The sequence below is a fragment of the Sardina pilchardus genome, chromosome 2, assembly GCF_963854185.1.
Source record: "Sardina pilchardus chromosome 2, fSarPil1.1, whole genome shotgun sequence".
In the NCBI taxonomy this organism is placed as follows: Eukaryota; Metazoa; Chordata; class Actinopteri; order Clupeiformes; family Clupeidae; genus Sardina; species Sardina pilchardus.
Window position 1 is genome coordinate 1,599,471 of NC_084995.1, and position 72,089 is coordinate 1,671,559.

General features: G+C 41.9%; 3 protein-coding genes and 1 long non-coding RNA gene across 4 annotated transcripts in view; 2 read left to right on the top strand and 2 right to left on the bottom strand.

The window, feature by feature from the left end:
• LOC134100120 (uncharacterized) overlaps positions 1 to 759 on the top strand; it is a 2,218-nt gene extending 1,459 nt beyond the window's left edge. Inside the window, exons 4-5 of the long non-coding RNA XR_009941206.1 lie at positions 1 to 105; positions 213 to 759. The exon at positions 1 to 105 is cut by the window's left edge and continues 62 nt beyond it. This is a non-coding gene — a long non-coding RNA (uncharacterized LOC134100120). The remainder of the gene's footprint in view (positions 106 to 212) is intronic.
• A 23,143-nt stretch (positions 760 to 23,902) lies between these two features.
• LOC134100134 (uncharacterized) lies at positions 23,903 to 27,119 on the bottom strand. Its single transcript, XM_062553206.1, has 8 exons — positions 27,068 to 27,119; positions 26,904 to 26,987; positions 25,498 to 25,561; positions 25,339 to 25,389; positions 25,203 to 25,247; positions 25,061 to 25,119; positions 24,905 to 24,974; positions 23,903 to 24,496 (listed from the first exon to the last, which is right to left on the bottom strand). Exons 2-8 carry the CDS (start codon positions 26,978 to 26,980, stop codon positions 24,161 to 24,163), a joined length of 702 nt encoding a protein of 233 aa, XP_062409190.1. The 5' UTR covers positions 26,981 to 26,987; positions 27,068 to 27,119; the 3' UTR covers positions 23,903 to 24,160.
• Positions 27,120 to 27,425: 306 nt separating this feature from the next.
• LOC134059102 (uncharacterized) lies at positions 27,426 to 31,613 on the bottom strand. Its single transcript, XM_062515663.1, has 14 exons — positions 31,610 to 31,613; positions 31,462 to 31,491; positions 31,303 to 31,332; positions 30,660 to 31,202; positions 30,429 to 30,521; positions 29,950 to 30,089; positions 29,655 to 29,856; positions 29,453 to 29,569; positions 29,165 to 29,364; positions 28,905 to 29,052; positions 28,055 to 28,741; positions 27,889 to 27,918; positions 27,683 to 27,801; positions 27,426 to 27,599 (listed from the first exon to the last, which is right to left on the bottom strand). The coding sequence occupies exons 1-14, from the start codon at positions 31,611 to 31,613 to the stop codon at positions 27,426 to 27,428; spliced, it is 2,517 nt and encodes an 838-aa protein (XP_062371647.1).
• A 39,286-nt stretch (positions 31,614 to 70,899) lies between these two features.
• LOC134059462 (serine/threonine-protein kinase pim-2-like) overlaps positions 70,900 to 72,089 on the top strand; it is a 4,840-nt gene continuing 3,650 nt past the window's right edge. Inside the window, exons 1-2 of the mRNA XM_062515883.1 lie at positions 70,900 to 70,996; positions 71,449 to 71,748. Coding sequence (XP_062371867.1) covers positions 70,951 to 70,996; positions 71,449 to 71,748 — 346 coding nt within the window. The 5' untranslated portion in view covers positions 70,900 to 70,950. The remainder of the gene's footprint in view (positions 70,997 to 71,448; positions 71,749 to 72,089) is intronic.

Here is a 72,089-nt window from a genome sequence, read left to right on the forward strand (position 1 = left end):
GTGGCAGTACTTCACAAGACACTGGGAAGAGATTGGTCACATGTGGTCCGATTACGGACGTTGCTTTGAGCATTTGAACACTGATACGAACAATGTCATTGAACGGTAAGCTACAAACTATTTAATTGCTCACTCTTGCTTATTTTATTACTTGCACATATCTGTTAATATTTTAGTTTTCACGCATTAATAATTATTTGTGTGTTTTACAGGCTCAAATACCAGTTTCTTGGAGGCGTTAGGAATCTGCGTATACTGTAGATGACCTAATACATGTCCTCCTTGAAAAAGCAGATTACTTCAGCATAATGAGGGAGTTACAGTATGCTGGGCGTGTGAAGAACAAATTCAGCCACCCCCCCTCTTTGCAGACAGAAGCAACAACTGAATGTGTTAACGACAGTTTGGCACCGATTTCTTCACACAGTGCAGTGTCATTGCCAACCTTAGCAAGTGGTACCCATGTGTAACTACTGTTGAGAAATTAGTGTTGCAAAAATCATCAGTAGCTGGACAGAAACTCCTGATCCAATAAAGGAAATGATTGATGGGTTACATTTTCATGTTTTAGAGGCAGACAGGGGCAAAGAAAGCAAGGACCCCTACCCCGCCATTATCAATGATAACGGCAAGAAAATCATGCCATTATATCCATCTAGAAAACGCAAGGTAGACACCAGGTCGATCTGCAAAGCCACAACACACCAACAGAGCCCAAAAAACCCTGATTACCCCGTGAGAAAGCGATCCAGAGGCTCAGTGAAGACTAAAAAAAACAAGGACTAGAATGAGCATATTCTAATCAAACACTTGGACTGTACCAATTTTTGAAGTTTTGTTGTATATATGTTTATTTCTTTGACAAGCAAACGTTACCCAAGAACAGGGTAAAAGAAGCTAAGCTATCATTAGATTTTAATGATAAAATCTAAAGCAAGTTGTTTACCTTTTCAATTAAAAACTCAATGACAAAGCTCAAGGCTTGTGCCCCAAATGTGTGTGTTTCTAAACTAAATGATGAGTTAAAGAGGAACTATGCAGGACTGGCGATTTCATCTCTGGTTTCGTTGTTCGTTTTCACTCGTTTTATGCTTGCATTTTCTCTGCAGAGCTTCCCCGACAGCTTTAGCATGTATATTTATACATGTATAGGCTATATTTAAATATATAAATTGCAAGCGTGGTTCTTAGTCTCAGACTTCCAGATGTAAACAAAGAGCGATCGTCTCCTGCAGAAAGTTGCATAGGGTCTCTTTAACATCATATGTAGAGTTGGCATTTTCCTTCATCTTGTGGAGGGTCTGTCTATAGAGAAAACAGTTAAAAAAAAATATATATATATATATATTAAAAAGAATGTTAGGAAAATGGCATGCCATTCAAGATGGCACAAAAAAATCTGTACTGACACAGCAAATATGAGACGAATATTTAGACATTAATATTTTGGCATTATTAACTTTCCTGGCGGAGTAGAGCAATTCTAGAAAATACAATGACATCAAAATACTTACTTTGTTTTTTCTGCCATTTCTTTGGTGATCCCCAAACCTTAAATTGCAGATAATAGTTAATACAAATAATGATGATGAAATTAACTTTCACTTCAGATATCAGGATTGGATGATAATCATTCCAGCATGGGACACACAAAAGAAAAAAAAAAAAAAGGAAGTGAAACAGAAGAGCCCCATAAGAATTTCATCAGCACCTTCCTACTAACACCATACCATTTTGTTTACCGTTCTTTAACACTGTAATACCTGATACACACTAGGGTGTGGATTTGATAAACGGAATATTTTGACCACACTCCATTCCGAAAACTCTACATTTAAGTCCATATATGTTTCATATGCCTTTTGAAACAGATATGGATTTAGGAATAACATTTTAACAAATTATCACATGGTATACTTTACCTTGTTTGCAGTGCTCACTGGGTTCAGGCAGTTACTGCATGTCTGTGTTCTGTCTACAATTGAAATGAATAAATGTACAAATTACATAGAATAATGCTCAATGCAATGGAAACTCAATTGAAAATATAAATATCTGCTTATTTGCAGAATGATTAGTTTTAAATTACCAGCATTACTAGGTTAAGAAACTGTATGCTTCAACTATGCATAGTTGTATGTTGCATACCTGTTGCATTAAAGAGATCCTTGCACACCTGTTGTCTTAATTGCATAATGGGTCCAAAATCCAAAACACGGCTCTGCTGAAGAGCATCCCCTGTCAATATGGCCTGGGCATACTGAAGGATAACAAATTGTCAGACTTCTCTTAATAAGAGGTTGCAGTTTCAACCTTAAGCTTGATGAATGTTCAGGTAGATGAAAAAGCTTGTAATAAGCTTGTAGCTTTGAAGGTGTAAAAAATGACGGTAACACTAGGTATACTTTTACAGTGTATCTACCCAATTAAGTACAGTGGTATAACCGGTGTAACAATATGTTATAGCATGTACTGGTGTTCTACTCATGTATTTTTGTGTACATACCATACATACCGTTGATACACTAATATGAAGTACCGGTGTTTTTATAATACTTTGCTAAAGTGCTGAATTCTTCAAGGAAGGGTGGTTGGACCGAGGCCCAAAGCACGCTAATGCTGGAACGAATGAATCAATGCACAGGACACGTTGATGTTGGGCAACTTTGCGGGTGGCAAGCTCAAGGGAAGTAGCATTACTTTGGAAAAAAACCCTGCTTAGTTCCAGTCTAGTCAATGTCTTAAGTTTGCAGTGCCTAGTAACTTAGTAACACACAGATTATAGTGAAGATGTTCTGGTATTTAAAAAAAAAAAAAAAAAAAAAACGTAATATTACACTGTAACAACATTATGTAGGTACACAAAAATACTAAATGTACCGGTAAGTACAACACTAGAACATGCTATATAACATATTGTTACACCGATTATTCCACTGTACCTAGGTAGATACACTGTAACAGTGTAGCAACAATACAATGGAGGGCAAAAGCAATAATGAATACCATAACAACATGAACGCCACATGACTTCCCATCTATCTGCAGGGGATGCTTTATGGATACCGGTGTCCAGGGGCCATGACATCCCCATCCTTCAGCAAATGAACTGAATAGAATAGAAACAAAATTAGTAAAGTACTACTCATTATTAGACAGTGGGTCAAACAGGGGTCAGCGAACATCTCCCCCCAAACAATGAGATGTGATCCCCACTTCCTTTATCCCATGGACTGTATTGCTGGAAATCTTTGCCCGAACCCGACTGGGCCCAACAGATTCAGGCTTAATTTTACCTGGGCCCGGGTCTGACTCGGGCTTGAGCCATGCCTTTCGGGGTAAATGAGCGGTCAGGTGATGCATTTCCACCAGCATGATAGATGGATGGATGCTGATGAGGTGAAGCAGAAGATAGAGTGTGGCGTTTATCATACATTTTGGTTGAGCCAGCCACGAACATAAGTTCTTTTAAGTGTTAAAATTGTTTAATTCAATTACATTTTATTTGTTTAGCGGATTTTACAAAAGGCAGGTCTCATAGCGCTTAACAACAAAGAGCACCAATGAGCAATAGGGGCAAGGAAAAACTCCAACATCAGTTTTTGTTTTAACTTGTTATGGTAAAAGTGTTTAGGTGTTAAAAATGAATGAGTAATGTTAAAATGTATACCCCTGACACAAAATGAGGAGTTGTGTGTCTGTGCATATTTGAATAATTCCGGGCTGTAAGCGGGTTTGGGCTTTAAAAAGCTGTCAAAATGTACTTGTTGGGTTCAGGACGAATTTTGTCGGGCTTGGGCCGTGTCAGGCCTAACTTTTAAGGCCCGTTTCCAGCTGTAATTGCAATGGAACTAGATTGCTATGAAAACAATGGATTTTAAATGTATCACTGCAACACGTAGCGCAACCCCCACATTTCACCGTAAACGTTACAGTTCACATTCAGCATAGCTAGAATGCAAAAAATGGGCTTCATTGACAGGTGGGGAGTGGGGTTGTTTCGTGCACTCTAACCCTGTTTGGTCCTCACAGAGCAGTAGTACAGTGATAATCGGGTAGCCATATTTTGTACCTCCAGTTTTGAACTATGGTCGCCATCCTCTCTTTAGATTCCCCAAGGGAGTTCATATATATATATATAACTCTTCTCCCAGTAATATCTGCATACAAAAGAAAACTTATTAGTTGGGCATGAATTGTATGGATCAATAAATTACTAATACTAGGGCAGTGCCCGTGCAAACAATGTTTTCCAAGAAACATGTTACCCAATGACGTTGATGCAGGTAGATCATGTTAGATTGGTGATGATGTAGAATCAGGCCCGTGCAGTTAGAGCTTTTTACTGTCTTTGCAAGGTAAAAAAGTGAAGGGGAAAGGCGTTTGAGTTGCAGCTAATGGCAATATTAGACACATGTTACATACCCGTGCGTTTTTGCTGTTGTTGGGAAATTATAGTCTAAAGTTAACCGCATGACCATGGCCATATGCCAGTGCTATGAACTCGGAGTGATGTTTGAATGAATGTTAAGCCTGTAGCCGATGTCCAGATAGAGTGAAGAGCCGCTGTTTTAAATGCAAATTTTAACAGAATGGTACCGACGTGTGTGTCGGCCTGATCAGGCAACAGAAGCGCTAGGCAACCGCGGTTGTTGAGTAGCCTAAGCTATGCAACGTTACGTGACTGTAACAGCCTGGTGCATGTGACTGTAACAGCCGGGTGCATGTGTGTCAGACTCAGCATGTTTATCCAACATGAACAATCTTGAAACGGTCCGTTGTTTACGTGAGACATAGTAATTTCCATGATTGGCAACGTGAGTGTCAGCGAAATGGGCTTTTTTGTTTCTATGCTGGAGTAAGTGAGAGTGAGGGGGAGTGGCTAGTGTGAGAGCGGTAGAATTGTGGGATTGCGGTAGAGTTGTATTTCGCTTAATTTAACGTTATCTTTGTCATTTGTTGTCCAACAACGACCAAACTTCGCACTGCACTCACGCATGGCATTAGCAATACCCGTGTCAAATTTTAGGTCAGTCGGATGAGCGGTTCGAGAGTTATGCGTGGCACAGACAGACAGACAGACAGACAGACAGACAGACAGACAGACAGAGTGACACACAGACAGACGTTCCTTGCTTTAATAGATAGATACAGTTGTTAAGACCCTGCTGGTCAGTCCTGGGGTTGCGCCCTCTGGTCTAATGCCTGCGTGGGCTCTGCCCCTTGAATCTGTTTCCCTGATTTGCAGAGCAAGGACCCCATTGTCGCGTTTTTACACTCTTTGTTTGATCACCCCTAGACACTTTGCATTACACTTTTCTTTATCATATACTGACTTTACCCTTTTTAATGTTTCAATAAATATAATATTTAAAACCTTTAGCTACAGTGTGGTCCCCATCCTTAATGTCACGGCTACCTTGAGCCCGGTGGTTGTGACACAGTATATTACATAGTTACTTACAAAAAGGTTCCAGTGGTTACCATTCTCAAGAAAGGCCTCAACCATCACCTTTTCCTTAAAAATGTTTATCTAGCAGAGGGCAGAATGAATATAAAAGGTTCTTAAATTAACAATATCTGACCCTCTATGAAATTAAAAATATGAATATGAGAATGCATAATAACAAACCTTCCTAAAGTAAGCATTCCTGGCTCGAGAGGAGCTTTCCAGGATCTTCACCAGTGTTTGAGAGACCAAATGGAGAGTTCTGTGTAAACAAAAACATAGTATTATAGAAATGACCTGGAGCATTTAAAACTACCAAAGGCAAAGTAACATTAACTTGATGATACTGACAATAAAGTGCACCCAATACCTTACACATCAGATAAAAAAGGACATACATTGCCTGTTGAACAAGCATATGGGTTAACTAAATGTTCAGCCCTCATCCTGCCATGATAAACGGGTATCACACAAATTGGAAGTTTGATATAGCATCTAGCAACCAATGAAGAATGTAGTCTGTATTACATAAAACATAATTTTGTTTTAACTTTCACTATCAAAACAAAAACACTATGTAGGTTTGAATTCAGATTGGCACAAGTAAGACACCAGTATTCAAAATAAAATTAGTTGGAACCTCATCAGATATCTCACAATCCTCAAAGACAGATTTTAGAGTTGACACATATATGGATATGTTTGTGGATATTATAAGAAAAGCGCACTGCATAATAGGTTGTGAAATTTGCATAATAGAATGTTTCTCCCGGTCACACTCACCTGCCATCTTTAACACTGGGCAACTCTGGGGGGAAAAAATACAATAAAATTGGACTAAATCACATGGTATTTGTCTTAACAAAAACAATGCTAAATTTCAGAAAAAATAAGTCATACTACTTAACAAGAGGAGTAAACAACTTAAAAAAATACATTAAAATGTTTGTCCTGAAACAATTACCAACAATAATCCTGGATTAATATTTAGTAAGAGGCAAGTGAGTGTGAGTTTGTCCTGGACCGATTACTAACAACAATCCTGGATTAATACTTAATCAGAGGCACGTGAATGTGTGTTTGTCCTGGAACGATAACAAACAATAATCCTGGATTAATATAGCCTAGTAAGAGAAAAGTGAGTATGTGTTTGTCCTGGACTGGTTACGAACAATAATCCTGGATTAATACTTAATAAGAAGCAAGTGAGTGTGTGTTTGTCCTGGAACGATTACAAACAATAATCCTGGATTAATATAGCCTAGTAAGAGAAAAGTGAGTATGTGTTTGTCCTGGACTGGTTACGAACAATAATCCTGGATTAATACTTAATAAGAGGCAAGTGAGTGTGTGTTTGTCCTGGACCGATTACTAACAACAATCCTGGATTAATACTTAATCAGAGGCAAGTGAATGTGTGTTTGTCCTGGACCGATTACAAACAATAATCCTGGATTAATACTTAAGAGGCAAGTGAGTGTGTGTTTGTCCTGGAACGATTACAAACAATAATCCTGGATTAATATAGCCTAGTAAGAGAAAAGTGAGTATGTGTTTGTCCTGGACTGGTTACGAACAATAATCCTGGATTAATACTTAATAAGAGGCAAGTGACTGTGTGTTTGTCCTGGACCGATTACTAACAACAATCCTGGATTAATACTTAATCAGAGGCAAGTGAATGTGTGTTTGTCCTGGACCGATTACAAACAATAATCCTGGATTAATAGGCTACTTAAGAGGCAAGTGAGTGTGTGTTTGTCCTGGAACGATTACAAACAATAATCCTGGATTAATATAGCCTAGTAAGAGAAAGGTGAGTATGTGTCCTGGACTGGTTACAAACAATAATCCTGGATTAATAATTAATAAGAGGCAAGTGAGTGTGTGTTTGTCCTGGGCCGATTACTAACAACAATCCTGGATTAATACTTAATCAGAGGCAGGCAAGTGAATGTGTGTTTGTCCTGGACCTATTACAAACAATAATCCTGGATTAATATAGCAAGAGAAAAGTGAGTAGCCTATGTGTTTGTCCTGGACTGGTTACGAACAATAATCCTGGATTAATACTTAATAAGAGGCAAGTGAGTGTGTGTTTGTCCTGGACCGATTACTAACAACAATCCTGGATTAATACTTAATCAGAGTCAGGCAAGTGAATGTGTGTTTGTCCTGGACCGATTACAAACAATAATCCTGGATCCATAACGCTTTCCGTTTTAACCGGTTTGAAATCTTTGCTGACATATTGTCAATTTTATGCACAAATCATTACAGATAAAATAAAGAACGTAGGCTTTGCTGCACTGACCTAACGTCTTTGTGTTATTCTTGAACATACTGTAACGGGAAAGAGCCCCATACTCTTAGCCGTTTCATGCTAGCTAACAGTAACGTCCATGTAGCCTACTGACTGATCATATCGAACAACACACAATTTGCTTACGATATAAAAATGTATATACTAAAAGTGATTAAAATAGAGAAATTCGGTGGAGATGGCACATAGGATATACATTTTTTCGAGAAATAGTCTTACCTGTTTCTTTGAAAATGTCATTACACGGCAACAGTCAGGAATACTGCAGTAGCACCTCTCCGTTTTGCTAGTTCTGGTTCTTCTGAGCATTTCTGAGCGGGCTTTCCGTTTGAAATTGTCACGTCGCACTCTAAATGACATCATCAGTCACACATGACCGCTGATTGGTTGGAAATGACATTGACCCTGGACAAACAACTTGCACATTGATCCCGGACTCTTAATTACTTGGTGATATCAGATCGTGCGTACTGCACCACAGGAACGGGACACGGGACCTCGATGGTACGGAAGCTTCCATCCCTGCTCTTCACTCTCCTCCTAAAGCTGCATTCACATACGTCGCTACTCGCCCATCTCTGAGCGAGAACTGTCAATGTCAATTATTAATATACATGGCATGAATTGTGTGGCATCTGTAGGACTCTTATGAACTCAACATTTATTTATTTCAACACATTTCAGACATTCCGCAAGCTATTAATCCTCCGTAACAGGCTATTTAAGGAACATGAAATAAAACTTCACTTTCATACAGATGGTACGGGTTGAGAATGCTCCTTTCTTTCCCGCACATCGGGACTCCCGAAGCATCGGGAAAACTGCAACCGCAAGGGGGCAACATAGACCGCCCTAATAATATGAAGGTTCGGCTCATGGAAAAACCCGAGGACACCGCGCTGGTGACAAGCGGAGAAAAGAGACATGACGCTCGGCATGTTAGATTGCAGTTGCAGAGTTTTCGAATGTTTACAGCCTACCTCACAGCTCTCTCACTCGACGTAGCCTATAACTCAGTCAGTCCAGCAGAGATGCCAGAGCAACGTTTTGGTCAATGGAGAGGGAGAGAAATGCTCCGCATACCTATCCGTCTCATTTAATTATTAAAATGAAAGTGATGACTGGCGAAATTAATCAAACGACGTTTCAATAAACCATTGTTGAAATGAATGAAAATGGTTTTAGAAACATATAGGCCTATCAGAAGGAAATAGCCTTCAATTCAACCTGAAATACTCGAAAGGCAACCTTAGATTAATTCATGAATTCATTACGGTTACAAGACCGCATTTCCGTGATAGGCTATTATTGTCAACGTCAAGGCGAAGACGAAAGAGATGGACAAGATGGACATTTTGGCAACATTAACATGTTAGGAATACTTAGAAATGTGTAGGCTATTTTAAAACGGAGGCATGTTCATTTTAACCGGCGACGCTGGGTAGCCTATGTACCCAGCACTTGTCACAGATTTTGTCCCCACCACTTTTGACGACTGAAAATAAAATGTATTTAACAGAAATCTCTTTAATACATGCCTATGCTTGTCACTTTACTTATAACCGTAGGCTACATGCATGGAGAAGATCGCGCATTTTGTAACATTGTCATGGTCAGATATGCGATAGGGCAGTGAGGGTATTCATTGTAACCATCGACTAGCAGGCCTAGCTCCGCAAAATAAGTTTCTAGCAACGTAGGCTATGTATCGTATGGATGTTCATGTTTATTCAGAGATAGGCATAGACTAGGCTACCATAGGCTGCTGGACGTCAAGCTATACGACAGCATTTTATCATGTGGTGAATTAATAACGTCAGTTTAACATGTCAGAACCTTTGATCGGCGTTTCAAGTAGGCTACAGCTGCCGAATAAAGCCTGTCGTAGTTCACATCCAGCTGTGGCGCAAGAGGTTGAAGCATAGGTGTCGTACGCCAACGACCGGCGTTCGAAACCCAGTCGAGGAACCTCTCCGGAAACCATCAAAACAAAATGCATCGATTTATTAAAAAAAACGAAAGACTTTCTGTTTTGAGATTCTTTTTATGTTTGCGATGTCTGCTGAAAAGAAAAGTTAATATGTTAATTCGTGGTTCAGCGCGCACTCACACACATTTTTACGTTGACATAGTGTCGGGCTCAAGTGTCGTCCTCAGTGCCGCATATAGGTAGCCTAGGCTATAATGTAGTGAACTGGTTAGACGAGTGTGGGGGAGGGGGAATGATCGCACAAGACAATTGCTCTTCATGAAATGAATCTCACAGGCGGCTGTCGATTTTTAAATGTAGCCTACTACACCACTTGCGAAATCGGACGTGGCACATAGCCTAATTAGGCTACTGGATAGCAAATCCATAGACTTTGTTATATCCTTGGCGGAGATAATAATTAGGCCTATCAAATTAAAAGCACACTAGCCTACGACAGGTATACTTGTGTGATCACGCAACACAAGGGAGCATTTAGCGATGGGACAGTTGTGAATGAGTGCTTAACACCCTGGAGTCTAAATACCCCCGGGGGATTTGAAAAACTGTTCCAAACACACATCTCAATCTCTGCTTTTATCATATTATAGAAACACCATTAGAAGCCTTTAATCAACTCGTTTTCAAATATATAGCCTATGTTTTAAGAGAATATGGCAATGATAATGGCACTTTATAAAAACAATAAATTCTTAGGATTTGTCCTCTCACCTGCAGCAGGCCCATTCTAAAGCCCATCCACCTAATTTGCATTTGAAAGAGCCAATCACTAAAGTGACACATTTAGTCTAGCCTACTTTATGAGTTTTTTTTTACCCCTCTAATAAATTGCCTATAGTCCTACTACGATAATGGAGGAAGGGCTGCCTAACTGTTCCCCCTAAGAGTTTTTTCATAAGATAAAATGTTTACTCTATTTAAGTTTAGGATTTGGTAGACAAGACAACCTCGGAAAAGTTCTTCAGATAAACAATGTTTTATTGAATTAAAGGAAAGAAAATGTATCGCCAGGGTTTCGGGGCTTGCGAAGGCATTCGTTGATCTTATCGATGCAGTCCTTGCGGCCACTTCTCCCCATCGTAGGAAACTTTCTGCTTGTTGACAACACAAAGGTCTTGACGTTGTGTGGCAGTGCTTGCTTGCCCTTCGATCCATCCCAGTTGGTGGTTTTGCACCAGGCTCTGTAGTGCTCCTTTGTGGTGATGGCTCTGAAGAGCAGGCATCCGTATCTACCAACGTTGCCGCGACTCTGTTGGTGAATCCGAGCATGTTGTTCTGGGCCAACAGCAAGCAAAGTCACGTCTTCGTGCTGAGAAGGAACTTGAATCAGTGATGCGCGGGTACGTGTCTGAACGACCCGCCCCGCCCCGCCGTCTACAACTAACCCGACCGCAACTCGGACCGCAAAAAATAATTATTGAAATACAGGACCCGACCCGCTTCCCGACCCGCTTATTGTAAAAAGTAGTCTAACTTAGTCGTAGCGTCATTGAGCTACGCCTATCTCATATGCATGTAAAACAATAATATATATTGCCTAATTATATATAGCCTATAATTGCTCAGAATTTGGGAAACATGCATTTAGTCTACCTTTTTTTTGTTCCGTGTCAGCATTCATCCAAAAATGTGGCTATTTGACTCAACATTGAACATAATTAGCCTAGGATTTTCCTATACAAATTCTGTTTCAGCCGTTCCTCACATGAATGCCTTGAAGCTCTCCCAAGCATGAAATGCAGGCATAGAATATTATTAAGAAACTCTTTATTAACGTCTTCATCAATGGACCAAAAGTCCATTGCTCCGCGATTATAAATTTCAGCGAGATGAAACCTTTATTGCACGACGTGGGGAAGAGCAGACGTGGGGCTTTCCAACGAGCCACTAGGCCTATATAAGTTGCGCAAGGACGCACATTGTATGCTCATACCAATTGTAGGCTATATGCCTTGATGACATTAAATTAAGAAGTATTTCCTGATTTGGGAAACTTTTAGTTTATTTTTCTTTCCATACCATTCGATCTTGCTGCAAATTATCAGACTTGAGAAGCACGCATTGCATCGGCAACTTCGCTGCTCAGTAGACGATTCTGCCACTTTCTGCTGGCCAGTTCGAGAAAAAAGCTGCAGATCATAGACAGAGAAAGCATGCTCTGAGAACAGAACACAACTGCATGTCAAGTGTAGCCGAGGGTCTGTCTACGCAGAAACAACAAGTGCATTTCTACATGTTCGTGACAAAATGTGGGGGATAGAATCGCGTTTCAGTGGGAATGCTGCAACCTATGTCTTTCTCTTCTAAAGACAATTATGTTAAATGTTATTAAATGACAAAAAAATAAGGGCATATTTTTTTTACTGACCCGACCAAACATGACCCGCATATCATTAAAAATATTTTTTCTTGACCCATAACCGCGGGTGACCGCGGGTGACCGCGGTCGCCCGCTCGATTTGGATCAGCCCGCGCATCACTGACTTGAATGCTGTTGTCGAATGTGGCAGAGAATACAGAAGAAGACTTTAACTATTACTTATATATTTCTTATAACGAAACGCGAAGAAAAAATACGAGGACTGACCATCTCGCCTCTCCGCGTTTCCCCCAATATCATGGCGACAAAGAGAAATAAATATGATTTGACATTTTAATGTTTAGCGCGCCAGTTTACCCAGTGTGTGTGCATTGAGTAGTTCCTTAAAATACGGAACAAAGAGCGTCCTGTAGGCTATCTGTTTAATACAGAAGATGACTTTAACTATTAGGCTACTTATATATTTCTTATAACGAAACGCGAAGAACAAATACGAGGACTGACCATCTCGCCTCTCCGCGTTTCCCCCAATATCATGGCGACAAAGAGAAATAAATATGATTTGACATTTTAATGTTTGTAGCGCGCCAGTTTACCCAGTGTGTGTGCATTGAGTAGTTCCTTAAAATAGCCTACGGAACAAAGAGCGTCCCGTAGGCTATCTGTTTAATACGGAAGAAGACTTTAACTATTAGGCTACTTATATATTTCTTATAACGCTGGCTGTAGGCGATTTCTATAACCATTTTCATTCATTTCAACAATGGTTCATTGAAGTGTCGTTTGAATAATTTCGCCAGTCATCACCTTCATTTTAATGATTCAATGAGATTAAGGAGTCGACTATTGACGGATATGCGGTCTTCATCATTAAATGCAGTTGAAACTTTCTGCCACCTGGTGGTTGTTTGGGTACATTGCCTTAGCCTCGAAAAAAATCGGCTTGACGCACTGCGGGATCTCTTCGGGAGTCCCGCGGGAGAAGGTGCATTCTCAACCCGTACCCACTGTATATCCGATCTGCAATAGCCTACGTTGCCAACAGCCTTGTCTTGCTTTGTTTGCTGCCGACGTATTTGATGTATCGTAAAGTGGGTTTTAATTCCTCGCAACTTTTTATAATCATTGCGCATTCATTATCCGTAAAATAGCGTGATCGCGTCATCATTAAAAGTGGTGATTTGCGCTGCAGCCCGCCCATTTTATGTGAACGCGCACCAACTCCGATGAGGTTAACCCCAGTTCAACAAATCAACTTCTTACTCAGCGTCGTAGTACCGATTAACACCAATGAAGATAACCAGGTTTTGTCAAACCCGGTTTAGCAAAGTAACCCAGAGGGGTATTTCACAAAAGCAGAATTAAGACATCCAAGATAATCGATAAAGCCAGGTTTGACATAGCGTTCTCTAGTCATCCTTGCTAAACTCGTTTCACTAATGCCAATCCAGGATGAACAGGAGCGTCTATGTCAAGCCAGGTGTAAGTTATTGGGGATGTGTGCGCGTTCTCGTTTCTCCCCCAAATAACTCACGGTTGGAATAAAAAAGACGCAAAAAATAGCGTCTTGCACACAAAGTTAACAACCGCTTTTGATATAGACAACAACGAGGTAAAGTTTTACTTTTTTGGATGGGGAATCATGATTATTTCTGTTACATAGCGGGAGTAGGTGTGTCAGACCAACTGAATGCAAATTTACGTATGCACCACCCATGTGTGAGAGCTTCCTTGTCTCGGCACGCAACGTCATTAAGAAAGCGCTTGCCTCCGCAAAGATGCACAAAGTATGACTATATCTTTATTCTGTCTTTAAACCAAATTAGTTGAAAACACCTTCGAAATATGTCCCCTCCACTTCCAATCAACTACTACAGTAGGCTATTCATCAAACGTCAGTCAAAAAAAGATGCAAACAACGATTTTGTAATTAATTATAAGGCCACCATAATTTAAATGATATCTAAATGGTATTGGGCAGACATTCTGTTGTGTTTTGCGAGTAAATGCAAGTAGCAAATAGTATATCAATGGAATACAGCTCTTTCAAAAATTGCATGCAGGTCTGATTTGAATGACAGCTAGCTGAACCAATCAGATAATGTAATTACCATTAGAATAAACTTATCTTGGCTGTTAGCCTGGTCGGGAGCAGGCTAGCTTCAGAGAATAAATTCCCATGGCAACTTATGTAGCATCTCTTTTGTGAAACCGAGTCAAGGGTAAGTTCATCCAGGATAACCAAAACATCCCGGGTTAATCCCTTATCTAGGTTTTGTGAAATACCCCTGTGGGTTACATCTGGGTAGGTTGAGCTTCCTTCGTAGTATGGCCCCTGAATGAATGGATGGATGGGTGGATACCAATAGCCAGAGCCAATGCAAGTGACAGCTATGCTAACTACGCCCACTTTTGCCGCCTTCTTTACTCCAGTCAGGTAACTCCTCTGATCTACAAAAGTGTTTCCTGTGGATTGACCACTTCCTGGGCATGGTACATGTCCTATCCTGCAGTATATACATCACATAAATAAATAGCGTTGTTTGTTTTGGCTCGTGCATGCTGTTTCACATGAGGTAATAAAAAGACTTACGAAGCTTTTCGTAGCTGCGACTTCATATCACAACATTCTAACAACATTCCGGTCATGGTATTGTTTACATTTAGTTTAAACAATGACAGTTTTATTTCTTCTGCACGTAACCACACATACATGGTATCATGGTAAATTATGTCTGAAGTGTACTCTGTTTAAATATTCAGGAAGGACTTTAATCGAGTCCGTACCTTTCCAGAAATGTTAATAAAGTGTTGTTAAAGCGTTGCCAGCTGCAACAGCGACATTTCCGGAAAGGTACTGACTCGATTGAATTTATTCTGGACTCTCTATCCGACCACATAAAGACGTGGGGATACGTCGGTTTGGCTTTAGGGACCCTCTACTCACTACCACGTAAGTGTAGTGTTGTTTGGAACAGTAGAAGAGGTATAAAAATAGCGTTTTGTAGCGGCGAAAGACATGCCCGCGTCACTTCCAGGCTAACGAGTTTTGGCTAAAAACGGTGAGCTCGAACTTTCTCAAAATACATCCGAATGACATGATTTTGGTGTCAACTCAACGTATGTACTCCCAATAGTCTGAAAAATGTATCTAAAGTGCATTTCACTCCGGATTATCCCTTTAAGAAAATCAGGAGGTGGGCTGAACGAGTCAGGGAGGGCACTTTTTCTATGTTTCCATCTGTGCATGGGCGTCAGTTTGGTTTGAAATTTGGGGACAGAAACGCATTCGGAAGTGCATTTTCAGAAGTGCTGGGTACAATGACGCATTCATTTTCTTTATCATCTTTTGCTCAGGTCATGTTTTGAAAGACACTGTCCTAATTACTTATGTAAATGAATAAAATACAAAAATGTGATGTCCGACACGTTTTATGATGAAGACAGACGTTTTCAAAAAGCATTAGACATAATGGCCCATTATGTTCTGCTTCATGTAGCCTACCCATGTAGCCTACTATGTTGACAATGTGACATGTCGTGACCTCGACTGTCGAGGCGCTCAAAAGATTCGGGGCTGGCCCGGCTGACCCTTCCATTTTCCGGGGAAAATTTTAAGATTGGGCTGTGAAAGATGCGATTTCAACATAGTTTGAGAAGGAAAGTAAGGCCAATCGTTGAGGTCCTCGTCGTCATATTTTAAAAACAAAGCTAATTTCCCCTCGAAGTCTACGTCTACTGAGTTTAGATGTGTATACATCTAGCAGAACGTTAATAACAGACTCTGACGAAGATGTAGGCTAATCGAAACGTTAGACTGTTGCTGTGCACCTTTGCATTAGCCTACAATAAAATATAACACACAAAAAAAAAACATTAAGCCTTATAACTGCTGCTCCGGTATTTTTCTCTTTTTGATCAACTTGTCCCCAGCCGTGGATGCACCAGTTGCTTGTAGAAGAGGCATATCTATTCCTTTTTTGAAGTACCCTGTATGTCGTGTATTGACTTCAATAGGCTACACGTACAGTATTTCCCATTTACAAACAAAATTAGAGGACGCCGGGTGCCCGGTCACATCGTTCTAAAGTTGCAACAAATGATTTTTTAACATAACGCCAGGTCAGCGCTAGTAACAATGTTGCAGTTGTGGCTGCCAGAGCCAGATACGGCTCTGGTGGCTGCTATATGTGTTATGAACTTTAGGCTACTTTTTAGTTTTTAGCCAAATTGAGCTCGAGGGTTTTTTTTTTTTTTTTAAAGTGGTGGGGACAAAATGACTCCTGACGAAATCTGATGAGGACGCGTCCTCACCGTCCCCATCGCAATCGACGCCTATGCATCTGTGGAAGAGTTAGGTGAATCAGCAGTGCTGTCTCCTCGCCTAACACGCACAATTGTTGCACATTTGGAGGCACTCAAAGATGAATTTGGGAGATACTTCTCTGAGGCTGAGTTGTGGCGCAAAGACAAGACATGGATACAGTTCCCATTCAAAGACAATGCAGCAGATGGCTGAAACTTGACAGTGATAGAGGAAGATCAGCTCATTGAACTATCCACTGACAGTACATACAGAAATACATATGACTCAAAACCACTCATCCAATTCTGGATCTCTTGCCAGAAAGACTTCCCTCAATTGACTGCAAAAACAATGCAGCTCCTTTTACCTTTTGCTACTACATATCTTTGTGAAAGTGGATTTTCCTCTCTTACATACCTAAAGAACAAATACAGATCACGACTTCAGCCTGAGCCTGATATGACACTCTGCCTCGCAAATTCCATCAGTCCTAGAATAGAAAAGCTCTGTTCCACTCACCAGCCTCAGTGCTCTCACTAGGACCTGGGCAGGGGCGGTTTTACCACGAGGCCCCAACACATTTTCACATTCATTCACTCACTGACACACACCTCACTCATTGTGATGCGCGCACGCACGCACGCACGCACGCACATTATTATGATTATGATGATTATTATGTGTTTGTGTGAGGGAGAGAGAGACACACTGAACTCAACTATCTGGCAAATTTCCTGCCAGGCATCAGCACTGATTTGAACATGACGTTTAGTCACTGGTGTAGGCTCAGGGATGACACCAAGAACATTGTCTGGTTCATACCAGATAACGTCATCACGCATCGGCCAGAAGAACCGATTACTGCCTTTACCACTCATTGTTTTAACAAGGACACAGCTGTCATGACTGCAGTTGCATCCACCTCCTGGATAATGCCTGGATATGCATCTCCATCATTGACTTCTTCAATGCGCTGCAGCACATTGATGGATGTGTTTTGCTGTGTTGGTGGGCCTTGTGAGAGGGCAACCGACCCTTCCTTCTGGAAGGTCACAACTTGTGGATCAAAGCAGTTGCAGCCATTTGGAGATGAACAGAAGCAGCTTAAGATGCGCCAGGAGATCACACCAGGACTCTCTGAAACAATCTGGAATGACACAAACTAATTATTGTCATTGTCAAATGACTATTAATGTTATGTAATGGCCCACAGTAAATCTTAGATTATTTGAATTTAGTATGCTTATTGTATGCTTGATGGATGCTCATTGTGCCGCGAACAGTCTGCAGGTTATTGGGCAGAAGGGCATCAATTGCCTCAATTTCTTCATTTTCAATGAAGAACAATTTGATGTTCGTCTTTGAAGCTCTTAGTTCATCAAAGAGCATTTTTAGACTTGATACGTCCTTTCCAGATGCAACCATTCTGTCTGCCTTCTGTTTAATCGCTGCTCCTACTCCATCTGCAGGCCCTTTGCCATGCCCAGCCTTCATGAAGTTCCATGTTACCTTTGTCCACCCCATCTCAAAAGGCAATGTGGAAAGAAGAAAGAAATTTTTCTTGGATCGATACTGGGTTGTTGGCCCATCACTGACGACATGAAGAGTTGTCAGTCTTTGGTTTTGCTCCTTGAGAAAAAGCAAAACCTTTTTTGTGTGGGCCCAAATCGTGGCAGGATCATGCCTCATGGAGGTGCTCAGGGAACATATTGAGATTGCTCCCTGTCGTATAGGCACCGTGTGCAATGTGGCCTGTTGGTGAGAGTCACCGTACTGCACTGACTGAACTTCACTGCCGTATTTGCAGAGGTAATTCTCTGAGAAATCCAGATGTGAAATCAAGTCTCCCTCTCCCTAGCCTGACGAGCCAGACCCACATCAAGATGTAGGGTCTGGACACTCACCGTAGACAGGGCTCAATCGGAGGGGTGGGATAAACAGTTGTCTTTCAAATTCCCTCCCCGCAATAGGATAACGCTAAACAAATCATCTTCTTGTTTTCAAGTAGCAGGATGCGTAACCTTCCCTCTCCACGCAATAGGATAACGCTAAACGAATCATCTTCTTGTTTTCAAATAACAGGATGCGTTACCGTCGCAACTTCTGGTCGCATGTCAGTCACCATTATGTTAAGCCCTGTGATTGGCCCGCTGGTGGTGGGGGTTCTCAGCTCCCTGGCTCAATGGATCGTGTTGACTGCCCCGCCAGCCAAATTACATTTGCTGCCGCTAGGGGCGTCTAGATTTCTAGGCTACCCTCTCCCATCTTGTCCTTGAAATGGCGGATTGTCGTGTACTGGTGCTTCATGTTATATGTGTGTATCCCAAATTTATTTTTCAGCACAGATGAGAATTGTTTTCTTTTCCTTTCCTTCTCCTTACTGGAGAGCTCTATGATTGACTTCACTACTCCTCTTTCTTTTTTCCTCTGATATCTTTCTCTGTCCTTTTCTAATTTCTGTTTATATTTAACAGGATCAGCTTTTATTCTGTCCCTGTACTCCTGTGACTTCTTGGCCACCGACTTCGGCATCTTAAATAAATAGATAAATAAAAATAAATATAGAGTGTACTGGAATGGTGATATAAGGTTCTCAGTCCAAAAGCACAAGTATGTCATGAGAGCATGCAAATAGTGCACACAAATTTCATATAAATCATGTCCAAAGTTATGCCTGTAATTTCTCGGAGGTGGAAATGACAGTGGCGGAAATGATATTTTAGCAGTTTTTCTGCAATATTAGCACACCCTCATGTCAGACTTAGCTACTTTTGGACTTAGCAGCATATTGTGAACTTGAAATAAACATAAATACATTATTTTCATATTTGTTTTACATAATTCAACTGAACTACAGCTGAGGTGGAAATGACGCTGAATAGAAATACTGTGTATAAAAGCTAGTGTGAAGCATGGTTGGGGCAACATTATGTTGTGGGGATGTTTCTCTTCAGCAGGGACTGGGCAATTGGTCAGGATAGAAGGGAAAATGGATGCTGCCAAGTACACCCACATTCTTGAGGAAAACCTGCGTCCCTCTGCTAGACAGCTGAAGATGGGCAGGTCATTTGCCTTCCAACACGACAATGATCCTAAACATACTGCCAAAAGAACAAAGCAGTGGCTTAAGTATAGGATGGCAAATATCCTTGAGTGGCAAAGTCAGAGCCCTGACTTAAATCCTATAGAAAATCTGTGGATTGACTTGAAGAGAGCAGTCCATCGCCATTCCTTACAGAATTTGACTGGATTTTAACAATTCTGCACAGAAGATTGGGCAAATATTCCCCAATCTAGGTGTGCAACGCTATAATAGACATATCCAAACAGATTGATGGCTGTAATGAAAGCAAAAGGAAGCTCTATAAAAGTATTAAGTCAGGGGTATGATGACTTTTCCAACCCTGTTATTCTAGTTTTAAATTTTTTATTAATTTTCAGAAAGGTTGACTTTTTTTTCATTATTTTGATGTTGTACAGCTAAATTTGTAAATAAAACTGGAAAAGATTGTTTTTAAAATGGGTTTTGATTTCAGGCTATAAGACAAAAAAAGTAACTATTTCAAAAGGGTATGATGACTTTCTATAGGCACTGTATGTCGGTGGAGACCGTTTTTATCGCGTTTAACCCCTTCCTTCAGTTGCAGCGTCCCCCTTTGCTAACGCTGGTTCTGAGCTAACGCATTTCTACGGTAACATCATTCTGACATCAACAACAGTCTTACTCACTCCACCGCACACCCGAGACAAGTCAATTAAAACGTCAGACTATCGATATACATGTCCGTGTTGATAGAATAATTTTAGAAATAAAACTAACCTTGCAACTCAATGATTTATTAAATTTTTTTACCATTCAAAGAGGGCTAGTCTGGGTTGGGGACAAGCACAAAACTGCAAAATCTGCTAATAAACAGCCTTGCAAAAGCATTTTTAACCCTTTAAGGTCCGCACCAAGAAAAAAGCAATGGAAAAATTATTTGTTTGCATTTCTTTTGTAAGTAGGACAGCAATAACACAAATCAATTGTTTTTTCAAACTCAGACCCCACAGTTTTCTAGATATAGGCCTCTACCAAACGGTAGAGATGTCTGTTCATGGTAAATGTCAGATACCTTTATGCATACAAAAAACATTAAGAACAACTCAAATAAAAAGGTTATTTCTTCCATGTCTTTTTTATTTATTCTTATGTCATTAATTACATGGGCATAGGCAACACTACAACACTGTTTTTGAGGTCGTGCAACAGCACAAATGGCTCTTGATAAATGACCTTTGACCTTTTTTGCAACCGCAATGATTATGGTCTGGGGTGCAACAGCACTTCTCTTCTTTTACTGTGTGTGTGTGTGTGTGTGTGTGTGTGTGAGAGAGAGAGAGCGTGTGCGCGAGAGAGAGAGAGAGAGAGATGGGGAAGTGGGGTCAGGGTTCAGTGATGTGGAGGTCGTGCAACAGCACAAATGGCCCTTGATAAATGGCTTTTGACCTTTTATGCAACCGCAATGATTATGGGCTTCTCTTCTTTTACTGTGTGTGTGTGTGTGTGTGTATATGTGTGTGTGCTGGTCATTTAATGGACACTGGCAGATGGCGTTAACACTACAAAACAGCATCAGGTGGGAAAGAAGTGGTCAGCTAAACGTGTGGGAATGTGTGTACGTGTGAGTGTGTGTGTGTGTGTGTGAGAGTGTGTGTGTGTGTGTGTGTGTGCGAGAGTAAGTGTGAGTGTGTGTGAGTTGGAGTGTGTGTGTGTGTGTGTGAGAGTGAGTGAGTGAGTGTGTGTGTGAGTTGGAGTGTGAGTGTGTGAGAATGTGAGTGTGTGGGAGTGAGTGAGTGTGTGTGAGAGTGAGTGTGTATGTGAAAGTGTGAGTGTGTGTGTGTGGGGTCTTCTTTTACTTTTTCTGATGGTATGTTGTGAAGCATCCCTGGTTCGCGTTCAAACACAGGAACACATTGCATTTTTGGCATTTCCATCTTGATACTCCCTTTGGACAGAGGTTGCACCTCCCCCGCGTGTCAGAGTGAACTGGCAAATGTCCACAGTTGTCATATCGCACATCTGGTTGTGGCTGTGAGGGTCTTGGGGTGGTGGATTTTTTCTGAGATGGCATGTGTGGTGGAGAGGATGATGATGGTCGGCCAACTTTAGATGGTGGCTTGTTGACTTGTGCCAAAGTGTGGGCAACTGCCAGACGGAACCTTTTGAGAGGCTGCGGTGTTTCGTTCAGGAGACTGCAGTCCCTCTTGTAGATAAGCCAGGCATTTGAGATGCACAGGTCAAGGATGTATCCAAAAAGGGGAAAGTACCATCGCCTTGATTTCGCTGGGGTCTTGTACAAGTGCACCTGCATGTCAGAGAGGTCAATGCCTCCCATATGCTGATTGTAGGCAGGAATGAGTGATGGGCACGGGACGGCAATCTTTGTGTTGGCCTCTTTGCTCCACCGTTTGACAGAGGAAACAGGTGCGATCCCACAGGCATTGCTAAGCAGGTTAACACATTTATTGTCAACCCATTTCACTGCTATCACCCCTTCAGTAGACCTGTAGTCAAAAGCTCCACGTCCTTCCTTCGTCAGCTCTTTGTCCGTCTTCAAGGTTGCTCCTCCTCCTGCTCAGTTAGAGTAATGTTGAAGAAAGTGGATGCACCCTGATACAGCAGCAGGTCATGAATGATGCCAGATGAACTGGCCCTGCAGAACAACTTGAAGCCCCACTTATCTGGCTTGTTGGCGATGTACTGACGGAGAGAGCCAGCTCTTGTGCCTTTATATGCCACCATGACCTCATCCACACTGTGCTGGTAGGTTGATGGGATCAGAAGACACTGCTGGCGAAGCATGTCAAAAAGGGGGCGAATTTTGTAGAACCGGTCTGGACTGCCATCGCACTGCTGATTATCATTGAAGTGAATGTACCGGCGTAACAGCTTGAATCTTCTCCTTGGCATTGTATCAGCTATCACACTGAAACGTGACTCATAGTGCCAATAGTCAACTATGGCTGGGAAGTTGAAAACACCCATGAAAAGTAACATAGACAGGAACTTTTCAATCTCTTCAGGGCTGGTCCTGATTGGATCCCCCAGTTCCTGGGCAGAGTAGAGATTGGTGTGCTGAGAGATATGGTCAATCATCTCGTCAGTGAAGAGTGTTTTAAAATACTGAAAGGGTGTCTTTATTGCATCAGGGGGGTTAAAACTTGAGTCTGGAACCTGGAATGCCTCAATGTCTTCATACTGCCACGGTCTTCTTGCACCTTTCTTTGTACCTTTCTTTGTACCTGAGGTTGATTTAGGGTCAGGCTCGTCCTCTAGCTCTGCCAAGGAAACTGTTTTGAGGGAGTTTTTTCCCTTTCTCCTCTTCTTGGATGGAGGTTCAGTGGATGAGCTCGTTGAGGCAATGGGCTCCTCATCCATAGAATCGAAAGAAGTGTCCCCACTATCAGCTGCTGGTGTGGGCAGATAATCTGGATCATCTGTAGGGTCACCATCACTAAGATCTCCATCTGAATCCTGGGGATTTTCGAGAGGGGCTTAGATGATTAATCGACATGTGACACGTGTCAGTGGCATGTAAAGACATGTCACTGGCATCGACATGTCAGTGACGTGTTATCGACATGTCACGTGGTCACATGTCAATGCCAATGGCATGTAAATGGCACTCCGAACAGTACGTTAAGTTTACAGATACATTTCTAACGGCAAATGGCACAGGAAAGTGTCACGGAACACCATCAAGTGGTTTTACCTTCTACAGACAAATACGGAATCTATGGATAAGCATTTAGATTTACACTGTGACTAGAAAAGCACTCAGAGAGCGCAGACCTCCGCCTGCATTGATCAAATGATTAATCGAAATGTGACAAGTGCAAGTGGCATGTAAAGACATGTCTGCATCGACATGTCAGTGACGTGTTATCGACATGTCACGTGGTCACATGTCGATGCCACTCCTCTACCACTGAACAGTACAGACAATTTACACTGTAACTAGAAAAGCACTCAGAGCGCAGACCTCCGCCTGCATTGTTCTTAGGTTGTCATACATTTGAACCTAAACTAACCATTACACCACTAGGCAAAATACACAATCTGGAATCCCGACGAAATTACAGATCACTCCCAAATTTTAATCGTTTCTTCCTTGGGTCATTTCTGACCTTCCCTGAAAATATTATCGAAATCCATCCATCACGAGTTATCCTGCTAGCAGACAAACAAGCAAACCCTGGTGAAAACATAACCTCCTTGGCGGAGGTAATAACAATGGCTTTCAACATTAGTAGTGCGTAGGTTTGTAGGGGATAATAAAGAGAGACAAGTTGTGTGTAGTCAATTACGCTTTATAAACAAGCAATGTTTTATACAAAGACAAATAACAGGGGTGGTACTTGGTTACTTTTAGTGTGAGAGGTTAGTGTGAGAGGGGCTGGTGTCCACACCCAAGGGGAGGGGTGTGGGTGCGTCTGTGCACGCCGGCCTCTCAAGAAATCTAAGAGCGTGACCAAGTCTATATTTCGTGTCAAAATTGTCATGCATCACTTGACACTACCTCTATGGATTTGACTCTGCTTTCCACATTGAATTGCATTCACCAATCCACAACATAACACACCAATCTTGTGCACCTTCACACTTTACCACTTCCCTACACACATAGGGCCCCATCTTGCAGGCAGTGCAGTGTGTGTAGTCAATTACGCTTTATAAACAAGCAATGTTTTATACAAAGACAAATAACAGGGGTGGTACTTGGTTACTTTTAGTGTGAGAGGTTAGTGTGAGAGGGGCTGGTGTCCACACCCAAGGGGAGGGGTGTGGGTGCCTCTGTGCACGCCGGCCTCTCGAGAAATCTAAGAGCGTGACCAAGTTTATATTTCGTGTCAAAATTGTCTATGAAATATTCATAGTCTTGTTTTAGTTGAAATGTGAAGACGCGGCAGTCCTGGTCATCTGAGGTATACAGCTGGTCCAAAGCCTCATACCGCTGATCCTTATCCATGCTCACCATGGGGGGGAAATCCACATGACCACGGAAAGCAGGCATGTTGTCTTGCACCCAAGTTGCAGCGACAGCCACACTTCTCAGAGTCTGGGTCTGGGGGAGACAAGTCAGTAGGTTGCTGCAATACAATTAACACTTTCCATCCTATTAATGTACGATTTTACTTCATGAAATCAAGAAGATGTCTGTAGTCCAATGGGCAGGAATACACATTTGCACATCGAATTTGCCCCAGGCACGCATGCACGCACAATCACCATACACCCTCTCCACAACGTGGAGGGCACAGGAATTCAATTCATAACTGTTATAACAGGGTGCGAATACGGTGGATATTTCAGGGGTTTTTTTTATTATTTATTTGAAGAAACAAAAAGGTCTACACTTCCAGATTTTGCTTTTCATTATAGGGTTCTGATTGTACAATGAGGGAAAAAAATCTACATAAAATATTCTACGAGACAAGGGGTGTGAATACTTTCCACAGGCACTGTACCTTACCTCAAGACGTGGTCTTTTGCTGGGGAAAGGATCCACTGCCCTATCCCTTTCCCTTTCCCAGGCTTCTCTCCTGAACAAACGGCATATTGAAAATAAAATTGTAAAACATGTAAATAACAGCAAGACAGAGCACCACATTACACCACATTATATTACCCTGGGAAGTTGGTAAGAGTCTGCACAGCCCACCATCTTCGAGCTCTGTCCATGTCAATCTAAATTGTATTAGAGGACAAGATTGCATGAGTTCTGGAGATGTTATAAAAGCTAAATGTATAACTAAATCTGTACATCGTACCTCTGTGAAGTCAAAGGGCATCCCAAAGAGTAGGTACATGGCATACTATAAAATAAGCATAATTTAAAAATGAATATATGGACATCAAAATATAAGAGAACCTTACACAATGCAAGGAATAAAAAGGTGACATTACCATAAGGATGTACATCCCACAGGTACTGGAGGACATCTGTTTGGGAATGCCCTGTGTGAGAGGAAAGAAAAAGATGCTTCAGGCCAGTCAAAAAAAAAAAAAAAAAAAAAAGATAATGGGCAGGGTGTTAATACTGAAAACATGCCAAATAGAACTTACCCTTATGTCATCAAGAATAAATTCCCTCCATTTACCACCATGAGAGATGGCCTCGGCTATATCCCTATGGAAAAAAATGTAGCGAAAAACAGAATATCACTGATATGAACTTCACTCAAAGGTATACACCACTTTATTTTGGAAAATTGCTTCTTTGTAGTCAACCCTAATTAGACAGAATGCAGAGCATTCTTTTCTGTGTGTTTACAATGCCTGTATTGACAGTGTAAACTAATTTCACTTTGAGCTTGATCCTAATGAAAACATCTACTTTGAGTGGTGTATCCCTTAAAAACAAGCCATTCAAATGCATTTCTGCTGGGATACATTAAATCAGGGAAAAGTAAAATAGACAAGTGAAAATGTCAGGGAAAAGTAAAATGTCAGGGAAAGGTAAAATAGACAAATGAAAATGAATGACACTTGGCTCCTCTTCCATTTCAAGCATGGATGCTGTGCAAGAGCTGTGCAGTGCTGGCACGCAGAACACGTGAGCGATGGGAATGGTCTAATATTACAACAATTGTGTCAGTAGGGTTGGTAGTGGATATCCTCATGGCCCTGCAGTTAACCTAAACTATGTACAATTTAACTCTGACAAAAGAGCCAAGTGGAAAACATAGACATAGTCGAATAGAATAGAAGAGAATTAAATGACACAATTCAATAATATGCCATGAGTAGTACATGCTCTTTTTTGTTGCTAGAAAGAATCTTATGTGATGCAAAAATGTTCTTCTCAAATTCATCATATTTTGTTTAACTGCTCTTGCACACAGTCAATATATGGTTGGTTGGTGGGGGCATGAAAACAGCATGGCATATTTGAGAAGGAACCATAACTGGCAGAAAATTGAACCTCGAACTTCCTGAACATGGAACATTCTCTATATAAGAAAACCTGTATATTCTTGTATAAGCTGGGTCCACAGGGCCTCCCATTGGATTGAGCAAATACAGCTCTTTCATCTTGGGCTTCATGATCTGAAGGTGCACTTCAAGTATTATACCAAACATACGGTGGACATAACCTAATACTGAACAATATTAATCTAAAAATTGTGAATCAATTTTGTTTCAAGTGTTCTACACTACCGTACTAAGCCATGTAACTCACACATATCATCCAGTGACCTGGTTTCCAAGAAGGAAGGATCACAAAGTCCTTTGAGTTCACCTCAGTCTACAGACAAATGCAATAAACTGTTAGGTGCACAGCCAAGGCATATCCTTGAAGTGTCATGTGTTATTTCTATGCATTTTCTTACACCAATAACATAGAATACATCATGAGTCAGTCATCTTCTTTAGCGAAATTAATGGTAATCTGCCTTCCTTCAATGTCAGGATTCCCATGTCTGCGCCCCCTGTGAAAGTCTACGATGAATAATTGTTTTGGCACTTACAGGGAGGTGATCCATGGCATCTGCAGACATTGGGGGCAACCAGGTGACCGTGACGTAACTGTCCGCAATGAAGACATCAATTTTCTGAAACAGTTAAGGGCATCATTGTAGTTGTGACCAGCACAGGCAAACATAACATTTCCATATTATTACTTGTTAGTTACCTGTTCAACTGCCATTTGCATTAAAATTTTGAAACAGAAATTCAGTGCCTGTTAGGAAAAGGAACAAATTCAACTTCAAATCACAGCATTACACAACACACATACACTTGCAAATTGACTAACACACTAAACTACACACACGCACCTGACTTACAGTACTCTCCAGTCCATGCATCACTTGACACTACCTCTATGGATTTGACTCTGCTTTCCACATTGAATTGCATTCACCAATCCACAACATAACATACCAATCTTGTGCACCTTCACACTTTACCACTTCCCTACACACATAGGGCCCTATCTTGCAGGCAGTGCAGTGTGCCACATGACTTTACCGTCTTGTGCAAGAGCATCGTTAATTTTTCTGCCAGAGACTCACGTTGTCCCAACTGCCCCATTTGGAGAAGGTTCTTACCTGTCCTTCAACCTCTAAAGGTTCTGCTATTGTGAGCAGCTCGCTCCTGGTCAAGGATATGCCTTCCATGTAGGCCACCTCAGATATATTCAGCTTGCCAAGGGCATCTTCAAGCTAATAGACACAAAAGGCTACATTGCTACAATGTTCTGTGCAGGGTAACATAAACAACCAACAGGATTGTTCAAGATTGTCACCTTTTCAAGCTGCACCGTATTGAGTGGCTGGCCCCACCAAGACTTATCAGGTCGAAATCTTCCTGCTGTGTCAGTAGCCTGGATTGCAGTCATCGGTGTGGAGTGGGGTGGATTGGCCTCTGTAACGGAAACAAGCCACAGATAGGCTAAATATTGATTCATACTCCATACAAAAGAAACCTTTGAAGAGAATCAACTGGCATTACCATTGGTATTTGTGGTTGTTGCCATGGTGCCTGTAAGTATAAACAGCAATTATAGCCATGACATTACCAGACAATATACTTTGAAAGTGTTGAGCAGAATAATTGTAATGTCATAAAAAAGGTACAGGAAAACATATTTAGGCCTAGGAGGGTAAACTAACCATACCTTCACTGTGAAGCCTCAATGTCCCTGATAGACCAATGTGCAAAGGCAGGTTTGACTGTGCTTGTATGGCCTGAATGTATTTGTTATTCATTTTAACATTGTGCAAATGAAAAAGCAAGCGCAGGGAAAACATGTAGTTATTCTCCTTCATCTGGCACAAAAAATATCGACTAGAAGCCAGCTCTCTGTTTAACTGTTCTGCGACAGATGAGTTGACCAGTAGTGCCAGATCCGGGACAATTTTGAGGCTTCTCAGAAGCTCCTCTGGACGCTTCTGGTTTTTCTGGTGGAAGCGGTCATACAGAGAGTATCTGCCATCAGTGCCCGTAACTGGGTGGGGCATTGAAAAGCGGCCAGTGGTGGAGGACTCATCCACACAGGTATTGGCAGATGTGAAGCCAAGGCTATTTATCCATGGCACAGAAACCTGAAGACGTTTCTCTGTTGCAGCAGCGATGTACTCTGGAGTGCTTGCACACAGGCGGCCATCATTAGGTCGAAAAAATTGTTGACCAGTCCTGTTGTTCACATGCCGTGCTACACGTCCAGCTACATCAGAGATGAAAAAAGTTGGAGGGTGTTTGAAGCTCAGCAAGGCATCACCATGATCCCTTGCAGACTCCTGCCACCAGAGAGGACTATGGTAGTACACAACAGCATGTGGACATGTCAGATGCAACACACCACCTGTGAAAGACAAGATACACCTGACAAACAATACAAAAACTATGCCAAGGAGACCATGAATATAAATGCAACTTTCTGTTCATCATGCTTCAAATTTAAACAAAACACATATTTGCATGTAGAATATCCCTCTTTACCAACACGCAGTACCGCTTCACCTTACCTCCAGTCTTTTGAAGCTTTATGAACATCTTTGGATAAAGGTCTTTATAAAGCAGCAACTCCTCCAGTCTGTGTACGAGGTCTGTGATGCTTCCGGAACCAGACACCCCAAGAGCAGAGCATGCTCTCACCAACTCGTCTCTATTCAGCTATAAAGAAAATGGTCATTGCAGTGAATTATTGTATTTTTACATTCAGTTTCAGGCGGCCTGTGTGATAAAAAAAGAAAGAAAAAATGAGATTAACACTAAAACCACGCACAGGATTGGAATCCAGCACCGTCAAAATAGTGTCCTCATCAACCGTCATGGACAAAGATGAAGGCAACTGATCCTTCTGAGAGAAGCCTTTCAACGCTTCCGTTTTGGGCACAACGTCTCCTACCCTCACCCTTTCTCCAAGCCATGGAGTAAACGAGGAGTATGCAAGCGGACTGTTGTAAGGATTTGCAGTGGTGGTACCTAGGGAGAAAAGAAGTCCAGTTTAACAAGTACAGTTTAAGCATAACATCACAAATTAAGTCACTAAGAGCTTTACAAGAATCCATACCAGTGCAAAATCCTGAGGCCACCAAGCGCTTCTCCAGACACTCCCACCTGACACGCATATTCACCTCCACATCCTCAGATGTTATGTGGTCTTTATCAGGACGCTTGAAGAGGTGAACTAGAAGATGGTAATTAAGTATGCGGCAGAACAGTCACTTCTATGGAATACAGCAATAGGGTGATAAAAATGTATTACTTCCTACCTGGCACATCAAATGCAACCTTCCAGTTTGCATCTGCAATTAACACTGGAGGGCTGTGGCCACATCTGACGCAGGAGTATGAATAGTCGTATTCCCTGAATGCACAGAAATGCTGGAATGCCTTTCTAATTGTGTCAATAGGGAGGCGAAGAGCTGAATGCGCCTCAATTGTGTGAAGAAAGCGGCCAACTGCAATATGATTCTGTAGACATATTTTATAAACAAGATTATATGTGAAGAAATACATAACTTTCAAACCAAGGTTACAATATGTTCACATGACTATATGACTTACCCCCAACGCTGCTGTCAGGAGAGAGCAAAGAGGTATTGTAAGGAATACCCTGTTGTCGTAGTTGTGGAAACCAGATGTGTATTCCTGAAACCTGACAGTCAAGTGGCACACAGGGCACTTCTTCACGTACACCGATATTTCTGTGAAAATACAGATAAATGAAAAATGAGTAGAAAAATGAAGTACAAACAGAGAATCATAAGACATTTCATACTTTTAATGTTAGACGAAAATAGGCGTACCTTTTCCAACAGAAGACATACCGTAGACAGTACCATGACGTGTCACAAGTACAGCGTCTCCCAGGGAGGGGGGGGTTGGTCCAGGGCAATATGGACACGTGTCCTCTGACGGTTCAAAGCCCTGCGGCAACTCTCTTTCTTTTTGGGAGAGTTCAAGAGGTAATTCTGATGGTATTTTCTTTTGTCTCCATAAATATTCGGTCATTTGCAGGACATCTCTTGAACGTAGGGCTGTACGGTGCTCCGATGGATCAAAATCTTGAACTTCCACTTCGTCAAGGTCCTCTTCATGTGAGGTCTGGTCTGCGTCTTTCAAAAGTTGGGGGCGCTCTTGAAACAACCACCACATGCACACAGAACGGTGAACACAGTGCTTGCTTGGGTTGCGACAAGGACAATACCAATTGCCATCCTGCATGTCAAAAGACACCCGTGTCCTATTAAAGGGACACCAACTTTCCTGTTCACCTGTAAAAACTGAAAAGTGCATTAGTTTTTCAGGTGGATCTTGCCCTTTCCAAAATATGGGAAATACACAATCAACGGCCTCAGAAAGGGCTTTTCTCTGAAGCTGCTCACAATCCCTCTGCCTTATGGTGGAGAACAGTCCCTGGTTCACCATCAACTGCAGAGAAGCAGCTGTCAGGGTTGGGGGTGCAGAGTAACACACACTCTCGTTGGTCCTGCGGAGGTGCTGACATTCAGTTCCTGGATTTCCTGACTCCGTTGCAATTTTCATGAAATCCCTGCAGACTGCCAACTCGCATGCCAATTTCTGCTCAACAACAGATTTGACCATGTGTACAGGGAAACGTGGTCCACTTGGATCTTTAGGCGTCACAAAAATGCCGTTTTTTGCATCAACGCATATGACGGGGGGATATTCTCTGCCGTGATGGGTACGTTCATGACGCCTCAGATTAGACGCATTTGAAAATTTACTGGAGCAGTCAGGACACTCCAAACCACCACCTTGACCCCCAACAACTGCAGGCTGTGGAGTAGATTTGTCTAAACAGAAATGACAAAAACATAGCAAGAGAAAAATAGAGTAGCAGTATGGAAACCAATACACATTTACATTCTACATTGAAAATAGAAGGTACCCTACCAGTTTTCTCTTTATCTGACACTGTAAGCCCTGCAACACAAAAAAGAAAAGCAAAACAGCCAAACTGGGATGAGAACAACATAGCAAGAGAAAAATAGAGTAGCAATATGGAAACCAATACACATTTACATTTTACATTGAAAATAGAAGGTACCTTACCAGTTTTCTCTTTATCTGACACTGTAAGCCCTGCAACACAAAAAAGAAAAGCAAAACAGCCAAACTGGTGTGAACAGGTGTAACTAACTAAATCAGAATGAACTGGCAATAGAGGCTGTTCTATCAAAAATAACAATTTTATTAATACACATGGATGGCAGAAAATAAACACAATGAAATGACTAATGCGAATGGGTTTGTACTACGCTAGGGAGATCATGGAGGCAAACTATCTCAAGACAGGCAAATCACTCCAAAAGGTTTTTAGCACATCACCAGTATCATGGCTATTCAGCCCACAGCAACAGTAACACACTTTAAGGGCCACAGCAGGCCAAGGTGACTCAATGCAAGCACACGTGGACTAACCTACCAGATCCCCGTTATTGTAAGCACAGTACCCACCTACACCTAAAGAAATAAAACAAAATGGCCCATGCACACTATACAAACAATCTTCTTAATTAACCATAAAAGTTGACAATGGGAAAAACAGTGGTTGGCTCCTTCTCTGGTGAGACTAAAAGAGACAAAAGCACATGACTATACAATAAAACATTACAGATAATCACAGATAATATTTTGTATGTTTGCAATGTGTCATGGCAAATCTACCTTTTGTTTGCGGGTAGGACAGTTCCCTTCCCTGGCCACATGCAGGTGACTGGCATCTATGTTTTTTAAGCAGCATGTTAATATGACAGGAGGACCAACCATGCTTTGACAATTTACATTTTAACCATCATTTCATTACTCTTTTCTTTCAATAAAATAGTTATCCAAACTAGCCCAATTCTATTGCCAATATGTTCCCCACATTACACATACATATACACATACATAGTTTAACAAAGAGAAACCTACCAACTCGACTGCAAACAATAGCAGGCCTCAGTTGTTCAAAGCTCAGGTGTACTCAGGAAGAGAGAGAGAGAGGCCCAGGTAAATCCCCACCCCTCTATATAGACACTGTTCCTCCCCTGGGTCCTAGTGCCATGCCCATTACCTTCCCTGTCACATATACCCCGAGTTTTGACAGGTCACCGTCCCGGTGACAAGAACCTCTATATACATAAAGTGTAGAATTGTAATTTAAAGCCATGGTCTAAATGATGCATACACTTGTTGGCTGCTCACCTGATCATTATCATCAGTATTATTTCTATTGTGTTGATTGTGCCGAGATGCCGGTTGGGGTAGATGAAATAGGTTGGTGTGGTGGCCTGCATTGGTTCTCTTGGAATGCCTAACCAAGCTAGGGGGGGTAGTGGGGATCTCATGTGCTATGAGGGAAGTTATTGGGGAGTCTGGCTGTATTGAAGCTGCTGGGCCTACAGGGGGTGCATGCATAGGCCCCTGAGGAGGTTGAAGGTGATCAGGGTTCAGGGGCTGTATGTTGGCCATAATGACACTGCCCAGTTCACTTTCATCTGTAGACGTCTCATGTTCCTCTTCTTGAGGCGGGCTACACAGCTCTGTTGGAATGGGGGCTGGGATGTGCACCATCTCCGCAGAAGGAATGACTTTAAGCTCTGCCCTGTTAATGTTCTTCACTGGTCCTAGCCCGTCTCGAGGCTGAATTTTGTAGACTCTTCCCATTTCATCAAAACAGTGCACAATCTCATAAACTGTATGGTCCCACATGTCCTGGATTTTATGGCGTCCAGGGGGATGGCTCCTTCGAAAAACGAGAGTTCCTGGTGATAGTATGTTGGTCACATTTGGTGTCACTTGCTTATTTCTTCGCTCAGCGGCTAGTTGAAGGTGATCTCTGGTGTGGTCATAAGCAATCTTCAGCCTATCTTGGTGATCAACGACCCACTCCTGAATGGGCCCTGAAGTCAAGTTGTGGTCCGGAGTGCCCAGCAAAAAATCAACAGGCAGCCTGGCTCTCTGCCCAAACATCAGCTCGTATGGAGAGTAATGAGTGGAAGAGTGTTCTGTGGTATTATATGCGAAAAGGATCTGAGGTAGGTACTGTGGCCATTTCCTCTTTTTTTCAGGTGGAAGGCTGCGAAGTAGGTCGTGCAAGGTTCGATTGAACCTTTCACACTGACCGTTGCCTTCTGGATGGTATGGTGTGGTGCGACTCTTCTCAATACCATATATTTTGCATAACTGTTTTATTAAATCTCCTTCAAAATTCCTACCTTGGTCACTATGTACACGTTTGGGGACTCCATACAAGTAAAACCATTTTTCAGTTAGAATTCGAGCTGTGGTGGTGGCTTTCTGATCTGAGGTTGGGTATGCTTGGGTAAATTTGGAGAAAACATCTGTAATAACTAGGACATTCTCTCTCCCATCTCCAGCTTTCTCCAGGACTGTGAAGTCAATGGCCAGGGTCTCCAGTGGTTTTGCTGCAGTGATGTTACCAGGAAATGTTCTCACTTTGGGTTGATTTGCTTTGGCTACCAAACAGCGACCACACTTTTGGCAGTAGTTTTCAATATCTCGCCACATGTTGGGCCAAAAGCATCTCTCCCTCACCAGGTGGGTGGTCCTTTCGACCCCTTGGTGGCCATGATCATCATGAAGATGTTTGAGCACCTCACCCCTAAGACACTCAGGAAGGAGAAGCTGAAAGACCTCTTCAGTTGTTTTTGGTGGCCTAATACGACGGTACAACACTCCATCCCTCACACAGATCTTGTGCCATTGCTGGACCAGTTTGCGAACATCTTTGGGCCCTGCTGTCAGTTCTTGTTTTGAAGGGCGTGTCCCACGTTGCCAATAACGCTTAAATGCTCCTATCACCTGGTCAGCCTCCTGCAGTGCTTGTAGGTCTGCTTTTTCTCGTGCTGGAAGGGCTTGGATTGCCTGGGTGGAGACAAAGTCCGGGGCTGAAGTCTGTGGTCTGTGTGGTTGTTCCCGGATCATACAGGGTACTTCGATGCCAGGGGTCAGTGACTGACTGGACTCATACGTTGGCTGTCTGGATAGCGCATCTGCATTCTTATTCGCAGCACCAGGGCGGTATTTGACTTCAAAGTCAAACGCAGCAAGCTCTGACACCCAGCGTTGTTCCACGGCCCCCAGTCTTGCTGTTTTCAAGTAACTCAGGGGATTATTGTCAGTAAACACAGTACACTTATTCCCAAGCAAATATTCCCTAAATTTATCCGTTACTGCCCATTTAAGGGCCAATAGTTCCAGCTTCCTGGAACTATAATTGGACATGTTCCGTTCTGAGCGTCTGAGGCCCCTGCTGGCAAATGCAATAGGTCGCCGTAGGCCCTCCTGTTCTTGTGACAGTACTGCTCCAAGTCCTGCATGACTTGCATCAATCTCAAGGACAAACGGTTTAGCAAAGTCTGCATAGCCAAGAACTGGAGCACTGACTAGTCGTTCTTTCAGGGACTCAAACCCCCTCTCACATTCCTCATTCCACTTCTCCACAATAGAGCACTTGCCATGTCCTTTGGGCTTGTGTTTGCTTCCCAATACCTCTGCAACAAGACTGTGTAAGGGTGCGGCCAACCTCGAAAATCCCTCCACAAAACGGCGGTAATAAGATGCAAAACCAAGGAATGACTGGAGCTCCTTTGCCGTCGTGGGCCGCCTCCATTGTTGCACCACACTGATCTTATCTGGGTCAGTGGCCACCCCTGCCGCTGAAACTATATGCCCAAGGTACTGGACCTCATGTTGGAAAAAATGGCATTTCTTGAACTTCAGCTTCAGATGGTTTTCCTGCAGGCGGGCCAAGACCAATTCTAACCGCTGTAGGTGGTCTTGAAAGGTAGAGGAAAAGAGAACTATGTCGTCAAGGTATAACAACAGTGATTGGAACGACTGATCCCCAAAAATGCGCTCCATGAGGCGTTGGAAAGTGCTAGGTGAGTTGCACAATCCAAACGGCATCCGATTGAACTCGAAGAGTCCGAATGGCGTGCAGAATGCTGTCTTGGTCTTATCTTTCTCGACGATTGGCACCTGGTTATATCCACTCGCCATATCTAGTGTTGAGAACCACTTTGCCCCACCCAGAGCATCCAGAGACTCTTCTATGCGTGGCAAAGGATATGCGTCTTTCCTTGTTTTTGCATTGAGGAGCCTATAGTCTACACACAGCCGCATACTCCCATCTTTCTTTTGAACGATGACTATTGGAGAAGCGTATGGACTGCAACTGGGCCGAACAATGCCGCTAGATAACAGCTCCTGAATATGGGTCTTGACTTGCTCATACTGCGAAGGGGGCAGTCGCCTATAGCGCTGACGCACAGGAATGTCATCTGTCAAGTGAATCTCGTGTTCCACTAATGTTGCACACCCTAGATCTCCCTCCCCTTGGCTGAAAACACCTAAATACTTTGTCAGCAATGCCCTCCCTTGTTGCTCTTGCTCTGATGAGAGTGTGGGCCATGAGGCATTAGAAAAGTCAAAAGCTGGACCACCATCAACAGTGATGGACTGTACCACTGCCACTCTGCTTCCATCCTCATCGGCCAGAGTAACTGAGCATGTAGGAGATGTAGTATGAACTACATGGATTGTGCCCAATGGGGTGCTTGGTTTAAGCCACGCATCCTGTAGGCCAACATTGACGACCGGTATCTCCACTAGGCCCCTGGTCACTGTCAGCAGGGCTTTTGAGACTAGTAGTCCAGGAGGCAGGCAGCTTCCATCTTCAAGAGGTTCCAAGATCACTGAGGGAAGAGTAGAGGTGGCAGAACTTGGACACACGATTGAAACAAACTTCATTGAGCCTGCTGGAACACGGATGGGCCGCCCTTGAATCCTAGCCTTCCCCAGATACCCTTGTTCATGAAGTAACTTTATGGAATGGCATTCTGACAATGCACCTTTCCAGCCTGGGCCGGCAGAGTTCACTCGAGAGGACTGGAAGAAATCAGGACCAAGCTGAACAAACAGTTCGTGGTAGCAACGTCGGATGATGTTCATCCCCAGCAAGCCAGGCACCAGTGATCTTTGTTTCTTAACCTGGTGGTCTTCTGGAGTCTTTACGACCAGCACCCCCATCTGGGGAAGTGTCTTACTCAGGACATGCACGTCAAGTTCCAAGTAGCCTATATAGGGAATTCCAAGCCCATTGGCGGCCTTTAACTGCAGCCAGTTACACTGTTGCAGTTTCTCATGGCCTTGAGACTGAAAATGTTCAAGAAAGAATTCTTCTGTAATTGTGGAGACCATAGATCCCGTGTCAAGTAAGCAAGACACTGTGGTACCCCCCATGCTAACTTCCACTATTGGACATTCCCCTATCAGTTCAGGTGTACAGTCATTGTGATTGCTTGAGCCTAAGAGGTGCCCTCCTGGTGTCTGGCTCCCCGCACCAGAGGGCGCTAGTTTTCCTGTGGCCAAGTAGGGGCGGCTATGGCATCCTGTGTTTGTACAGTGACTTGGGGTCCTGAGCTGTGAGAGGACCCTGCAGTGGGTTGCATCTGGACTCTACAGAACCGTGCTATGTGTCCCCCCTTGTTGCACCTCAAACAAATGGGTCTACCATCTGCCTGGAACCGATAGGGTTTTGAGTCTCTCCCATCTCTTGATGAATTTTGTGGGTGTGAATTTGAATTTTGGATACCTATATGTTTCATAATTGTGTCTAACTGTGCCTGCTGCTTCTTAAGACACTCTTTGAGTTCTGCTAACTCACCATGTTGTGGTACAGTGATGGCATTTGACTCAACAACGTCCACCCTCCCAGAATCGATATATGAATGGCATGAAAAAGCACGAGCCCTTTGCCTATTTGCATTTCGTCCCTCCTCCGCCCACCTGATGGCAACACTACGGAGTGTAGTAAAAGAAACCCCAGGGTCTTGGCTAATATTCCGTTTGAGCTCTCTACGCAACATATCATCATGTACATGTTCTGTAAATTGATCACGTAAAATCTGGTCTGAGTTAAGAATACCACCAGGAGTTTTACGAATGACTATATCCATGAGTGACTTTAACACATGAGAGAAGTCCCTCAATGATTCCCCTTCCTTTTGACTACGTTGAAAAAACTGGAGTTGTGCAGCAACGTAAGACTGGGAACAGCTATAATTTTCAGTGAGAATAGCAAATATCTTCTCTGTGCTGTTTCTGTCTGGTAGGCTATGAAAATCCAACTCTGCTTTCGCACCACCCTCTAGCTGATCATACAGAAAAAGGACCTGTTCAGCTTGGGACATTTGTCTAACTGCGAGACACCTACGGGCCTCTTCAATCCACTTTTCCACAGTTATCAAATCAACAGACAATTTACCAGAAAATTTTGGACATTTGCGTTCTCTAGGAACATACACAAATTGAGTTAGTGGTGGAGGGGGAGCAGCAGGAGTATCTGGGCTGTCACCGGCTGAATTGGAAGGCCCGCCTCGGCCCACCTGTGATTTCAAACGTTCGTTTTCAGCCTGAAGCTGCCGTACCTGATCCATCACGGCTTGAATGTCGTCCATATCTTAACCTAATGTTGACTGTAGTGGCTGAAACGGCAGTTGGGGGTCACCAAGGCTGAATCTCTGCTGATCTTGATTGCAGTGGCCACCACTGTTTTTCCCACAAGCCTAAATTATAACAATCACAACACAGAACAGGGCCAAACAAAAAACAAGGAAAACACAGCAAGTGAACAACCTCTGTAGATACCCTGCTCGCAGCGCCAATTGTGAACAGGTGTAACTAACTAAATCAGAATGAACTGGCAATAGAGGCTGTTCTATCAAAAATAACAATTTTATTAATACACATGGATGGCAGAAAATAAACACAATGAAATGACTAATGCGAATGGGTTTGTACTACGCTAGGGAGATCATGGAGGCAAACTATCTCAAGACAGGCAAATCACTCCAAAAGGTTTTTAGCACATCACCAGTATCATGGCTATTCAGCCCACAGCAACAGTAACACACTTTAAGGGCCACAGCAGGCCAAGGTGACTCAATGCAAGCACACGTGGACTAACCTACCAGATCCCCGTTATTGTAAGCACAGTACCCACCTACACCTAAAGAAATAAAACAAAATGGCCCATGCACACTATACAAACAATCTTCTTAATTAACCATAAAAGTTGACAATGGGAAAAACAGTGGTTGGCTCCTTCTCTGGTGAGACTAAAAGAGACAAAAGCACATGACTATACAATAAAACATTACAGATAATCACAGATAATATTTTGTATGTTTGCAATGTGTCATGGCAAATCTACCTTTTGTTTGCGGGTAGGACAGTTCCCTTCCCTGGCCACATGCAGGTGACTGGCATCTATGTTTTTTAAGCAGCATGTTAATATGACAGGAGGACCAACCATGCTTTGACAATTTACATTTTAACCATCATTTCATTACTCTTTTCTTTCAATAAAATAGTTATCCAAACTAGCCCAATTCTATTGCCAATATGTTCCCCACATTACACATACATATACACATACATAGTTTAACAAAGAGAAACCTACCAACTCGACTGCAAACAATAGCAGGCCTCAGTTGTTCAAAGCTCAGGTGTACTCAGGAAGAGAGAGAGAGAGGCCCAGGTAAATCCCCACCCCTCTATATAGACACTGTTCCTCCCCTGGGTCCTAGTGCCATGCCCATTACCTTCCCTGTCACACTGGGATGAGAACATTGGTCTAAAATAGATAGATAGATAGGATATTTTATTGATCCCCAAAGGGAAATTCAAGGTCCCAGCAGCTTAAGACACCACACACAACATAAAATTGGTGAATAAACAGAATAATGAATGTAGATTTGCACTAACCGTGCATTTTTAGGTGGGCTTTAAAGTTCACAGATCTGGAAATAATTTTCTGGCATATTGGACAATGCCAATGGCACCTCTTCTGGTCCAAGATGGCACAAAAGCAGGGAATTGTGAATCGAACTGTAAAGAATATATGTTATTTATATCTTCATGGTAAACATGCAGTATAACCTTATGCAATATATTACAGTACATGCAAGCAATTGCATGATGAGTTACATAAAATTGTGAATCTGTAAATTTAAGACATTACTACAGGCTACATTTTGCCCACTTACGGCTGCCACTGCACTCATAGTAGATGGCGAAATTTATATGTCGAACCCTTAGATGGTCTGCACTACAGAGAATGTCATTTTTGCAGAATTTACAGTTCTGTTTTCCTCCCTCATTAATGACCTCCTCCGCAGATGCAAACTCAAATGTGGTTACTGCACATAAAATGGTTAAACATGACTTGTGGCATAAAACATGCATATGATACATATAATTGTAACTGTAATTGTGTAATTGTTAATACTTTACCAGACATGCTTGACATGAAACGATGAAACCAAAACCTTTGGATGAAACATGCAACGATGTCAATACACTGAGGGAAAAAGCACCCACGTGGCCACATCCACGTTAACTGCTATGCTAACACTCGGTCCCATCAACGTACTTAACTAACGAACATAACTAAAGTTTAAAAAGTTAACGGCAGGCATTTTCAAATCGTCGTTTTTCACATACTATTGTGTTACATTTACATTGCATATATCTTACCTTTTTGTTAAAGTCAGTGAGATGGAGTACTAGCAAACAAACTTTCGGGAAAACGAAGAGGGAAAAAGCACCCACATGGCCACATCCACGTTCATTGCTATGCTAACACTCCCGTCAACGTACTTAACTAACGCACCCACATGGCCACATCCACGTTCATTGCTATGCTAACACTCGGTCCCATCAACGTACTTAACTAACGAACATAACTAAAGTTTAAAAAGTTACCGGCAGGCATTTTCAACTCGTCGTTTTTCACATACTATTGTGTTACATTTACATTGCATATATCTTACCTTTTTGTTAAACAGTCAGTGATGTAGTACCAGCAAACAAACTTTCGGGAAAACCGCGAAACGTACGTTTGATTGCTTCTTCCTCTGTCATGCCGAGATGATGCCAGTGAGCAGTGTCATGTCAGTGACGTGTTATCGACATGTGTCACGTGGTCACATGTCGATGCCAGTGACATGTCTTTACATGCCACTGGCACGTGTCACATGTCGATTAATCATTTAAGCCTTACTGGGATTTTCAGGCACAAGGGCCAGAAGAGTGCGTGGTCGTGCACCATAGAATGTTTTGGTGTTCATCTATCATGAGTAAAACAGAAAGAAAAATATTTTTATTCAAACCATGTGCCATTAGTCATATATAATACACAAATCATGTCTATTTGTTACTATAAAGTTAATAGTAAAACCAGTACTAGTATTAATTCTTCTAATTTATTATTGGTATTTGCCACATAGAATGCGTCAGACATTGTGAGAAATCATATTGATAAAACATTTAACATCGAATACAGTATGCAAGTGAATAACAGTAAACATAATATTAGTGACAGGAAATCTTCATATGTTCTTTATTTTTTTTTAAAAACTCATTGTCTTTGCATCAGTATATTTATTGCTACAATTGTTAGCATGTCATAACGTTTTTAGACAGTACAAAGGCAAACTTACAGAATTATTCAAACATGTATATCATTAAATATCATTATTATCATAATGATGTAGGATCAGAAGATTTATATTATGTATATTATGTATATATTGTTGTAAGTAGCTAATCGCTAATAGCTAATCGTTAGCTAGCTAGCATCTCTACCTTTACCATTAAATGACATCTCACCATTTGGTAGAACACGTTTTTAAAAGATTATTTGACAGTTATAAGAGTTATTTCTTTTGCATTAAGTTGCATAATTCTGTTACATAACACCTCTGAAATGATGATGTGTCGAAAAAATATTCTTACCTTGGAAAATTTCGCCAAAATCAGTCCTCATCTGACGATCACATTTCCTTTGTCTCACTTCCTGTTTGAAGGAGTACTGGCAAAGCATACAGCTCAAAGACACAGTGCCATCTAGTGGATTTTTTGGGGATAGCACAACTAAACCAAGTGGTAGAGAAGGCTCATTCAGGTTGAGTTAAGCTAAATGCATTATTCACTGAGATATTGTGACTTAAAGTGTGGTCTACCAAACGGTTGAGCTGGACCTTAAAGGGTTAAAAGAAAACAGTGGCAACATTTGGTTACTACGATATTAATGATAATGTATGTAACACTCCCACTAAGCAGACTATTTAAATTAGTTGTATTGTAACCACTGACAGGCCTAAGCAATACATAATACATACACGCAGGGAGGCGCTTACATGGGATGCATCAGGCAGGATATATCTAGGGTTTTTCTCACATAGGGTGTCAAAAAGGCCTGGGGTAACCTATGGAAATGGCTATGATAAAATGTTGTATTACTAAACCTCCCTTCAAAATGTAAACAGTATGAGCCCCCACTTTGAGTTACATCTCAAAGAATCTAAATAGTAAATATAACCGTCTGAGTGATAACTGAATTGTAAGTTGACGTGAGAAAGCTGCTTCCCACAATTGACAACAAATAAGATACGTTAACTGCAAATAGCATAACGCTCATTTAAACCACCAAGCTGGATCAGACAGTTGTTCACAAAAACACCTCAAAACTTAGCAATTACGTTTAGAAAGCAGAAACTGGCATTTATTCATTGCCACCAGCTCACTGTATGCACACACATACGAAACACATTCATGGGCAGATCGATTCAAAGGAAAATAAAACACCCGGGGTTTAAACACACACAGTCTGGGGTACCCACTCGTAGGCGCGCATGTTGGAGCTCAATGAACAACGTTCTCTCTACTCACGTAGCTGGTCAGAGCTGTCAATGAAACTCAGGTTGCAAAAGCCTAGGCTAGGCTAGGCCAGTCGTCCGCTGCCTCCTCGCAAACAGCTCACAAACCAAAGACTTGGTCCTTCGCTGTCTTTCCCCCAGGAAGAAAAAAGTTACTGTGGAGTCACTCCCACAGCACTCATGTTCCGTCGCGATGTTCTTCAGTCCCTGTCGTTCTTCAGTCCCGGCCGTTAGCAGTGTGGCTAGCGGAGAAACTCCACATAACTGTCTTAGCTGCTAACTGCTAACTTAAAGTAACGTTAACTCCGGTTAAAGCGATCTTCCTTAAAACAAAAGAATACGCCCCCAAAAACAAACAACGGGGGAAGTAACCGACAAACAAACTAATACACAAACGTTACATTATATAAAGCAGTAATAAATTCAATATACTATATCTGTTTAGTATGATTAACTCATTTCCACACTGGAACTCAAATTGCCTCCAGCCTCCCACCGTTATCTCATTCTCCAACCTTCCGTCCAGCTCGCGAACACATCTCAACCAGCCTTAAAGGGATATTCCGCCATTTTTGGAAATACGCTCATTTTCCACCTCCCCTCGAGCAAAACAATCGATATTTACCTTGTTCCCGTTCATCCAGCCATTCTGTGAGTCTGGCGATACAACTTTTAGCTTCAGCCTAGCATAGATCACTGAATCGGATTAGACCATTAGCTTCTCGCCTGCTAGCTTCATGTTTAAAAGTGACTAAGATTTCTGATAATTTTCCCATTTAAAACGTGTCTCCTCTCAAGTTAGAAAGTGCAATAAGACCAACTGAAAATGAAACCTGGCGTTTTTCTAGGCTGATTTGACATGGAACTACACTCTCATCTGGCGTAATAATCAAGGCAACTTGCAAACGTACCATAGGCACAGTGATATCGTACGCAGCATCTGAAAATAGTCCCCATAGACATCAAGCAGTAGTAGTGCCAGTAGCTGCAAGTTGCCTTGATTATTACGCCAGATGAGAATGTAGTTCCATGTCAAATCAGCCTAGAAAAACGGCAGGTTTCATTTTCAGTTGGTCTTATTGCACTTTCTAACTTGAGAGGACACACGTTTTAAATGGGAAAATTACCAGAAATATTAGTCACTTTTAAACATGAAGCTAGCAGGCGAGAAGCTAATGGTCTAATCCGATTCAATGATCTATGCTAGGCTGAAGCTAAAAGTTGTATCGCCAGACTCACAGAATGGCTGGATGAACGGGAACAAGGTAAATATCGATTGTTTTGCTCGAGGGAAGGTGGAAAATGAGCGTATTTCCACAAATGGCGGAATATCCCTTTAAACAAATGTCAAAGTAAAAGTCCCCTACTAAGCCTTAAGGATCACGGTGACCATATCAATGTACAGCAATATTCAACATGACTCAAATCACAGGAAAGTATTTCATATTAAGTAGGCCTAATTCATACACATTTGTCTAAATATTTAAAACCCTATATCACAGGGGTGCTACATGTATTTGTGCATTTTTTTGTTTGTTTATTTACAAAAAAAGGCCAAGGACACAAAAGTGCCTGTAGTTGGAGAATCACCCTTAAATGACTTGAAAGAGATCGTCAGGTATAAATGCACCATACAGTACGAGGCCAGTTCATTCATTCAGATGCTGTTACATGCTAACTAACGCCTAAAGTACAAACACTTCTAAAGGATATTTCTACTTAAAGGGATAATCCGGAGTGAAATGCACTTTAGATCAACTTTTTCGGACTATTGGGAGTTGACACCAAAATCATGTCATTCGGATGTATTTTGAGAAAGTTCGAGCTCACCGTTTTTAGCCAAAACTCGTTAGCCTGGAAGTGACGCGGGCATGTCTTTCGCCGCTACAAAACGCTATTTTTATACCTCTTCTACTGTTCCAAACAACACTACACTTACGTGGTAGTGAGTAGAGGGTCCCTAAAGCCAAACCGAAGTATCCCCACGTCTTTATGTGATCGGATAGAGTCCAAAATAAATTAAATCGAGTCAGTACCTTTCCGGAAATGTCGCTGTTGCAGCTGGCAACGCTTTAACAACACTTTATTAACATTTCCGGAAAGGTACGGACTCGATTAAATTCATTCTGGACTCTCTATCCGACCACATAAAGACGTGGGGATACTTCGGTTTGGCTTTAGGGACCCTCTACTCACTACCACGTAAGTGTAGTGTTGTTTGGAACAGTAGAAGAGGTATAAAAATAGCGTTTTGTAGCGGCGAAAGGACATGCCCGCGTCACTTCCAGGCTAACGAGTTTTGGCTAAAAACGGTGAACTCAAACTTTCTCAAAATACATCCGAATGACATGATTTTGGTGTCAACTCAACGTATGTACTCCCAATAGTCCGAAAAATTGATCTAAAGTGCATTTCACTCCGGATTATCCCTTTAATTCTCAGACAAACCAGGCTAGGAACCACATGTACAGACTCTATAAATACTAACCATAATGTCAGTTTTTTATTCAAATAACTTGAAAGAGATCGTCAGGTATAAATGCACCATGCTAGTGGCCAGTTCACTCATTCACATGCTGTTACTAACTGGCGCCTATAGTACAAACACTACTAAAGGATATTTCCACTTAATTATCAGACAAACCAAGCTAGGGACCACATGTACAGACTCTATAAATACTAACCATGAGGTCCGTTTTTTATTTAAATTACTTGAAAGAGATTGTCAGGTATAAATGCACCATGCCAGCAGTGGGTTGCACCAGCTGAACGTAAGGTCAATCGTAAGTTTAGGTGCAAGTTGTGTCTTAAGTCTTACGTTCGGAGTAGCTAGTTTTAAACTAGCGCTGTTCTGAATTTCAGTTGCACCACCATAACTTAGGACGGAACTTAACTAGTAGTGTAATTAGTGACGCATTTAATGACGTTTATTAGCCTGGCTAACGCCTACCACTTCTCAAATGAGACGTGGTCTGGCAACCAGACGTTCATTTTCTCGTATTTGAAAAAATGCCCAGATCCATTCATTGGGCGCCACGGATGTCTATCAAATGCGCATAGCTCACCCAACTCGTTCGTATGCAACGCTGAGGGCTGCCATTGACGTCTGTGTAAATCCTTTGCCGTCGAATGTAGATGCAAGAAGGCAACGGAAACTTCTCGGATGTTCTGTGATTGGTTCGCCAACATCAGGCGAACATTTGGGCGTTAGTTTCCAGACTGGCTTAGTAGTGGCAGAGAATGTCTAATAAGGGGAGAACTGCCACTGTCGTTATACTTCCGGTTTTGAAATGGTTGCAGTTCCACGCTGGTTCCATTAGAGGCACTCACATTTGGAGTGCAGAATGCATGGCGGTCTATGGAGCAATACCCCTCAAAATCCACTTTTCTCAAAATATAATTTTTTGTCAATGAATTTTAATGTTGTTTTCAAAAGGGGATGCAAAGAAATTACGTATTGCGTGGTGTTTGATTTTTTTAGAGTCACTTGTTTGCTTTAAAACGTCTTTTAAAATGTAAATGACGTCATACACTCAAGCTTCATTAGCAGAATGCTAGCGTGGTATGGGCAACAACAACTCAACCTGTAAGAAATCGGAAGGACATAAGTACTCGTTCATTCAACTTTTGACCTATAACCTATGTTGAACTTGCAAAAACTACAATCAAATCTGAGATCTCTCAACGACAATTGGGTGAAAGAGCCAACTTTAGCCGTCTAGCTCCATAGGCTCCCATTCATTCTGCACTCAGGCGACCGCCCCCAGTGGAATTTTGGTGGAACTGCAACCAAAAGTCGTTACAATGGGACTTAATAGCGAGTGGCAAGGCTCTCCGTAGACGGGCTCTGGTAGTGGGATTGAAATCACCGCGCAAGGCAGTATGGGAAAACCCATGCTAGACATTTACACGATTTTAAACCAATCATCGGCAGCTCACAATGTAAACAGGAAGAAAAGTTTCCATAGGCTATAACGCACCCTGTCAGGGGGGAAAGCAGCTCTATCGTAGCCTAATTTAATCCTGCAAGTCTACTACATACGCGTGAGTTGAGTTGTGAGTTGCCTAGCCACCCTAGTTCATTGTGGGTTTATAACCTTAAAGATCAAATTGGAAAGGGAGAAAATTGAAATGGAAAAGGTTTAATTGAAATTGGAGATTTTAAAACTACAAGAACTGAAAGAAAAAGGATATACACTCATTATGAATGAGTCCTAATAAATTAACCCTTAATATTTAAATTGCATGACTTCGTGAGCTTAGAATTATAAGGTTCTATCTCCGTTTAGGGTAGTTCTGAGATATTGAGGATCAAAGTTTTTACATCCCAGCTGGCAAAACTGTTATGTAGATTAATTTACTATTATAGCTCAACAAGACCATCACCCTACAGGTACTTTAAGGATAGAATATAAAAATCTTGGCACATTTGGAAATGGGATTTTTTTACATGGCCCAAATGGAGATAGAACCTTATAATTCTGAGAGCTCTGATTCGGTTCAGAATTATAAGGTTCTATCTCCGCTTTTACACATAAAACCCTACATTTCAAAGAATAAATGTATATAACCATTGATTCTAATTAATGTATATATTCATAATACAAACACACAGCTTGTACTATATAATATAATATAATATATAATAGTATTGTACACATCATAGTCAAACAAGTTTGTAAGAAAAAAATATTTTATTTTTTTTAAAGAGCATGTACATAAAAACATTTTAAAACAATTCATTTAAAACATTTTGATTTTAAAAGAGTTCATTTATTCAATTCCACCCTTTAAATCCCCTCATCTCCACCCATATATACCCCCCCCCCCTACACTGTTACTAAGCATCATTAAACACTTTTTTTAAAAACACATTGTTCATTTATTCTTTTAAGTAAACTATGAGACACTTTTTTATTATTTAATAATTCTGTATGTCTGTTTTTTATGTATGCATGTTTGATGTACTTCATGTATAGATGTATAGAACTTCAGATATCACTTTGTTTGTATATTTTTATGTATGATGTACTTGAGATTTCACTTTCTAAATACTGCACTGTAGTAGGCTTTGTCCACAGCAGGCATGTACTTAAACATAGATAAAAGATCTGACTTCTTTGCCTCTGAAATGCTGTTTTTGTTGGTGTGCACCTTTGGCCTGGGCAGCAAGAGAGATGTTGGCATGTTAGCCCTGGTTTTGGTGTTGGAGCCCCTAATATCTACCTGTATGGGAAGCTGAGCGTGAGAGGTACTGTACTGTACACTGAACAGACTTTGAGTGAATGTAATTTGGGCCACTGAAGCAAATGGTATCTGCTTGTACTGGAACAGTTTGGCACATGACTGAAAGTCTTTGAAATCTGTATCTTTCATCTGGATGACAGTGTATGGATTAGTTCTGTTCGCTCTCAGAAGGACACGCAAGAATGACAATGGGCTGTAAAACTCTGAGCTTGCCATTGCCTTTTCAATGTTGCTATGCATGTTGTCTACCTCTTGGACAGCCGAGTGGCCAGGTGTAGAATATTTCATTGTGATCTTTTGGATTTTGGAATTTCTTGACAAGAACTCAACGATTGCAAAAGACATAATGGAATTTCTATTTTGTGGCACACAGCTGTCACTCCATGTGACTATCTCAGTTACCTCAGGATGGTCTTGAACCACTCGTTCAAGAATTTTGACCATGGCACTTGCCATGTCGTTCCCTCCTCTACCTGACAGTGCCTCCGTCCACACAGCACAATACCCTTTCTTGGTAAGAGAGCTGTGGGCAGTCATATTATACATATTCATCTTCCTTTTATAGAAGAATGAACTGATCTCAGCTCTTGGACATGAGATTACGTTTTCCAAATCAAAACAGACCGTAAGGTGCTGTTTATCGTTTCTGTCCCTTTGCCGCTCTTGGCGCATGGCATTTTTTTCATGTACGTGTCTGTTGTGTGCATCCTCTCGCTGCTGGTTTACCAACCCCTGTTTTTGAGCTGTTGCGTATGCCTCACATTCATCACACCTGTCTGATTTAGGGACATGAAACCCAAGATTGAACTCTGTGTTAAATATAAATCTATAGTAGGACATGTTCACTGGTGTTTCATTTTCAGCACATTTCATTTTGTACAGATCATACATCTTGGCCACATTTAGGGTTGGCTCAAGATACAGTTTTTGGGTGCGGGCACGACAGTAGTGTGACTCTATGACTGGGAATGACCTAATGTGCTCCACAGTGTTGGGGAGTAACGCATTACATGTAATTGAGTTACGTAATTTAATTACAAAATAAATGTACCTGTAATATATTACAGTTACTGTAGAAAAAAATGTAATTCAATTACAGGTACTTTTGAAATTTTTCAAAATTACAATTTGAATTACATCTCAATATTGTCAGCAAAACTTTGCAAATAATATTGTATGTAAAAAGAACTGTTTCCCTCCACAGCCATAGTTTTATACGGGACCTTCTGCTCTATCACGTCTACAGCGCCATCAGCGTAGGCCTACATGCCTGCCTGTAAACATGTTATGATTATCATTATATTATCCTCACAAAAAATGTGATGCTAATTCACGTATTGAATGCCCTTGATGCCTTGTGCGCTTGTACAGAACTGCTCGGCAGCCTGTAGACCAAGGCAGAAATCTTCGCATGGATTTTGGGACTATATATATCATTCAAAAATCGGAAAAGTAATCAAAAAGTAATCAAAAGTAATTAGTTACGTTACTCAGAAAAAGTAATTCAAATAGTTACACTACTATTACATTTTAAACAGAGTAACTTGTAACTGTAACACATTACATTTCTGAAGTAACCTTCCCAACACTGGTGCTCCAGCACCTTCTCTTTTTTGTCCTGATCTATTTGTTTTTTAGGATGCTTTCCCCGTGCATCTGACTTTGGCATGCCAGCCTGGCTTTTTTTTTGGTGTACATTGTACACTGTTTTCTGACTAACTGAGATAGTACCTAGAAAAAATGGCTTGCATACTCTCACTTTCTGTTCCTCTCCTAGATTAAGATAATATTTGAAAGAGTGTGTACGGCGAGATTCGCCGCCACTACCACGCTGTCTCTCTTTGACATGGCACTCAGTTGACATCATAATGTAGTCATATTTCCTGTCCTAATTCAGACTATAGTACTCTTCAAAACACCTCTCCCTCTCACCATGAGTGACTCTCCTGGCACAATTAAATTTACAGGACACAGTGCAGTCCTTAGATGTTTTTATTTGTTTGGCTGGCACTGTGTCTTTAGACGTGTTGACGTGTTCTTTACCCTCTTGATAAAGCCTCTTTCTGCATACTGACTTCCATGATGATGGAGTGCAGATCCTTTTCCTACTCTTCCCTTGCTCTGGTCTCGGCTGTATCCCAACTGCTGGTGTCTCTGCTGCAATGGCCCTGGGTGTCTCTGCTGCAATGGCCCTGGGTGTCTCTGCTGCAATGGCCCTGGGTGTCTCGGCTGGTCTGGCCCTGGGTGTCTCTGTTGCAATGGCCCTGGGTGTCTCTGCTGCAATGGCCCTGGGTGTCTCGGCTGGTCTGGCCCTGTGTGTCTCTGCTGCAATGGCCCTGGGTGTCTCGGCTGGTCTGGCCCTGTGTGTGTCTGCTGCAATGGCCCCGGGTGTCTCGGCTGGTCTGGCCCTGGGTGTCTCGGCTGGTCTGGCCCTGGGTGTCTCTGCTGCAATGGCCCTGGGTCTCTTGGCTGGTCTGGCCCCGGGTGTCTCTGCTGCAATGGCCCTGGGTGTCTCGGCTGGTCTGGCCCTAGGTGTCTCTGCTGCAATGGCCCCGGGTGTCTCTGCTGCAATGGCCCTGGGTCTCTTGGCTGGTCTGGCCCCGGGTGTCTCTGCTGCAATGGCCCTGGCTGTTTCGGCTACTGTCCCTCTCGCTGCTGCTCTGGGGGTCTCTGACTCTCCTGGCATGGCTACAAAAACTAATACAGCTGAGCATCACAATATCATTTTACAGGAAAGTCACTAATGGTGAGACATACATTCTGTAGAATTCGATCATCTATATCAGGACAATCTGCATAGCTTAACATGGATAAAGATTAGACAATGGAAACCACTGAGGCACTGCCTAGGACTACTACCATAATTTCCCTTATAAAGACTCAACAGGATAAACAGTCAGATAGGCCTAGTGATTAATGTACACACCGCCAGTGGCATGTTTGCCTACAAGGTAGTGTCATCTGTGCAACTCGACTATTCACTGCCCGTTAAACCTGCAAAAACATAACCCCAGCAATAGCCAAGAGAAGCTAAAGATGATTTATTATTACATGATCCAATATTATAATAATGTGTTGATTCATTATTTTGTTTTATGACATTGAGAATATAGTTTGGGTATTTTACAAACCTGCAAAACATAACTCCAGCAGTAGCCAAGAGAAGCTAAAGGTTTTTTATTATTACCAAAGAGTATAGTTACTTCTATACTCTTTGTTATTACATGATCCAATATTATAATAATGTGTCGATTCATTATTTCGCTTTATGACATTGAGAACATAGTTTGGGTATTTTACAAACCTGCAAAACATAAACCCAGCAGTAGCCAAGAGAAGCTAAAGATTATTTATTATTATTACATGATCCAATATTATAATGTGTCAATTTATTATTTCGTTTAATGACACCGAGAACACAGATTGGGTATTTTACAAAGAAAGGCAGAGTAAATTCAATAGAAATTCCATCCATCTATAGAAGTACCCACCACAATCTGCTGTCCTCTTTGCCTTTGGAGAACCACTATCATCATTTCTGTAACAAAAAACAATTGAATTATTATCCTGATATAAATGGTGCAACTTTTATCAAGACACCAATAATCTAGCAAGCTTAAAACATTTGTAAGATTGCATTTATGGAAGTGGAGTTAGTTAGAAATTGGTGATATGTTAGGTTGCAGTCATCAAGACACCAATAATTTATCAAGCTTAAAAGATAGCAACTAGCTAGCTAGCTTGCATTTATGGAAGGGGAGTAAAGTTAGAAATTGGCATTATGTTAACTAAGCTGCAGTTGCCCATCTACAATGATACAAGGAAACAGGGATGTGACAAGGATACAGGGATGTTTATTTGTCACATACATACATTTACAGCACAACTGCAAAACTGTAAGTGAGCTGTTGGTTAGCTAGCAAGCTAATGCTAAAGTTCGCTAATGCTAAAGTTCGCTAATGCTAAACTAGCTAGCTATCTACTTTGGCAAACAAACTGGTTTACATTAGCTAGCTAATGATAGGTAAATTAAATATTATATACCAGCTCTATGTGCTTCAACTTACCGACATCTTCTAGTACTGGCACATGTGCGTTTATATCTTTTGGGCGCCATCGCCGGCTTCAAATATCCCGTAACTCCTGTCCAGCCCTTAGCTCTGTGTCCAGGCTACACAGCTAAGACATGGGTTTTGATTGGTCCGTCCGTGTTCATTCAGGGTTTTTAGTGGATATTGAATCTACTGGAGATAGAACCTTATAACCCCAACTCGGTTTATACGTTCGACCGGCGTCGCGTCACACAGAGCCAGGTTGTCTGCGCCACGCCCCTTTTTTGGGGAAACAAGCCCTCAGAACAAGCCTGAAACAAGCCAAAGTGAACGGGTGTTGTTCACGGTCACTGATCTATAACGAATAACTTATTATTTATAGATCAGTGGTCGCGGTAGACAGACATGCCGATAAGTTGCTGTGTGGTTGGGTGTACCAACCACAAAGCTAAGAACCCCTAACATTAGGCTACACCAAAAATAAATCAGACCAACGAAAACGGAAATCTAGGCTAACACTTGGCTAACACTAGCAGCTAGGCTATCGGCTACGACAGAAATTATCATATGTTGGAATTATCTAACGAACATACTTTACATCCAAGCCTGTCAGTCAACTACACAACATTACAATTAAAATAAGAGGCCAAAAATACAGGAAAACAATTTAGTTATTTAACTGGAGATTCAATGAGATAAGAGTATGTCTGGGTATGACACTGGCCACTGCTACTGCTAGCAGGCTACTCGGGAGACCGAAGGGACATGTTTTTACTTTGATTGAATTAAGCTTTTGAACGTATTTTTCACGGTCAACGACCGGCAAAGTGGTAATATATTGAGTGGTCCTATTGATTCGTTGTGTTTTCTGTTATCATTTACCCCTACGATTTCGGTACGAATTACGTTTATTGAGCCTAATTTGCATTGGAGTTAATGGGAGACGTAGTTTGTTTCCCCCAAAAAGGGGCGGGAACGTTCGTCGCGAGTCAAGTTCCCGGATGTGCCGGTCTAACGTATGGTATGTGAGATAGAACCTTTTTATTTTATTAATAACTAAGTAAAACAATATTTTTTTACAAAAATAACACCACACAGGCATTAATAAACATCCAATGAGTCAGATTATGTCAAAAACTCAATTTTGACCAAAAATGGAGATAGAACCTTATAATTCTCAGCTCACGACTTGTTGTGTTGGTTATTTGTGTAACATAGCATTTTGCAAACATTTCTTAATGGAGAATAATTTTAGAAGGTATAATAACTATGTAAGTCCTGTTATCTCCCTCAACAATAGTTCCCGTATCACACTTGAATATTAATTCGCCAAACTCGTTGCGAAGTTTAAATGAACTGTCACGTTACATCCAAGCTGAAATACAGACGTGCAGACCCATAGTAACATTGTAGCATATGACGGAGGTGGATTGTAGCTAGTTGGATGCCATGTAGGCTATAAAAGTAGCGATCTTTCAAAGTTAAAGTTAATCAGAATCCTGGGATATGCCCGCTTGACAACGGGAGAAATAGAACTAACGACTGGCTTTTGGCCGTAGCAACCAGCCATTTAGAACTAACGACTGGCTTTTGGCCATAGCAACCATCCATTTAGAACTAGTAACGGCAGTTTTGTCCTGCAAGTAGAAAGTTGATATGTGGCGGAAAGTAGTCCCATAGTCAAGACAGTTTTAGCGATGTTAACGGACGCAACGGTGGAATAAAACTATGTTCTAAATATACAGGTTATGAATACAAACGGGAGATAAGCGGGATAACGGCCTTCGAGGTCGACCGGTTCGATGGAAATAATGGCACGGCGGAGGTAACTACGTCTCCGTGCTTCGCACGTCGCCGGAGTTCTAGACCTCCACCTAGCCATTATTTCCATCGAACCGGTCACCTCGTCGGCCGTTATCCCTTACTTATTATGTAGGCTACCCTACTTACATTCATATATAACTTAGAGTACTTGTTATGTTATTACATTGTTTGTAATTTAACAGACACTCTTAGGCTGTGTTTAGACTACAGATCGGATATGCTCAATTCCGATTTTGTGCTCATATCCGATTTTTTTTGATTGCATGTTTACATCTACTTTCGCCAGTGACCCAAATCCGATCATGTGTGTTTACATTTGCCAGACACTTGAAATGGCCCGCATGCGCATGGGCTAAAAGTTTCTTGTAGGGGAGAACCAGCACAATCGTAACACTTTTTTATTTTCTCAGTTCAAACTAGCTTTACACAAAGACGATAGACTTGAGAGCAGTGAAACTTGACCAGAACAGAGTCATACATCTCTACTCCATGAAAGTTGAAACAGAATGTAACAAATATGTTGCAGTTTGTTAATAACTTAACAGTGACATGTACAGTGACAACGCAGCCATAAAAAAGTGCGGTAGGCTACAGTTGTAACAGTATAGCGTCATGGTTGTAACAGTGCTAAAATCGTGAATCCTATAACATATTTTAACACAAAACACTGCTGGCTTAAACAAAGAACATCTGTTTTCATATATAATCAACAAAAAAAGGTCCAAATGTATGACTGTTAAATTAGTTGTATGAGTGATTAGCCATTGCAAACCATACGGTATTATGCTAGCTCACAATAACCTCTAATATAGGCTTATTTTGGTCATATCGACTTGATAAAACCTGTTAATATAGTTGATGAACTGCTTATTTCTTACATGTCTGAAGCAATTGGTCCAACACTGATATTTGAAGTTGCTGTGTTAACTTTAATTGGGTGTGATCGCGGCACATAAAAATAATCTATAACTCGCAATCATAATTGCTCGTGCATGCGCTATAAAATCAGTTCATTTTGCCAGAGACGGGTGTTACAACTAACTCTTTAACTGTCTATGCAACTAACCTGCACAGGTCTAGGTCATGTTTTTTTATTTCATTTAATTGCATTTGATGTGACTATAAATCAAATGGCATCATGTTAACTTGAAACAGAGGGACTCAGGCGCGTAGGAATGTAGTAAGCATTGGGGGGGGACAAGAATGAGGTCCGTTGCGCGCGCAGAGATTTTAAGTCACATAAGAGATAAAAAAAACCTATTGCTGAAGTTTTAACGGCCCTCTGTAAGATGCCGCTTTGAAAATATGTATTTCAGTCTTTTTCTTAACCTAGCCTATTTTTGGAACTGGGAAGAACATCTGCACATAGGCTATTCAGAAAACATTTCTTCCCTGAAAACACACACAGCTACTGTATACTTAAACTGACTCCCCATGCTTCCCTTTACATGGTTGCATAAACGTTGCTTAAATGAAAATATGTTTCTTCTTCTTGACTTTTCATATGCCATAAAGTAAATGTTATGTCAGCTGACAGATGGATGCGCGTTTTGGGCACAATGAATGGGGTTTGCCCTTAGTTTAAATGGAGACGCAGGGAGAGCACGCTGTGGCTATTGTTACCTGTATGCAGCCAGCTCAACAAAGTAACGTGGTTAGAAGATTCCTGTATGCTGCATTGACGTGACCATTTCCTTGTGGAATTTTCTCATTGGAATAGGCTACAGCTAGCAAACGCGAAAGCTGAGATTGCCTTGCGCATCATGGAACGATACTCAACAAACTGTGAGATAAACATTGTTTTTCGTGTCTGGGAGATCTCGTTGTCGTTTTTGACTGTCGGCTTCTTATGTTTATTGTTTGGACATATGGACACTGAACTTTGAGGGGGTGTTTGTTTGTGCATTATGAAGCTTTGAGTTAATTAGTATGTGTCGGGCCTTCACCTCAGCGCGTAAGTTGCGCGCTAGGTGGCCGAACGAACTCATTGCTTAATTTGTGACAAAATACAGTGAGTAGCCTATTCATCTTTCATTTGTGTTTTTTCATTTGTTAGATTATTGCATGTTTGACGTAGTTTGTAAACAGGCATTCTGCCCGTTTATCTTAAGTCAACCGAGGCCTTCGGTTGCTCATATCCGCCCGTAACCTTATGTGCGTCGTGACGGTGTGTAGATTATAATAAGAGGCAAATTGTTACACATTTAATTTTAAAAGCATAGCCTATAATAGGATGAACAAAGTGTATGGACTTGCTAAATCCAGGTAACCAGATAATTAGGCTATGTGCCACGTCCGATTTCGCAAGTGATAGCCTACATTTAAAAGCGACAGCCGTAAGACTAACCTATTTAGGCTATCGTATACTGTATTCACCCACAATAGGCTATCCTCTTAAATATTTCCAAAAGAATGAAAGAAGGCTGTAAACTAAATATTTGGACTGAGAGAGTACATTAGCTTTCAGACACTCAAGGTGCTCCATGCTGCATTATTGAGATGGGCTTCGTTTCGGGAAACATTCTTAAAACACAATGAAAAAGACCTCCAATGCGCACCGATAGCTATAGTTATGGGGCCGTATAACTCAGGAGGATATAATTGAGCTAAGTAATCAACAACATCTGTACTTTGCAGCATTTTTCTTTCGGGAGGGGGTCCAACATTGGGGTGTCCCGACCCCCCCGATTCCTACGCGCCTGGGACTGACTAAATGAATGACGAGATTGAAGTCTACACATTCAAATTTCACGAAGTAGCCTAAACAAATAGAACTGCGGTTGCAGTTTTAAAAATAGGCTCATACAAATCGTGATGCTTGAATTTGGCACTTTTTTGCTTAATATCTCTGGTGGTAGGATATTTACAGTAGACCATTCATATTTGGATGGCTATAGGCCTACGATTGTAGATAATTAGGTAGGCTACAAATGTTTTATTCTCAATACATGGTCTACGGAAACGTAATAATCTATCAATAGGGCAACATTCAACACGCTCCGCCAGCGCGCCCACTCGGAATTGTAACCGAACGTCATTACCAGGCGCAAAATTGTCACAGATTAATGACGTGTGGGACGCATTGCACTGGAATATCCGATTTGTCTGTTTAGACTGTAGACACATGCACACAAATCCGATCCATATCTGATTTAAAACCACATACGAAAGGGGCCTGTATCCGATCTGAGGAGATCGGAATTCATGTGTTTTTTTTCTGTTTACACTGTCGTGGCACAGATCGGATACGTGCCACATGAGAGCAAAAAATCGGATTTGGGTCACTTCAAACTGGCAGTCTAAACGCAGCCTTATACAGCACTATGGTGGATAAAACTCAACCTTGCTGAGTTCCATTTGAAAGCCATAAAGTGACCTCATATTTTGGGGGTAAGATGTTTATTGTATTTTTATCGCCTAAAATGTGCTCGCACTGCTACTGCCTCAGCATGTGGGTCATTCTCCATCCCCTGAGGAATATCAAGATCATCCCCATCATCGTTGACACCTTCCTCCACTAAAGGTACATTCCAGGCCATGGCCATGTTATGTAGCACCACACAGGCACCGGCTACAGCCGCAGCTCTATCTGGCTCCATTACTATGCCTGTAAGTGACCAAATAGATACAGTCACACAATTTACATCATATTAACATAACAATAAGAATTACATACTCTAGCCTATTGTTTTCTATTGAAAAGGTTTAACAGGACAAACAAAATAGCCTACATTACATTTTATGATCGTTTAATGTAATTGCATGTAGCCTAATAGCCTCTCACTCTATACGTCTAGCCTACTAGAATTTCCTTGCTATAGGATCCAATCTTTTCAGTCTGTAGATGGCTGTGACTATGAAAAACGTAATCACCTCTATGCAGACACGCCCAGCGCTTTTTAAGAACTCATATGCACCTCTCCACCACATTTCTCGTCTTTATGTGGGCCGAGTTGTAGCGCTCTCCGTTGTTATTGGCCAGGTTGAGGTAGGGTGTCATCAGCCATGGCCTTAGTGGATAGCCAGAGTCTCCCAACAGTCTACCTGGATAGATCCCTGCCTCAAACTCGTTCCAGAGATTAGACTGCCTGAGCACATACAGTAGCTGTCGTGCTTAGACCCAGGCCACTTAATAACGCAGTTTGTGATTTTAAGATCAGCATCACACACGATCTGGGCGTTGATCGAATGATACCCTTTCCGGTTGACGAAGGCATTTTCGTGCTCTGTTGGTGTTTTTATCCTGATGTGAGTCCCATCCAGACATCCAAGTACATCGGGAAAGCCAGCAATCTGGAAGAACGCCTGGATTGTGATGTTTTGTTGCACAGGCTGAGACGGGAAGCCAACAAAGGTGTTCATATGTCTGCACAATGATAATACATACTTTTAAGATTATGCCATGAAAATCGTATAGGTTGTTTACAATGACATTTGCTTAATGACATTTCTGTTCAGTAATGACATTGCATTGTTTGTCATGTTAATTTTAATCAGTCAAGTGATTTGTAAATCTAAAGTTACTGTAAAATACATTTTGAAGAACCTCCTCGACCCTGGATGATACACTGCTCCAAGAACTGCAATCTTATCTTAACATAAATGTTACTTACCTATTATCAATTACCTGATAGTTATACTATCATTATACTATCCTTAAAGGTACATTATGTAGGATTTTAAGTGTTTTGGTACCTCAAGTCAACGTCTTAATTCATAAATAGATCCTCTTTGGTGTAAAATAACGTATGCCAATGATCTGACTCGTCCTGCTGGCCGAAGAATCACTTCCCGGCATTTACATTGAAAGGGACGTTCACAGGAAGTCTTCCATGTCTTTCCGGTGTATAGAAAAATATGAACTGCCGAGAGGGACATAAAACACTACCGCTACCGCTAAACACTACCGCTAGGGAAAAACGCGTTTTTGCATTTCGCGTTACACAGAGAAGCAGCGTGAAGACGGTCATACTTAACCTACAGACAAGCACTGCACTTAGTGACATAGTTCATGCCTTTAGAGCAATACAAGCATTAGCCTATACTGTCATGTCAAGTTGTTAGCTGCTGCTATGCTAATATTACGATAGTAAGCTAATGTAAAAACAATATAAGCATGACAACATAAGTCACTATGTTGCTCGAGGAGTAATTACTCATACATGATCATACAAATTATTCAAAGAACTTTAGAATAGCTTACATCATCACTGGAAAGAAAACTCGATGTAGTGGTGGAAGACATCTTGAATGAATCTCGACCCTTTCAACTTCCCGTAGTTCTAGCCATTTTGCAACGCACATTTAAAAACGCGTGGCGCTAGAGCGTGCATGCAAAATCAAATTTAACCACTAGATGGGAGCAAAAACTACATAGTGTACGTTTAACCACAAACAAGCACCTAGCCCTGTCTGGCTTTGCTAATTTGAAACAACATAATATTTTAGAAGATATCAATGAGGCGTATGATATCACATCAAGTAGCCTACAGGTAATATAGGTTTATTTTGTTCATCTGAACAGGGTTAAAGTAGTGTCATACCTTAAAGCTGCTGTCGGCATTTTTTTAGTCATATTAGCTTGAACTGTCATGGGATTCCGAAAGTAGACTATTAAATAGGCTGTTAAGGAAACATCGCGAATTTTCTAGCTCCCTCTCAAGCTTGGAAAAATCGAGCGCTCCCGGTTTTGTTTAACCAATCACGTTAGGGGAGAGGAATCGCTACCGGTCAGTCACAGCGTGTGCACGCTGCTATCCAACCGCTGCTACTCTCACGTAAACAACCTCGTCTACAGAGGGGGAGGGGTTTGGGGGGCAGTTTGGAGCTTGGAGAGGTTGGGGGAGGGACCTGAAAGTTGTATCAGTTTGAATTTTCCGACTTTAGACTCGGAATTTTGAAGGCTTGCCGACGGCAGCTTTAACAGTATCGACTTTAAAGGAGAATTCCGGTGTAACATTGACTTAAAGTGTGTTGAAACATGATACCGAGTGTGAGGGGGAGGGTTTGGGGGGCAGTTTGGAGCTTGGAGAGGTTGGGGGAGGGACCTGAAAGTTGTATCAGTTTGAATTTTCCGACTTTAGACTCGGAATTTTGAAGGCTTGCCGACGGCAGCTTTAACAGTCGACTTTAAAGGAGAATTCCGGTGTAACACTGACTTAAAGTGTGTTGAAACATGATACCGAGTGTGAGCGTTTGTCTAAGAGATCTCAACCTGTCCCCTGCATTTAGAAAGCTGCCGGTAGTTAGCCGATGAGGGCCCTGACATTTAAAACGAGACATCAAGAACTTTAAAAAAAGCACTAGTGGTTTACTTACATGACTGTTTATTCAGGCAGTCACTTCCAAAAGTTTTCCGCTCGCTGCCATCTTCCGTTCGTTTTTTTTGTAACAACATTTCCTATCCACGGGGCCAACCAACGCAGTTACATCAGCTGCTTCGTTCATGTTCACTGTGCCACTGTGGTTTGTTGTTGTCTGAACCGAACTCATGCGAGTTAGTTGGTGCTCCAGTATAATCGTTTTTCTGAAACTCATCCAGTGAGAAACGTTCCGCGGTGCAAAACTAAATACTACTGTGTGCCGACTGAAGTCGTCTTCAAAGGCGCACTTTGTACTCCCAGAATGCATTCCCACTGTGGCTCGTCTGGGTTCCCGCCGAATTAAGCTGAGGCGAGTCGGTCTGGCATCCGACGTATCGGAAGGGGAGAGATGGGGCACTGGAGTCCTGTAATTATTACACCAAATATGTTACATGAATAATTTTAAACAAAATAACAGTGAACATCTTTAACAGGAACTCTAACATAACCCAGATAGCAAAACTGCACTGGGACGGAACTGGGCCACATGTACCACAACATTCGGCACGGATCTGCATAATGGACCTGATCCGGCGTCCAAACGCACATCGGTCCAAAATTGTTTTGGATCCGTTTGACGGATCTGCAGCAGATATGAACTTGCACTCGTCCAGGTCCGTCCCAGATAGCAAAACACACCTACCACGACATCCGGCACGGATCTGAATAGTGGACCTGATCTGGCGTCCAAACGCACATCGGTCCAAAATTGTTTTGGATCCGTTTAACTGATCTGGAGCCAATAAGGGCTAAGACTACTCCCAACAAACAAGATAACGTCCCGGCGATGATGTAGAGCATTTTAAAAAACGTATTTTGTCACTGCGACGTAAAAAGAGGAAAAATCGAATTTCACTCAACTAGCTGTCCACCGTTCGCGCTGCTTAGCTTACCCAAGTCAATTTGTCACGAAGTGTGTGGAGTGTGGTTACGATGTATGTGAGCGAAACACCTGTCAATATTGTTAGGCAGAGATAGACTTGCAGCAATGATTTGCAATCACGACTAGTATTTAAGTACACACACTTAATAATCTTACCTGTGGATGCAGCTTGGAGATAGATGATCACGTCCAGATGATTGCTAATTGAATTAGTTAGCTGGATATTTATACCCGGTTAGGTCTAATACTTTCACGACTACGGTGTATTTCCCTAATAAATTATTAAGTCAATGGTCATATCTGGTAATGTTGTTGTTCAAAACATCAGTGGAGTAGGTTAGCCTATAAGCTAAAATGCCCCAAACACATTGTTTCAAAATTCAAAACTAATATTTGCAATGCATGCTGGGAAGCAAACCTCAACAAAAGAAGGCCTACACTAAATATAATTAAAGTTATCAGAGAATGTCTAGGTTATATTTTATATCTAAACCATGAGGTTTATAAAGTCATAAAATTGTGATAAGCATCCTTAATGCTTCTGCAAAGTTTTTTATAGTGGTGACCAGTTGGGGATGTTGTGAATGTCTGCTTAAAGTCATATGTAATATGGGACCTGCATTGCAGATCCGTACCACACATAAGAGGCGGAACCGCATTGCAGATCCGTACCACACACAATAGGGCTCGGGCACACGACTTGCATTCTAGGAATATTGCCGCCATGTTGGTAGCGCACCGAACGTGATGTCCATTCATTCAGATGCAGAAGACAAGAAGCAGAAATATAGTATTGGCTGTGCTGTGCCCGCAAAGTTTTCACGTCATGATCCCGAGCCCTATAAGCGGACCCGTACCACACATAAGAGGCGGAACTGTATTGCAGATCCGTACCACACACAGTAAGCAAATCAATACAGGTCTGCTTGTGTGTGGTACGGATCTGCAATACGGGTCCGCTTAATGTGTGTGGTAGCCTAGGCCTACGGATTTGCAATACGGGTCCGCTTATTGTGTGTGGTACGGGTCTGCTTCTTGTGTGTGGCAGAGCCATAGAGAGAGCAGAGAGAGTTGCGACACGCTTTGATGTCGCCGCCACGCGATCAAAAGTTCCAAAAAACCTGCGCTGAATGGCTGAATTCCAGGAGGGTGGGATGTAGGCTACTTCTAGATGCTGGAAGGTGTAATAAATTAATTCATTAACTACTGACCAAGAGATTGGCTGTAAATAGTTCCAAAAGTCCCATAACGAGGAAATAGCCTGGAAAAAGCACTGCCATTTTTTCCTACGGAGGTCTATGGGAGTGTCGCCACTCTGTTTTATCTACCGCTCTGGTGTGTGGTAGCCTATACGGATCTGCAATTCATGGGTTTCATCAGGTCCCTTTCCACAGGTGTATAAAATGAAGCACCTTGATTATCAATGCAGACTGCATGGTGCTTGATACACCTGTGCAAAGGGACCTGATGAAACCCATGAATACGGGTCTGCCTCTTGTGTGTGGTACGGGTCTGCTTCTTGTGTGTGGTACGTATCTGCAATACGGGTCCTTTTATTGTGTGTGTGTGGCACGGGTCCTCTTATTCTGTGTTGTACGGATCTGCAATACGGGTCCGCCTCTTGTGTGTGGTACGGGTCCGCTTCTTGTGTGTGGTACGCATCTGCAATATGGGTCCGTTTATTGTGTGTGACACGGGTCCACTTATTCTGTGTCGTACGGATCTGCAATACGGGTCCGCTTATTGGGTGTGGGCTACATCTGGCCCACAGTCAGATACCGTAGGTCCGCTACATACGGATCTAAAGGCTTTCATGCGGATCCGGCCCAAAGGAAATTGCTATCTGGGAAGCCATTGAACCAAGTTCCCCTCGCATAGCTAACGTTAATTCATGAGTCCGTTTAGAACTTGACGGATCCCCGCGAAAAAACTAATTTATAGATCTACACCAGTGACAGATTAGTCATCAAGACTACAGACATAATTCTCTCTACTTCACCATGGTAGCCTCAATATCAGAGCTAACTACACCTTAGTTAATCAAAACACATAACTTGCTTTTGAGATTTAGCTGTGGCAAGTTCAAATCAGACCGCCAACTCGGGTCAGCCTCACTAATACTAACGTTAGTTAGCTAATCTAAGCTTGCAAATTTGTAAGGTTAATTACCCTAACGTTAACTTTACACACAACACAACAACTTTTGTTAATATCACAATAGGTGAACTAACATGTCGAGGGACATCTTCACCCATGGGGCCACATAAAGTTGGAACAGCATTATCCCTCAGAGCTAGCATCTTCGCAAATCCGGTGCTGAAGGTTGGTGAAGCAGTCATCCGAAAAATGATGGGGACAGGAAAATGATCGGTCAAGTTAGAGGTATATATAATATAATAATATAATATAATATTATAATATAGTTAAAAATAAAATCAAGCCAACGGGTACGTGAAGGCTCTGCCTTTGACAAGGGAGGCACCCTTTCACAACGAAGAAAAGATTTTCGACCCATTGCTGTTAACCTAAACTTGCTAAACTAGCTTGCTAAGAGACACAAAATCGAAAGGCTGCTCTGACTGATTGTGAAATCATCTGATGACGCTGTCCCATTTACTCCCAGCAAAAGCACATGGTATGTCACCTCGTACCAGAACTAATGCGCTGTCTAGAAACGCATTGAGCCGTTTCTAGACAGCGCAGTAATCTCTGTTTGCGGTATTCATTTACTTCTCCCTAGTAGTTACTTTTGTTACTGTGTCTTTGCCGACCATTTACATACACCAAAAGCTGTGTAATTCACAATAGGAGAAGGAAAAAACGAAAAGTATAAGAGTGCCCCTTTAATTTCTAGAAGTCCATAGGTCTCACCACACTACCTTTCTGACAGGGGATGTACCCAAGTAGGGGGCGTTAGGGTTGATGACAAACCCACACACTTGAACTTCATTACCAGTGATGGCAGCATACTGGGCTGCAGCGGCTGGCTCAAGCTCCAGGCCTCTCTTTATGGCTTTTGTCATAATGTTCTTCTTTTTCCTCAGCATGACGGTAGCAAGTTGTTCAAAGTCGGCTCTGTTACGAGACCATACCAATAAACTGATGGTACAACATAACATAACAAAAGGCCAAGAAGAGTGAACGGTTAAAGGTTGTTTATTTAACAAAAATGTCAGAAATAATATAGCTACGGGTGCGTTGTTGAACAAAGAATAACTACGCGAACATTAATAACTAAAGAATAAGGTGGTGCATCAAAGCTAGAGCGTAACAAAACCAGAAAACAAACCCTGCAACTACCTTACTCAAAGAAAACCAGTTTGCTGACTCCCGAACAGAAAACAAAAGACAATCCGGACGGTGAGTCTTCTCGCAACTTCTGCTCTATCTAATCCTGTAACTAAAAACGTGCAAAAACCCTTCACCCATCACCACCTGTATAATAATAATAAATAAAGACTTAAGTGCTTTGAAAACGGACTGTTTGTAAGTGAGTGCTAACTAACGCAAGTTTCAACTGAACAAAGGGAAAACATGGCGTGAAATGACGACGCAGCGGCAGGCTGCCAGCAGTTCTGCGATAGGCAACGAGATGGAGAGAGAGACCTCCTCCTGGGACGTCTCGGCTTAAATAGGCCCTGCCCCGCCCCGCAATCGGCCCACATGCGGAACGGCCTAAAGAGGGGGACAGAGAGACAGAACAAGCGCAAGAGCGCAAACAGGCAACACACAGTATTATGCAGCGTCTGCGTAACAGGCTCTTATAGAGAATATTCTCTTGAAGGAGGATGAGGTAAGGCGAACAGAGCGGACATGATGCCAGATATTGTTGCTACTCTGCTGTCTAGTATATTTCTCAAGTGCCTCTGCCTCAGGTTTTTAGACTACCATGGTATTGAACCTTTCCATATACACTTCATTAAGGACAGTACAGAAGGAGCCTGGCTGTGGTGGTGTAACCTGCGTTGTGTAGAACCACCGCGGTCCAGCCCTGCACACGCCCGGACTCGAACCCGCGAGACAGCAGCACCTCGGATCGGGAGTCGAGCGCGCTAACAATCCAGCTAAAAGCCCAGGCTACTAGCTTTCATGCCAGCAGCGCTCTTGAAGCGTCGGGGAGTGAGGTTTACTCACGTTCCACAGCATAGCTAACCAGCTAGCTCCCGTTACAGTGGCAAAGGGAATGCTGGGAAATCAGTTGAGTTTGATTGGGAGGATGCTTGTGAAGTGTTGTTCAATAGTGGGAGCTGTATGCAATGAAGGGGGGATAATACATGTGTTATTGTGTACATTGTGTTTCCTGTTTATTATGACCGCCGCTAGCATAGCTAGCGAAGCGGTCATATTGTAGCCTTAAGACAGGAGAGGGGTTTAAAATTAAATAAACCCCATTAAAGCTCATTAAATATAGGCATTTTCAGCCTTTTTTTAGGACACGTCTATCCACATTTGAAGAGCCAAATCTCAGAAACTGAACAAGATACCAAGCTAAAATTTTGGTTTTCTTCTAATGAGACATGGAGGAACATTTGGACCAAAAATCAAACTGAGGACCATGGTGTCGGACCTGTTCCAACTGATATGGAATTGCGCATACGGCGGCCATATTGAATTTTTGGCCAAAATTTAACATGCCACAAGTCTTAATCTGTTCCAATAGGGGTTCTGACCAGGAATCCATTGAGAAAACTTTGACCCAAAACTTCCAGTAAATGACCTGTCTATATAGGCCTACACATAATAACAACAAAAAACACACAAATATGTACATGCATTCATGTAAACAAGTATGACACACACACAAACATACAAATACAGACAACCATTTAAATGCAAGACATGACAACATACTTGACGACAGACATCCTCTCACTACTTTCCATAGAAATGGATCAATTTAGTTAGTTGCTTACGCACAATCTTCCCATTTTTGGCCATCTCAATCTCTCTTCTTGCAAAATGATTGAATCGTACTTTGCAGTACCATGTGGATGTCATTTTCACCAGAACATGAACATGGTTGGCTTCAACACATGTGTCAAACATGTGATCATGGAGTTGAGGGAAAAGATCTTTTCCCGCAGTATCAGCAAGAACTTGAACGACTACACGTGCTGTTATCCCACGTCTACAAGGAAGCATACCACCATTCGTTCTGATGTTCCTTTGAATAATTCTCTCCGTGGTTGAGCAGATTGTTACCATGGTTGTTGAAGGTTTCTGGAGACCACCACGACTCTTCAAAACAATGAAAGGGTGTGCGGTACCTTCAGATGTTAATGCATTTGTGCAATGTAGGTAGGTGATTTTCTCCTTCATCTTCTTCTCTATAAAACCCGCAATGTAGTTTATAGCAGCCTCTTTGAATTCAGAGAGGTTGTCTACATCTGGGAGGTCAGGAATGTCAGGAAAGAGAAATCCTCCTCCACCAACTCCACATCAGCTCTCCTTGCAATGTTGACTGTTGCTGGTGTTGAATCGAGTACTTCGGTGTTGTCTCTGAGGAGGCAGTTACCGGTACCTGCTTTCACCTGGTGCCGCACAAGCAGCTGCTTGTATGCTGCTCTGAACTGTCTTACATTGGCGTTGTTGTTGTACCCACCCCGAGATCGGACAGCGGAAAAGAAGAGCTCCAAGTGATCCTGACTTCGTTTATAAGTGAGAGGGTACCTGCAGGATGCATTGTTTCCTTCAACCAGATCATGGTAGACGTTAAGCACACTTCTTCCAGTACCAATAAAGCCCAAGATGGTTGTCCTTTTTGGTCTGATGAAGTGGCACAAGCTTATCATACTGCCGAACCTTTAACCCACGGAGCATGGCTTCTGCCCGCTGCAAGATGGCCTCAGTGCGATCTTTCATGGTTGGCTTTATTGGAGCTTTGAAGCCTTTTCCAATGGGATTGCGACTGTTGAGCACATCAAAGGCAGCATCTACAGTGCGCAAGAAATGCACAGTTGCATCACAGCCTGAGAACTCTTTCAACTTCAACCCCTTGTCACAGAATTCAATAGCATCCGCAACACTGCTACTGAAGAGCTGTGCTGCCAGATTAACTTTCATCTTCTGTTTCCTCCATTGGATATGCGCCATTTTCAGCTTATTGCCAAGCCTCAAACCTTCTTTCTCCTGAAGTGTGTTACATGCCTCGATGTATGCATACTTGATCATTTTCCCATCCTCAGTATAAAACACTTGTGATGTTGAAAAAGCATTGCGGAGAAGCTTCAGCATGTAACATGCGTCCAGGAGTATGTGCTCCTTCTGATTAGGGTCCTCTGGATGCATGAAGTAGGGCTTCATGCGGTTCATGTGTAGTTCAGCACCAAGTGCTCTTGCCATGGCTATGTTGGTTTTTAAGCCATCAAAAGTCATTGACACGACTTTAACACCAACTGCATGAAGCCTACTCAGACTTTCTCTCACAAGATTCGCCTTCTCGGTGCAATCCATACCGACGAGGAGGAAGTAAGCAATTGCAATGTTAAAGCGCACAGTGTCTTTCCCTTGTGCTCGATTTGCTTACAACATGTAACCTCAGGGCGGTGAAAGAGGCAGCAGTGAAACCTGGATCAGCTGAAATGCTACTGTACCACAAGCATTGTTGCGTTGTTGAAATTCAAATGCACATAATCATACGCCTTTGGGGAGTAAAAATGCAGTGTTGTGGCAAACTGCTTCATTCCTCAGAATATTTGGCAGTTTTTTTACCCTCCCTTATAATTTTCATTATATGATTGGGTACCTCATTAATCGTGTCAAGGACACTGGCGCAGTGATCTGATATTAACTGCTTCTTTCTAAGCTCCCTTGTCACCTCTTTAAGTTCCACCATGACATCATTCTTTCTTTTTAATGTCTTGGGTGACTCAAAAATGTAACTGCTCACTACTGACATAAGCCACATTTTGATCTGATGTATTAGCAGCCACCATTTCACATTCCGTCTCATTTGCAGCACTTGACGATGAAAGGACAAGAAAAGAACCACTTACCTCTTCATCACTTACCTTTCTACTGGCAGGTCTCTTCACCAGGTGGTCAGGAAGGGAGAACACAGTTGGTACTGCAGTGCAAGTCAGACAACGATTGCGAATTAGGTGTTCATGACATGGGTTGAGTTGGAATTTACATCACATAATGTTGGTCAGGAAAATTATTGGCTTACATAATGGTGAATTCATGGTCTACAGAGACGAGATGACTTGTTGGGTACCCAGTCTTGTCGTCTCATGTTCACCAGCCATCGTCTCAGTCTGTCTGCATGCTGCACACCTAAAGGAAAACTATGTAAAAAGTGGGCATAGCCTAATTACAACCATCACGTATGCCTGCCATTCTGTATGTGCCAAAAACACGTAACTCATAAATGCCTCCGGGCTGCTGATGACTGGCCATGTTTTGATGTCTGGCGAGGCAGGGGGTTAATCCGTTCACATTTATTCAGTCAGGCGTTGTATGGCATTCATTGGATTAGGCTATTTCTTCAAGAAACTTAGCTACCGTCGCTGAATGCTGAGGTATATTAACTCGGTAGCATAACGTTAGGTAAGTTAGACTGCCTTCATCGCGAAAACAGCTGTCATAACATACTATAGTGTTAGTATTACATCTCATTAAATGTTACCAAGAACTGATAATGTTAACATTTTCAATACTCCACGTACACGGCTTAGTCTTCGTCTAAGAACTGTCACAACATCGTTGTATAAAATAAACTGACAATAGGCTGCCTGCCAATGATTTAACTAGCTTTCAATGACAGTAGCTACCGCTGAATGCTGAGGTAAACTAGATGTACCGCAAAGCGATACACAATATGACCGCCGCTCAGTCCTGCACATTCTCTCCGCAAATATCAATCACTTTTGTTTCCATCGCCTACTTCATCCCTTACTGCAACTTTTATGTATATGAGTGTGTGCATGTGTGCGCTTGCTTTTGTGTATGAGTGCTTCTCTGTCTATGAGTGTGTGTCTGCTTGTGTGTGTGTTTTATGTGTCTCTATGTGTATATGTTCACTGTGTTCTCTGTCACTGTCACTCCAATATCAGATCACACATACACACATACACAGGCACACGCGCACACACAGATACACCCACAGAGAGAGAGAGAGAAAGAGAGAACACACACAGAGAGAGAGAGAAAGAGGATACACACAGAACATGCACATACACACATATACACATATACACACACACACACACACACACACAGGCTATAGTACATCACACACACACTCACTTCTCTCCGGTGGTCTCACACAGTGCTGCATCTCAGAAAACGTGCTCAAAGATGTGTGTGTGTGTGTGCACTGTGCATCTGTGTGTGTGCACTGTGCTACTGTGTGTGTGTGTGTGTAAGGGTGTATGTGTGCATGTGTTTGTGTAATTTTTTATGTACATGTGTGTATGTGCTGGTGCGTGTGTGTGTAGGTACTGTATGTGTGTGTGTGTGTGTGTGTGTTCCTGCATGTTTGTATGTCTGTTGCACCCAGAGCAACCATTCTCTTTTAAAACATATATAATTGGACACTAGTTGATTAAAGGTTTCTAATGGTGTCACTTATATGTTTCTAGGACAAAAACTAGCAGAGATTGAGATGTGTGTAGATGTGTAGAACTGTGGAACAGTTTTTCAAATCCCCTGGGGGGGATTTAGACTCCAGAGGGTTCTAATACCACCATCTACAGGCCATACAGTCCTGAATGTACACATAAATCCATTTATTTTATAGCCCCCCATGGATGAACTTCCACAAAACTTGGCATACTCCCAGAGGGTGTCAGGTTAATCATACACATGAAATTTGGTGCAGTTCTTAACACCTCATCTGAAGATAGGGGCAATTAAAGCAATATTACATTGCATTTTCAATTTTTACCATGGGGGTGCAAATCACAAATGACTGGTTATAAGCTAAGTTGATGCGAGCTCTTGGGACCAATAAACATTTTGTCATCCTCGGTGCCACGGTTCAGGTAGTTATGTAGGAAAAACCAATTTTTGGGCTTCGCGGGGGGGGGGTGACCCCCGGGGACGAAACAAAATTTTCCGCACAAGTCTACTGGGGCTACATGCCCACCAAGTTTCATGTGCCCCGGTGTTACGGTGTCCCGGGAATCGTTGACCAAAAATTCAGAATCGATGACGAAAAAAAAAAAAAAACTTTGACAACTACATGACCGCTTCGCTAGCTATGCTAGCGGCGGTCATAACTAACCTGGTAACGTAACGTACCCGGTAGCCTAACGTCAGCTAACTGGATCGCTATTCCTGACACAATCAGATACATTGCTATAATAATAACAAATATAACCATTTTTCTACCTTATTCTACTAACAATAACTTTGTGTGTTAACTTCAACATTATGTGTTTTCACAGAGGAGCATGTAAAACGCCCTCATCACAAAACCAGCTGTGACAGCTGTCATTACATATCAGCAGCCTATAACGATAACGGTAACTTTTTCCTCATTAAAAATCTTTCAAGCGTCTTCAACATAAAAATCTAAATTGTTTACTTCAGAATATGACCATAACCCTTTTAAGGATGTCTAACATAGATGACTAAAATTAAATTACCTTGCTAAAGTTAACGGCTAGGCTATCTCTAGATCCTTCATTAATATCATATGTAAGTTAGCAATTTAATATTAAGTTAATATTTACTTACAGAAAAAACTGCACAGAGCTTCTTCTCTGGGATGGCCTGTTAGCACAACCAACAGCACAACACGACATGACTGTCAATAAAGTTAATGTAATAACAACAAATAAAACAAAAATGACAAGTTGCCTGACGAAACAACACCACTACAGCCGAGCCTACAGCTACTTCACGGACTGAACAGAAGAGGCGGCCACGCTTTTTTTAGATTTGTTAAAATAACTGTAAAAAAATATATTTCACGGAGAAAAGAAAAATGGTGTGTATTGAAGCACCTTGAAAACTATTTTTTTGAATAACAAGTTGTAAATACAAAATTAGTTTTAGGTGAGAAAAGTGACACGGAAAGTTGGCTACTTGCCCATTGAAATACATGGGGATGGGCGGAGCTACGAATTCTACTGCAGCCAGCCACCAAGGGGCTCTGGACTAGCGGTTGCTTCAATTCCAACGGACGACACACTGTCCAGGTCTATATACAGTCTATGCTTTAAAGTAAGCATGAAAACCAAAGATCATAGAGCGCTCCGCTCTAGAATCTTTGATGAAAACTTGGGAGCAGCTCTGTTTGGGAGCATAATCTATTGTGATGTCATAAATGTTTCCATTGTTGATGTTACAATAACATCTCATAGTGATTAACTGGTGTTCTAAAAAGCATAACCTTATTGTAAGCTTACCAATCAACTCATCATTGTATTTGTGAGAGGATCAAAGTGATTTGTAAAACTATGGTCCCAATATTTTAAGCCAATGCCTATCGAACCATGTATTGTAAATCTATCCACCCACCTGGAAGCGTAAAGAAGCTAAGTGAGTACTGAACATGTGTGAAAGATTATGAAGTTGTCTTCTTCCTTACTATTTTATCCCTTGCCTTATTGTGCTGGTAGGCTAGGCTGTATATGTTCAAGTTCTTTGTTTTATTGTAACAGCATCTGAAGCTCTTGCCATCAAATTAAAATAGACCACTCAGAAACCGATTAGAGAAAGTCAATTGGATTTATTTGGGATTAGTTGTATTAGCCTATCAGAAAGTAAGCAAGCCTGAGTATAGTAAGTCTGTCAGACAGTCAGTAAGCAGGTTTTTACTAAACAAATGTGTAGTAGGCCTATGTGGAGAAAGGGTCACAAACTAACCTAAATTGGCTGTTTAAAGTATGAAAAGATGCCTACATCCACAAAAAAGGTGGCAGGGTTCTATGTGATACATTTTGATAAAGAAATCCCTATGTCTACGAACTCATTGTGAACTCTCAAACCAGGTGCTCATATGCCACAGAAGTTGCCATGTCAACCATATCAGAAGTCTGCTATAAGTGCGAGGGAAGAGAGGAGGAGGAAGAGAGAGCACAGGAAGAAAAGCAGCAGTAGTGAATCTAGTTGGAAAAGGTGCAGGTCCAAGAGAGCAGAGGAGGAGGAGGACAGGATTGTGGATGGACTCCTGGATGGAGCACTGGGCAGCTCAAGTGGATCAGAGCAGTCCAGTGGCAGTAGTTTTGAGACCGACAGCAGCAGCCAGTCTGTCTTGCAAGCCCTCGTCAGACTCAGCAGCGCTCAGAAAGGTCAGGGGAACGACCCCGCTCCACTAGGAGTGACACACCTCATACAGATCCTCACACAGTTCAACCAGCACAGTCTCATTGCGCTCAACTCACCATAGTGAAATATGCTGTCCTTTAGGATAGATACAGATGTCAATAGTAATACAAAATAGTAAACCTGATTGGGTTTACACAGTGATTGTGAATGTTTCAGACCCTTTTTAGTTTTCAATTCCTTTATTTGGAATTCCTTTAAAGGAAATATCCCATTTACTTAAGTATTCATACCCTGCAGAGAGTATTTTTTACTTTATTTTTTACCTCCGCCCAGGAGATATGTTTTCATCGGGGACCGGCGACCA

Excerpts from the sequence above, each read along its gene's own strand:
- LOC134100134 (XM_062553206.1), bottom strand. The coding sequence starts at position 26,980 with ATGTCTTCATTGCGGACAGTTACGTCACGGTCACCTGGTTGCCCCCAA. Across the intron at positions 25,248-25,338 it reads GTGGGATGTACATCCTTATG|TATGCCATGTACCTACTCTT; the intron begins GTAATGTCACCT and ends CTTATTTTATAG. Across the intron at positions 24,975-25,060 it reads ACTCTTACCAACTTCCCAGG|GAGAGAAGCCTGGGAAAGGG; the intron begins GTAATATAATGT and ends CCGTTTGTTCAG.
- LOC134059102 (XM_062515663.1), bottom strand. Across the intron at positions 29,857-29,949 it reads TCCTGACAGCAGCGTTGGGG|AATCATATTGCAGTTGGCCG; the intron begins GTAAGTCATATA and ends ATATGTCTACAG. Across the intron at positions 27,802-27,888 it reads AACAACCACAAATACCAATG|AGGCCAATCCACCCCACTCC; the intron begins GTAATGCCAGTT and ends TTTCCGTTACAG.